This window comes from Procambarus clarkii, chromosome 26 (assembly GCF_040958095.1).
Source record: "Procambarus clarkii isolate CNS0578487 chromosome 26, FALCON_Pclarkii_2.0, whole genome shotgun sequence".
Taxonomy (NCBI): Eukaryota; Metazoa; Arthropoda; class Malacostraca; order Decapoda; family Cambaridae; genus Procambarus; species Procambarus clarkii.
In genome coordinates, this window is record NC_091175.1 from 24,393,414 (window position 1) to 24,465,502 (window position 72,089).

Genomic DNA, 72,089 nt, shown 5'->3' on the forward strand with positions numbered 1-72,089 from the left:
CCACTTTGGGTCATTAGTATTCGATCTATTCAATTTGTATGGTACACTTCGTTCCTGTGCTTTGTTTAGAATATTCTTAAACAAGTTATATATTAAATCCACATCGAAATCCCCTTTTACGTCACCTGTCGCTGGGTTCATGTCTCAATCTAAGACCGGCCCACACCCCATACCCAAGACTTTCCAATCTATTTGACCCAAAAAAATTATAACATAAGAACATAAGAACAAAGGTAACTGCAGAAGGCCTATTGGCCCATACGAGACAGCTCCTATTCTATAACCACCCAATCCCACTCATATACTTGTCCAACCCGTGCTTGAAACAATCGAGGGACCCCACCTCCACAATGTTACGCGGCAATTGGTTCCACAAATCAACAACCCTGTTACTGAACCAGTATTTACCCAAGTCTTTCCTAAATCTAAACTTATCCAATTTATATCCATTGTTTCGTGTTCTGTCCTGTGTTGATACTTTTAATACCCTATTAATATCCCCCCGGTTATGTCCATTCATCCACTTGTAAACCTCTATCATGTCACCCCTAACTCTTCGCCTTTCCAGTGAATGCAACTTAAGCTTTGTTAATCTTACTTCATATGAAAGATTTCTAATTTGGGGAATTAACTTAGTCATCCTACGCTGGACACGTTCAAGTGAATTTATATCCATTCTATAATATGGCGACCAAAACTGAACTGCATAATCTAAATGGGGCCTAACTAGAGCAAGATATAGCTTGAGAACCACACCAGGTGTCTTGTTACTAACGCTGCGATTAATAAATCCAAGTGTCCGATTTGCCTTATTACGAACATTTATGCATTGATCCTTTTGTTTTAAATTCTTACTAATCATAACTCCCAGATCCCTTTCGCAATCCGACTTCGCAATCACAACACCATCTAGCTCGTATCTTGTAACTCTATCATCATTACCTAACCTCAGAACTTTACATTTATCAGCATTAAACTGCATCTGCCAATCCTTTGACCATTTCAAAACCCTATCTAGATCAACTTGAAGTGATAGTGAGTCCTCCTCCGAATTAATTTCCCTACCGATTTTCGTATCATCGGCAAATTTGCAAATGTTGCTACTCAAACCTGAATCTAAATCATTTATATATATTATAAACAACAGAGGTCCCAGGACAGAGCCTTGAGGCACTCCACTTACAACATTTTCCCACTCTGACTTAATTCCATTTATACTAACTCTCTGTTTCCTTTGGTATAGCCATGCCCTAATCCAGCTTAATATAGCACCCCCAATACCATGAGACTCTATTTTTTTAATCAGTCTTTCATGTGGCACTGTATCAAAAGCTTTGCTAAAGTCAAGGTATACAACATCGCAATCCTTACCACTATCAACTGCCTCAACAATGCTAGAATAAAAAGATAACAAATTTGTTAAACATGAACGGCCATTTATAAAACCATGTTGCGACTCAATTATTAATTTATGTTTTTCAAGATGAAGACGAATTTTATTTGCTATTATAGATTCGAGTAACTTTCCCACAATAGACGTTAGGCTAATTGGTCGATAGTTAGACGCAAGTGATCTATCTCCTTTCTTAAAAACTGGTATCACATTAGCAACTTTCCAAAACTCTGGCACTCTGCCTGACTCTATTGATTTATTAAATATGGTTGACAGTGGGTCACAAAGCTCCTCTTTGCATTCTTTAAGCACCCTGGCAAACACTTCATCCGGCCCTGGGGATTTGTTTGGTTTGAGTTTTACTATTTGTTTAAGAACATCCTCCCTGGTAACTGCTAAACTCGTCAACCTGTCCTCGTCCCCACCCACATAGACTTGTTCGGCTGAAGGCATATTGTTAAGTTCCTCTTTAGTAAATACAGATACAAAATATTTATTAAAAATACTACTCATCTCTTCATCACTATCTGTTATTTGACCTGTCTCAGTTTTTAATGGACCTATCCTTTCCCTAGTCTTAGTACGATATAACTGAAAAAACCCTTTAGGATTTGTCTTTGCTTGCCCTGCTATGCGAACTTCATAGTTCCTTTTTGCTTTCCTTATCTCTTTTTTAACATTTCTAACCAGTTGTACGAATTCCTTTTCTAAAGTGACCTCCCCATTTTTAATCCTTTTGTACCAAGCTCTCTTTTTACCTATAAGGTTCTTCAAATTCTTTGTTATCCACTTTGGGTCATTAGTATACGATCTATTCAATTTGTATGGTATACTACGTTCCTGTGCTTTGTTTAGAATATTCTTAAATAAGTTATATATTGAATCCACATCGAAATCCCCATTTAAGTCACCTATCGCTGGGTTCATGTCTCGCTCCAAGACCGGCCCACACCCCATACCCAAGCCTTTCCAATCAATTTGACCCAAAAAATTTCTTAGGCTATTAAAATCAGCTTTTCGAAAATCTGGCACTTTAACAGAATTTTCTCCTACTGGTCTATTCCATTCTATGCTAAATCTGATTTCTTTGTGATCACTGCTCCCTAGCTCACTCCCTATTTCGATGTCATTAATTTGCGTTTCCCTGTTAGTTAACACTAAATCTAAAATATTATTTTCCCGTGTTGGTTCCTTAATGTGTTGCGTAAGAAAGCAATCGTCAATTAATTCTAGAAAATCTTCTGCTTCACTATTCCCTGTTTTGTTCAACCAGTTTATTCCGCTAAAATTAAAGTCACCCATGACATAAATACTGTTAGATCTAGATGCTCTAGATATTTCATCCCATAGATGCTTTGCTTCCATTCTGTCTAAATTTGGTGGCCTATATATTACTCCTATTATAATATTATTAGCTTTTTCGTTTAATTCAATCCAAATAGTTTCTGTGTGTGGCTCTTTTTTGATTCCCTCTTTGAGACTACATTTCAAATTGTCCCTAACATATATGGCTACTCCACCTCCTCGTCTAATATATCTATCTGTGTGAAATAGTTTAAATCCATATATTTGATATTCAGCTAATAGTTCTCTATTTTCTACATTCATCCACGTTTCGGTAAGTGCAATAATATCTATTTTTTCTGTGCAGACAAGAGCATTTAATTCGTTAATTTTATTTCTTAGACTTCTACTGTTAGTGTAATATACCCTAAGTGAATTGTTATTTTGCGGACCTTCTCTTTCCCTGATCGTTTTGCCAATTCCTTTCTCCCACAAACACATACTTTTATTACCTCCTTCCTCCAAATCAATTCCCATACCTCTATCTACTAACAGTTTAAACCCAAACAAACACCTCTAACCACTTCTTCTAGCGAGTTCGCAACAGCAACAACCCCAGCTCTCGATAGATGCACCCCATCACGAGCATACATTTCATTTCTTCCATAGAAGTGTTCCCAGTTGTCTATGAAAGATATTGCATTTGATTTGCAATATCTTTCCAGCCGGCAATTGACACCAAGTGCCCTCGATATCCATTCATTTCCCACTCCCTTTCTTGGAAGAATGCCACATATGATCGGGATTCCTCCCTTGCTCCTAACTAACTCTATGGCTGTTTTATACCTCTGAATCAGTTCCTCACTCCTGACTCGACCAACATCATTTCCTCCCACGCTAATGCAAATAATGGGATTGTTCCCATTACCAGCCATAATATCATTCATGTTGTTTATAATATCACCAATGCCAGCTCCGGGATAGCAAACCCTTAACCTGTTCCCCCTATCTCTAGCACAAAACGTTCTATCCAAATACCTTATCTGGGAATCTCCCACAACTAATGTTTGCTTAGGTACTTCCTTTACTTTCTGAGGGGCCTGCGCTTCCTTTCTCTTCGTTGCTTTCCCTTTTGCGCGATCCACAGTCTCTCCACAGCACTCGTCCTCCAAAACGTCAAATGAATTTGAAGTTGCTATGGCGTTTGAAGGCGGCTTTATCAAAGTCTTCTTAAGGCCCCTGTCTTTCGCAACTCTCCAAGACGAGGTCCCTTTACTGCTGGTCTCCTCCTTCGTTACTTCTCGTTGTTTTTTAAGCTGACGCACCTCCTCCCGCAGAAAGTCCAACTCTGTCCTCAGGGCTCCCACTAGAGTCACCAGGCTATTAAAATCAGCTTTTCTTAAATCTGGCACTTTAACAGAATTTTCTCCTACAGGTCTATTCCATTCTATGCTAAATGTGATTATTTTGTGATCACTGTTCCCTAGCTCACTCCCTATTTCGATGTCATTAATTTGTGTTACCCTGTTAGTTAACACTAAATCTAAAATATTATTTTCCCGCGTTGGTTCCTTAATGTGTTGCGTAAGAAAGCAATCGTCAATTAATTCTAGAAAATCTTCTGCTTCACTATTCCCTGTTTTGTTCAACCAGTTTATTCCGCTAAAATTAAAGTCACCCATGACATAAATACTGTTAGATCTAGATATTTCATCCCATAGATGCTTTGCTTCCAATCTGTCTAAATTTGGTGGCCTATATATAACTCCTATTATAATATTATTTGCTTTTTCGTTTAATTCTATCCAAATAGTTTCTGTGTGAGGCTCAGTTTTGATTACCTCTTTGAGACTACATTTCAAATTGTCCCTAACATATATGGCTACTCCCCCTCCTCGTCTAATATATCTAAGAACATAAGAACATAAGAACAAAGGTAACTGCAGAAGGCCTATTGGCCCATACGAGGCAGCTCCTATTCTATAACCACCCAATCCCACTCATATACTTGTCCAACCCGTGCTTGAAACAATCGAGGGACCCCACCTCCACAATGTTACGCGGCAATTGGTTCCACAAATCAACAACCCTGTTACTGAACCAGTATTTACCCAAGTCTTTCCTAAATCTAAACTTATCCAATTTATATCCATTGTTTCGTGTTCTGTCCTGTGTTGATACTTTTAATACCCTATTAATATCCCCCCGGTTATGTCCATTCATCCACTTGTAAACCTCTATCATGTCACCCCTAACTCTTCGCCTTTCCAGTGAATGCAACTTAAGCTTTGTTAATCTTTCTTCATATGAAAGATTTCTAATTTGGGGAATTAACTTAGTCATCCTACGCTGGACACGTTCAAGTGAATTTATATCCATTCTATAATATGGCGACCAAAACTGAACTGCATAATCTAAATGGGGCCTAACTAGAGCAAGATATAGCTTGAGAACCACACCAGGTGTCTTGTTACTAACGCTGCGATTAATAAATCCAAGTGTCCGATTTGCCTTATTACGAACATTTATGCATTGATCCTTTTGTTTTAAATTCTTACTAATCATAACTCCCAGATCCCTTTCGCAATCCGACTTCGCAATCACAACACCATCTAGCTCGTATCTTGTAACTCTATCATCATTACCTAACCTCAGAACTTTACATTTATCAGCATTAAACTGCATCTGCCAATCCTTTGACCATTTCAAAACCCTATCTAGATCAACTTGAAGTGATAGTGAGTCCTCCTCCGAATTAATTTCCCTACCGATTTTCGTATCATCGGCAAATTTGCAAATGTTGCTACTCAAACCTGAATCTAAATCATTTATATATATTATAAACAACAGAGGTCCCAGGACAGAGCCTTGAGGCACTCCACTTACAACATTTTCCCACTCTGACTTGATTCCATTTATACTAACTCTCTGTTTCCTTTGGTATAGCCATGCCCTAATCCAGCTTAATATAGCACCCCCAATACCATGAGACTCTATTTTTTTAATCAGTCTTTCATGTGGCACTGTATCAAAAGCTTTGCTAAAGTCAAGGTATACAACATCGCAATCCTTACCACTATCAACTGCCTCAACAATGCTAGAATAAAAAGATAACAAATTTGTTAAACATGAACGGCCATTTATAAAACCATGTTGCGACTCAATTATTAATTTATGTTTTTCAATTTTCAATCTATCTGTGTGAAATAGTTTAAATCTATTTATCTGATATTCAGCTAATAGTTCTCTATTTTCTACATTCATCCACGTTTCGGTAAGTGCAATAATATCTATTTTTTCTGTGCAGACAGATTAATTCATTAATTTTATTTCTTAGGCTTCTACTGTTAGTGTAATATATCCTAAGTGAATTGTTATTTTGAGGCCTTTTCTTTCCCTGATCATATTGCCAATTCTTTTCTCCCACGAACACATACTTTTATTACCTCCTTCCTCCAAATCAATTCCCATACCACTATCTACTAACAGTTTAAACCCAAACAAACACCTCTAACCACTGGTTCCAACGAGTTCGCAACAGCAACAACCCCATCCCTCGATAGATGCACCCCATCACGAGCATACATTTCATTTCTTCCATAGAAGTGTTCCCAGTTGTCTATGAAAGATATTGCATTTGATTTGCAATATCTTTCCTGCCGGCAATTGACACCAAGTGCCCTCGACATCCATTCATTTCCCACTCCCTTTCTTGGGAGTGGAATGCCACATATGATCGGGATTCCTCCCTTGCTCCTAACTAATTCAATGGCTGTCCTGAATCTCTGTATTAGTTCCTCACTCCTAACTCGCCCAACATCATTACCCCCTGCACAAATACAAATAATGGGTTTGTTCTCATTTTCCGTCATAATATCATTCATGTTTCCAACAATATCACCAATTCCAGCTTCCAGATAACAAACCTTTAATCTGTTCCCCCTATCTCTGGTACAAAACGTTCTGTCTAAATACCTCACCTGGGAATCTCCCACAACCAAAATTCGCTTCGGCACCTCCTTAACTTTCTGAGCAGCCTGAGGGGCCTGCGCTCCGCCGCTCCTCGCTGCAGGCGCACCACAGCACTCGTCCTCAAACACGGCAATGAATTTGCTGTCCTTAGGGCGTCTGTAGGCGGCCTTGTCAAGGTCTTCTTAAGACCCCCTGTCCTTCGCGACTCTCCACGATGAGGTCTCGTCAACACTGGTCTCCTCCTTCGTTTCCTCCCGAAGTCTCAGCCGTCGTACCTCCTCCCGCAGGGAATCCATCTCTGCTCTCAGAGCTCCAACCAGACTCACCAAATCCTTCCATTATTGCAATAATAATGTTACTCCAGAGCTCCAGCTAACACAACCTCTCACTGTGACAGCACCTGACTGATTAATAAATCCGAGTGTCCGATTTGCCTTATTACGAACATTTATGCATTGATCCTTTTGTTTTAAATTCTTACTAATTATAACTCCCAGATCCCTTTCGCAATCCGAGTTCGCAATCTCAACACCATCTAGCTCGTATCTTGTAACTCTATCATCATTACCTAACCTCAGAACTTTACATTTATCAGCATTAAACTGCATCTGGCAATCCTTTGACCATTTCAAAACCCTATCTAGGTCAACTTGAAGTGATAGTGAGTCCTCCTCCGAATTAATTTCCCTACCGATTTTCGTATCATCGGCAAATTTGCAAATGTTGCTACTCAAACATGAATCTAAATCATTTATATATATTATAAACAACAGAGGTCCCAGGACAGAGCCTTGAGGCACTCTACTTACAACATTTTCCCACTCTGACTTGAATCCATTTATAGTAACTCTCTGTTTCCTTTGGTATAGCCATGCCCTAATCCAGCTTAATATAGCACCCCCAATACGATGAGCCTCTATCTTTTTAATCAGTCTTTTATGTGGCACTGTATCAAAAGCTTTGCTAAAGTCAAGGTACACAACATCACAATCCTTACCACCATCAACTGCCTCAACTATGCTAAAATAAAAAGATAAAAAATTTGATAAACATGAACGGCCATTTATAAAACCATGTTGCAACTCAATTATTAATTTATGTTTTTCAAGATGGAGACGAATTTTATTTGCTATTATAGATTCGAGTAACTTTCCCACAATAGACGTTAGGCTAACTGGTCGATAGTTAGACGCAAGTGATCTATCTCCTTTCTTAAAAACTGGTATCACATTAGCAACTTTCCAAAACTCTGGCACTCTGACTGACTCTATTGATTTATTAAATATGGTTGACAGTGGGTCACAAAGCTCCTCTTTGCATTCTTTAAGCACCCTGGCAAACACTTCATCCGGCCCTGGGGATTTGTTTGGTTTGAGTTTTACTATTTGTTTAAGAACATCCTCCCTGGTAACTGCTAAACTCGTCAACCTGTCCTCGTCCTCACCCACATAGACTTGTTCGGCTGAAGGCATATTGTTAAGTTCGTCTTTAGTAAATACAGATACAAAATATTTATTAAAAATACTACTCATAATCTTCATCACTATCTGTTATTTGACCTGTCTCAGTTTTTAATGGACCTATCCTTTCCCTAGTCTTTGTTCGATGTAACTGAAAAAACCCTTTAGGATTTGTCTTTTTTTCCCTGCTATGCGAACTTCATAGTTTCTTTTTGCTTTCCTTATCTCTTTTTTAACATTTCTAACCAGTTGTACGAATTCCTGTTCTAAAGTGACCTCCCCATTTTTAATCCTTTTGTATCAAGCTCTCTTTTTACCTATAAGGTTCTTCAAATTCTTTGTTATCCACTTTGGATCAATAGTATTCGATCAATTCAATTTATATGGTATACTACGTTCCTGGGCTTCGCTTAGAATATTTTTAAATAGGTTATATTTTGAGTCCACATCGAAAACCCCTTTTACGTCGCCTATCGCTGGGTTCACGTCCAGCTCCAAGACCGGCCCAAACCCCATACCCAAGACTTTCCAATCTATTTGACCCAACAAATTTCTTTGGTTATTGAAATTAGCTTTTCGAAAATCAGGTACTTTAACATAATTTTCTCCTGCAGATCTATTCCATTCTATGCTAAATCTGATTACTTTATGATCACTGTTCCCTAGCTCACTCCCTATTTCAGATTGAATTACTAAGCCGCCCAAAAGGTGGCTGTTCAGTCAATCAGGTGCTGTCACAGTGAGAGGTTGTGTTAGCTGGAGCTCTGGAGTAAGTAGCTGACTAACACCCAGGTACCTATTTTACTGCTAGGTAACAGGGGCATAGGGTGAAGGAAACTCTGCCCATTGTTTCTCGCCGGCGCCTGGGATCGATCCCAGGTCCACAGGATCACAAGTGCAGAGTGCTGTCCGCTCGGCCGACTGGCTCCCTTATGATCACCTCACTCATGATTACCGTCTGTTAAAAGAACATGATACTTAAGGCCATTGGAGAAGTCATGTTGCTTTTTCCACTGTTGGTGTGATAGATTTGTGAGTGCAGGTGCGGCATAATCGATCACTGATCTGACTGCCTGTACATAGTATGTGCGAAGTTGAAAGCTTGAAGTTGCCCAAAACAATGCTATGAGAGCTGCACTGGGAGCCCCCATGTGGACCAGGCTTGAAACTCTTAGACTGGAGACGGGTTTGCCCTCTCTACAAGAAAGAATATCACAAAGGACAGCTACAATTATCAGTAAGATAATTATTTCTTCTGATCCAATCCCAGTACGGCAGGCTTTGGTGGTTGGACTAGGCCAAAACAATGGAAACTCTTGGGTTGCAAGAGTAGGAAAAGTCCTAAACAGACTACATTTAAAAAACATGATTCTTGATAGAGAGGGTGATCATCAAATTACACTCCTTCCGCGCCGTGGGAAGAGCCTACTTTCAAAATAGTAATAGAAAGTCTCCCAATGAAAAAGGCTGCCTATGATCCGACAATCCTAAGGCGCATAATAGAAGAGCAAATGTATAGCATAGCAGTAGCAGGAGCCACCCACATCTTCACAGACGGATCGGTGGACACAGAAAATGAGAGTGCTGGCGCTGCTCTTTGCACGACCAGCGTTCAAGCATATTGGAGACTGGGAGGACTAGTATCATCAACCCAAACTGAGCTGTTCGCCATACAACAGGCATTCGCATATGTGATTGCACAAAACACTCAAAATGCAATCATACACACAGACTCAAAAGCTGCACTTCAAATACTAGGACAGAAACAGTGGAAAGATAATGTGGAAATAATTACCACCATTTTGTATCAAGGAGCAGTCGCTAAAGGCAAAGGCCTCAACATAACTTTAAACTGGATCCCATCCCATATTGGAATCCCATTAAATGAAAAAGCTGATGAAATTGCTAAATTGGCAACTCGTCATCCAGTGATACATAAAACAATTCAACCCAGCCTAGAGAACATAAAAAACATCATCACCAAAAAACTCTCACATAAGAACATAAGAACATAAGAACAAAGGTAACTGCAGAAGGCCTATTGGCCCATATGAGGCAGCTCCTATTCTATAACCACCCAATCCCACTCATATACTTGTCCAACCCGTGCTTGAAACAATCGAGGGACCCCACCTCCACAATGTTACGCGGCAATTGGTTCCACAAATCAACAACCCTGTTACTGAACCAGTATTTACCCAAGTCTTTCCTAAATCTAAACTTATCCAATTTATATCCATTGTTTCGTGTTCTGTCCTGTGTTGATACTTTTAATACCCTATTAATATCCCCCCGGTTATGTCCATTCATCCACTTGTAAACCTCTATCATGTCACCCCTAACTCTTCGCCTTTCCAGTGAATGCAACTTAAGCTTTGTTAATCTTTCTTCATATGAAAGATTTCTAATTTTGGGAATTAACTTAGTCATCCTACGCTGGACACGTTCAAGTGAATTTATATCCATTCTATAATATGGCGACCAAAACTGAACTGCATAATCTAAATGGGGCCTAACTAGAGCAAGATATAGCTTGAGAACCACACCAGGTGTCTTGTTACTAACGCTGCGATTAATAAATCCAAGTGTCCGATTTGCCTTATTACGAACATTTATGCATTGATCCTTTTGTTTTAAATTCTTACTAATCATAACTCCCAGATCCCTTTCGCAATCCGACTTCGCAATCACAACACCATCTAGCTCGTATCTTGTAACTCTATCATCATTACCTAACCTCAGAACTTTACATTTATCAGCATTAAACTGCATCTGCCAATCCTTTGACCATTTCAAAACCCTATCTAGATCAACTTGAAGTGATAGTGAGTCCTCCTCCGAATTAATTTCCCTACCGATTTTCGTATCATCGGCAAATTTGCAAATGTTGCTACTCAAACCTGAATCTAAATCATTTATATATATTATAAACAACAGAGGTCCCAGGACAGAGCCTTAAGGCACTCCACTTACAACATTTTCCCACTCTGACTTGATTCCATTTATACTAACTCTCTGTTTCCTTTGGTATAGCCATGCCCTAATCCAGCTTAATATAGCACCCCCAATACCATGAGACTCTATTTTTTTAATCAGTCTTTCATGTGGCACTGTATCAAAAGCTTTGCTAAAGTCAAGGTATACAACATCGCAATCCTTACCACTATCAACTGCCTCAACAATGCTAGAATAAAAAGATAACAAATTTGTTAAACATGAACGGCCATTTATAAAACCATGTTGCGACTCAATTATTAATTTATGTTTTTCAAGATGAAGACGAATTTTATTTGCTATTATAGATTCGAGTAACTTTCCCACAATAGACGTTAGGCTAATTGGTCGATAGTTAGACGCAAGTGATCTATCTCCTTTCTTAAAAACTGGTATCACATTAGCAACTTTCCAAAACTCTGGCACTCTGCCTGACTCTATTGATTTATTAAATATGGTTGACAGTGGGTCACAAAGCTCCTCTTTGCATTCTTTAAGCACCCTAGCAAACACTTCATCCGGCCCTGGGGATTTGTTTGGTTTGAGTTTTACTATTTGTTTAAGAACATCCTCCCTGGTAACTGCTAAACTCGTCAACCTGTCCTCGTCCCCACCCACATAGACTTGTTCGGCTGAAGGCATATTGTTAAGTTCCTCTTTAGTAAATACAGATACAAAATATTTATTAAAAATACTACTCATCTCTTCATCACTATCTGTTATTTGACCTGTCTCAGTTTTTAATGGACCTATCCTTTCCCTAGTCTTAGTACGATATAACTGAAAAAACCCTTTAGGATTTGTCTTTGCTTGCCCTGCTATGCGAACTTCATAGTTTCTTTTTGCTTTCCTTATCTCTTTTTTAACATTTCTAACCAGTTGTACGAATTCCTGTTCTAAAGTGACCTCCCCATTTTTAATCCTTTTGTACCAAGCTCTCTTTTTTCCTATAAGGTTCTTCAAATTCTTTGTTATCCACTTTGGGTCATTAGTATACGATCTATTCAATTTGTATGGTATTCTACGTTCCTGTGCTTTGTTTAGAATATTCTTAAATAAGTTATATATTGAATCCACATCGAAGTCCCCATTTAAGTCACCTATCGCTGGGTTCATGTCTCGCTCCAAGACCGGCCCACACCCCATACCCAAGCCTTTCCAATCAATTTGACCCAAAAAATTTCTTAGGCTATTAAAATCAGCTTTTCGAAAATCTGGCACTTTAACAGAATTTTCTCCTACTGGTCTATTCCATTCTATGCTAAATCTGATTTCTTTGTGATCACTGCTCCCTAGCTCACTCCCTATTTCGATGTCATTAATTTGCGTTTCCCTGTTAGTTAACACTAAATCTAAAATATTATTTTCCCGTGTTGGTTCCTTAATGTGTTGCGTAAGAAAGCAATCGTCAATTAATTCTAGAAAATCTTCTGCTTCACTATTCCCTGTTTTGTTCAACCAGTTTATTCCGCTAAAATTAAAGTCACCCATGACATAAATACTGTTAGATCTAGATGCTCTAGATATTTCATCCCATAGATGCTTTGCTTCCATTCTGTCTAAATTTGGTGGCCTATATATTACTCCTATTATAATATTATTAGCTTTTTCGTTTAATTCAATCCAAATAGTTTCTGTGTGTGGCTCTGTTTTGATTCCCTCTTTGAGACTACATTTCAAATTGTCCCTAACATATATGGCTACTCCACCTCCTCGTCTAATATATCTATCTGTGTGAAATAGTTTAAATCCATATATTTGATATTCAGCTAATAGTTCTCTATTTTCTACATTCATCCACGTTTCGGTAAGTGCAATAATATCTATTTTTTCTGTGCAGACAAGAGCATTTAATTCGTTAATTTTATTTCTTAGACTTCTACTGTTAGTGTAATATACCCTAAGTGAATTGTTATTTTGCGGACCTTCTCTTTCCCTGATCGTTTTGCCAATTCCTTTCTCCCACAAACACATACTTTTATTACCTCCTTCCTCCAAATCAATTCCCATACCTCTATCTACTAACAGTTTAAACCCAAACAAACACCTCTAACCACTTCTTCTAGCGAGTTCGCAACAGCAACAACCCCAGCTCTCGATAGATGCACCCCATCACGAGCATACATTTCATTTCTTCCATAGAAGTGTTCCCAGTTGTCTATGAAAGATATTGCATTTGATTTGCAATATCTTTCCAGCCGGCAATTGACACCAAGTGCCCTCGATATCCATTCATTTCCCACTCCCTTTCTTGGAAGAATGCCACATATGATCGGGATTCCTCCCTTGCTCCTAACTAACTCTATGGCTGTTTTATACCTCTGAATCAGTTCCTCACTCCTGACTCGACCAACATCATTTCCTCCCACGCTAATGCAAATAATGGGATTGTTCCCATTACCAGCCATAATATCATTCATGTTGTTTATAATATCACCAATGCCAGCTCCGGGATAGCAAACCCTTAACCTGTTCCCCCTATCTCTAGCACAAAACGTTCTATCACATCTCAACAAAGCCTACCTACACCAGAGAATAGCTGAAGGTTCGCCCTCTGCAACATGGTATCTTCAGGCAACCAAATTAGAAAGGTTAAATATCCCAAAAGGAATCCACAGGGAAATAGCAGTTAGGCTATATAGACTACGTCTAGGTTACAGATGCAACTGGGAGATTGGTGAACCCCGACAGAGAGAGTGCATCTTCTGCCAAACTGTCACAGAAAAGCCATTACTTCACTATCTTCTGGAATGTGAAGCAACCAATGACCTTAGAAGAGATTTAAGAGTTCCTGAATCATGCAGTGGCCACCCTGAAGCCATCAACACAGCCACTCTCTTGGTCAACAAAGGTGTCCAGCAGCTGGACACCCTCATAAAGACTGTGAAGCAGTATCCTCCCCCACGATAACAGCTTGATGGTTAAATGCAACCTCAGAACACTGGGGAAAAAAAAAATTGTACCACTTACGGGCTATTCATGCCCGTGCCACCTCTTGGGTGGCTTAATCTTTATCAATCAATCAATCATATTGCTCTTCAAGAGGCAGCTATTTATATCCACCCTAAAAGATTTCATGTCTAACCTACTCTTCAGCAGTTAATCCTACGCCTATTATGTTTCCAAGTAATTTGTTCTATAATTTTTTCCATAATTCATATAGACAAATCCTAAAGTTTTTCTTCAGTTATATCGAACAATGATTAGAGAAAGGATTGGCCAATTAAAAACTGAGACAGGTCAAATAACGGAAAATGAAAAATAGATAAGTAGTATTTTAAATACATATTTTATATCTGTATTTACTAAAGAGGCCTTCAACTGAACAAGTGTATGTGGGTAGGGACGAGGACAGGTTGACTAGTTTAACCGTATCAAGGGAGGATGTAATTAAACAAATAGTAAAATTCAAAGAACATAAAAACATAAGAACTAAGGTAACTGCAGAAGGCCTATTGGCCCATACGAGGCAGCTCCTATCTATAGCCACCCAATCACACTCATATACTTGTCGAACCCGCGCTTGAAACAATCAAGGGACCCTTTTGATTGCGAAAGGGATCTGGGAGTTATGATTAGTAAGAATTTAAAACAAAAGTGCCTTATTCAATTCAAGGCAATTCGGACACTTGGATTTATTAATCGCAGCGTTAATAACAAGACACCTGGTGTGTGGTTCTCAAGCTATATCTTGCTCTAGTTAGGCCCCATTTAGATTATGCAGTTCAGTTTTCGTCGCCATATTATAGAATGGATATAAATTCACTTGAACGTGTCCAGCATAGGATGACTAAGTTAATTCCCCAAATTAAAAATCTTTCATATCAAGAAAAGATTAACAAAGCTAAAGTTGCATTCACTGGAAAGGCGAAGAGTTAGGGGTGACATGATAGAGGTTTACAAGTGGGTGAATGGACATAACAAAGGGGATATTAATAGGGTATTAAAAGTATCAACACAAGACAGAACACGAAACAATGGGTATAAATTGGATAAGTTTAGATTTAGGAAAGACTTGGGTAAATACTGGTTCAGTAACAGGGTTGTTGATTTGTGGAACCAATTACCGCGTAACGTGCTGGAGGTGGGGTACTTCGATTGTTTCAAGTGCGGGTTGGACAAGTATATGAGTGGGATTGGGTGGTTATAAATAGGAGCTGCCTCGTGTGGGCCAATAGGCCTTCTGCAGTTGCCTTTGTTCTTATGACCCCACATCCACCACGTTACGCGGCAATTGGTTCCCCAAATCAACAATCCTATTACTGAACCAGTATTTACCCAAGTCTGTCCTAAATCTAAACTTATCCAATTTATACCCATTGTTTCATGTTCTGTCTTGTGTTGATATTTTTAATACCCTATTAATATCCCCCTGTTATGTCCATTCGTCCACTTGTAAACCTCTATCATGTCACCCCTAACTCTTCGCCTTTCCAGTGAATGCAACTTAGGCTTTGTTAATCTTTCTTCATATGAAAGATTTCTAATTTGGGGAATTAACTTAGTCATCCTATGCTGGACACGTTCAAGTGAATTTATATCCATTCTATAATATGGCGACGAAAACTGAACTGCATAATCTAAATGGGGCCTAACTAGAGCAAGATATTATTATGAACATCTATGAAAGGATTTGTTTGTCTTTAAATTCTCACTAATCATAACTACCAAATACCTTCCGAAATCGTACTTTGCAACCTCAACACTATCTTGCTTATATTCTTTAACTTTATCATCATTACTAAGCAGAAAACGTTGAAAATTGTCAGCATTAAACAGCATCTGCCAATCTTTCGACCATTTCAAAACACTATTTAGATCCTCTTGAAGTGATACAGGAAAAATAATATTTTAAACTTGGTGTTAACTAACGGGAAACACATGCCGACACGGAGGTCTACTGCTCCGTGCCGGCATGATCTACTGCTCCATGCCGGCATAGTCTACTGCTCCGTGCCGGCAGGGTCTACTGTTCCGTGCCAGTAGGGTCAAAAGATTGGCAGATGCAGTTTAATGTTGGCGAATGTAAGGTTTTGAGGCAAGGTAATGATAATATAGTCACAAGACACGAGGTAGATAGTGTTGAGTTTGCGAAAAGCTTTAAATGACCTGCAAAGCTTTTGATGTTTAGCAGCTCTTCGACCCATTTTCTTATATATCTCCTCTCGCTCTAGATCTTCCTTATGCTTTGCATCTATAAAGCTGTGTCACAGTTGCAGAAATGTCGACGAACACTGATGACATTACTGCAGATGGGACATAACCGCTGCAAATGTTTCTTTTGGCCTATAAATAAAGATAATCTGGGCAATCATAAAATGAGTAAAATGTTTAAAATGTAATACAGTGCTACAAGAAACACAGTAGCAGCATAATGAAAGAGCACAAACCAGTACAGTGCTATTGAAGACAGAGCAGAGAATTGGGATTGTATTATTGAAAACCTGTACATCACCTGATTTTATTAATTACACAAGTAAAACACACTTTAATATTTTTAAATAAGAAAGGTAAGAAAATGGGAATTTTCACTTTAAATAAAAATTGCAATTTTGAATTATTTGAGTAGGTTTTTTGATCTTCCAATAATATTAAATTTATATTCAACTCTACTAACATTTTGTGGTAATAATAAAGTTTGAAATAGATATGCAATTTTAACAGACAAAATTGACAAAACAAAATTAAGATTTTATATTTTATATCTAATGATGTGAACTTACATCCAAATAAAACTAATAACCTACAATAAATATAATTGAATGTATGTTTTATATACAAATCACAATTATAATGAAACTTACTTGAATTACTGGAAGCTATTTCTGTAATGTTCTCTCATATATTGTATATTGTACTGGATAACAAAAAATATTGTAATGGTTGCAATTCATGATGTTGGCTGCTTTAAATTTTACCTAAAAAATACAAAAGGATTTTAATAACAGATATGCAACAGAATCTATTTAGATTAATCATATACAAGAAAAGAACACGGTAGAATGCATACATGCACCACTAAGAGGGTGGTGCATGTATTTTTTAACACATTTGAACAATGAAACTTTACAGATGATACGAAAGTCACCATAAAAATTGGCACTGTAGGAGACATTGAAAAAAACGAAATAACATGATGTTTAACAGTGATAAGTTACAGGTACTGAAGTATGGTGGAAACGAGGAAATTAAATGAAACAAGGAATACAGGACACAATCAGACCTACTCTTAGAAGGAAAAAACATGTAAAAGGTCTAAGAATTATGATGTCTGTTATGATGTTCATTTTGTGAACATAACAAGCAAATATAGTGGCGGCCAGGAAAATAATAGGATGGATTATGAGAACGTTAAAATTCAAAGACCCCACCCACAGCAATGCTAATACTATTTAATTAACTGGTGCTATCCCGTCTTGAGTATTGCTCGGTACTCACTTCCCCTTTCTGAATAGGAGAGATCTCTGAATTAGAGGGAATACAGAGACCATGTACGGCAAGCATAGATATGATAAAACATCTAAATTATTGAGACCATCTCAAAGCTCTCAAAATGTAGTCTCTGGACAGGAGACAAGAAAGGTATCAAATAATACATATACTGTATGGAAGATACAGGAGGGCCAGGTCCCAAATTTGCACAGCAAAATATAACAACATACTGGAGCTAAAGATTCAGAAAGAAATTAATAATAGAAACAGTGAGGAGTAGAGGTGTTCTAGGTACAATCAGAGAGCAGTCTTTTAACAGTAGGGGGGTCAAGGGCTGTTCAACACTGCCAGCAAGCATTAAAAATATTGCTTGAATGAAGTACTCAAGTACTCTAGTACAGTGCTATTCAACCTAGGTCGATAGTTCGCCTTATAGTGGACGAGATTAAGTGAGGGTTGGACTACTGGGTGGACGAGATTCTTACCTGCACGTGTCTGTATAATATACAAGAGACTCTCTCTCTCTCTCCTATATTTCTTAAAATACATACTACAAATACATATTTACCTATTGTAACATCGAGGTTGCCATCTCGCTAGACCCCGATAGTACAACCACGCGAGGGACTGTCTCGCCATTGGTTGTCACGAATCACGTGACAGCTGACTAACACCCAGGTACCTATTTTACTGCTAGGTAACAGGGGCATAGGGTGAAAGAAACTCTGCCCATTGTTTCTCGCCGGCGCCTGGGATCGAACCCAGGACCACAGGATCACAAGTCCAGTGTGCTGTCCGCTCGGCCGACCGGCTCCCCGGTCGGTGAGTGGTGAGTTTTTTTTTTTTTTTTACATGCAAGCATGCTTATAAGTACAATAAAAGTAAACAAATACAACATAGAACAGAACAAAATGACAAAGCACAAACGTGCAAAAACATAAAGGAACAAATATCCTAAACACAAAAACGCCGGCCGGAAGAGCCGACCACAAAACAACAATAATTACAAACAAAATACAACAATGTACAACAATTAAGTTAAACACAGCGGAATACAATACAGAAATAACACACTAAAGCATTAAATATATAGAACAAGGCTACCAGCACCGTAAACACACACGGAGAGGCACCAACACAAAACGAAAATAATAATAATAACAAGAGAGGAATACAAGTATACAACAAACAAAAAGAAAAGCACAATGGCAAAACACGACAAAAAGCATAAACCCAGACCGGGTCACGCCAACAGCCTTAAGGGCACTCAACACTACACAAACAAGCGCACAAACAGCATCATAAAAACATAGAACCTCAAAGCATAACATAAGAACATGACGTCCACAACCAGACACACACACCAACCAAACCCTGGACCACACAGGAACCGGATACACACACACAAGCCACACAAATACACCCACAACCACAAACCGGAGCACGCAGGAATCGGGAAACAAACCCGCCCCACCCACTCACACACACCCGACCCGCACCCCACAACCATGCACACAAATGGAAACAACACACAATACACAAAGGAATCATGAGTGAGGAATACACATCTCAGAGACAGGTCCATACGTCTCCGAAGCCCAAGGATACTTTCGCTTGTAGGCCTCCCAAATCAATATTCCCTGTCGGTAGCGGGACGATCCCCCTGCCTCCGTGGGCCCTTCATAAACTCGGGAATCTTCAGATCAGGCGGAAACGGCCACTCCTTAAGCTCACAGACGCAAGTCACATAACGAGGCTGGGGAGCGAAAACCACGTCCTTCGAGGTAGCAGACGACACCGAAGAAGCGTACAAGGGCTGCCGAGACGGCCGCGTCGCCGTACGCACAGGAGCAGGGGACAATCGACGAGATGGTAACACCTCCACTGAGACCGCAGGAGACACTGAGGAGATGGCCGGAGACGGAAAAGGCGTCGAGACCTCAGCCGATGAAACGGGAACCGAGGAAGGGGTTACAGAACCCCCACAGCGAGCTTCCTTTTTCAACACCATCACCAGGCCACCCCGCTCACCACGAACCTCAGCAGGGGAAACCACCCCCCACGAAGAACCGGAGCCATCCGACGCAGGCGACGCACCCGAAGCAAGATCCGCAAACACCATATCTGAAGTGGAGGCCGAAACACCGGCACTGGCATCCTCGGGCAAATGCACCTCCGCCATCACCGTAGTACACAACGCAATCGGAGCCACCCCTCCGTTGCCGGCAGATCCACAAGCATCAAAGTCGCCAACGTCTACCCATGCTAAAGAAGAAACGCCGGGAACGCTTAGGCTCAGGCCGCACATCATCAGTCCCGGAGGCTGACTCAGAGACACGCGCAACACAAGCCAAGCGAACCGAAGCACGTCGTAGAACGGCAGCATCCTCAACCACATGGGGCATCAGGCCAGGCACAGGAGGAAGCGCCGGATCCACCCCATCACCCAGCACAGCTGGAACAGACTGCGAGGGTGCAGGGACAGGGTCAGACGCAGCAGAGGACGAACTGGAAGACGGGGGATTCGAGAAGAAGGCAGCCGGAAGAACCCCAGGGGCACTAGTCGGAGCAGGACGATCACCAGGCGACGACACAACCTCCGGAGGAGAGGCGCATCAGGCGGCGCAACAGGTGACACAGGGTGAAGAGACGTCCACATCCACAGAATCCTCCTCCACAGGAAGCGGCGGAAAATCCTCCTCACTGAAGAGGTTCACGGGTGCAACGGCAGGCGCAGAACAGTCAGCAGCCTGATGGTCCAAGAGGCCACAACGAAAACATGTCCAAGGCTGGCGGACGTAAAACACCCGAACGTTGTAACCCATAAGACGCACAGAGGACAGAATATCTTCCCAGAGCCTCATGCCCAGGGTGTGAATGTTTGTCCTCACACCCTTAAGTGGACTGGAAGACACCACGTTCACCCGCACACTAACCACTGCGCCAAACCGGCCGAAGTACCGCTGTAGCAGACCCTCCGAAAACTTCAATGGAGCGCCATGCACATTGACGTAAGTGAGGGCACCACTCAGATCAGAGAGGGTCACAGTGTCCGCACCATCCGGGAGGGGGAATGTCCGCCCTTCGTATCGACGGAGAAAGTCTCGATATGCCAATTCCTCCGTGAACTTCACTATCGCTCGACGTGCCGTCACCAGCTCTACTCCATAAATGTTTATCACAGGGATATGAAGCAAAGCACACACCAGCGCTATCTCTGGGTACCCAGCCCGGCCGGAAAATTTGAGGCCCACAGACTGAGCCCGCAGTACAGGGGGGAGAGGGACCCCCCATCGTGAACTCCACGTCAGCACAGGTGGGCAGAGACCTAGGGAGTGGTGAGTGGTATGTCAGTTATTACTGCAATGTAACTGCACTTGTTCACTTCCCGTTGGACCGTGAGCCTGCACCTCTTGTGACTCCTGTGTGTAAGTAATACTTATCAATATTATTATTATTATTACAACTTGCCTTTAATACAGTCTTAGGGGAACTAATTGGTTTTCTTATTATATCTCAAAATTATATCTATATCAAGTAATATTTCCACATTAATACTGATTAATTATTTTGTCTTAATACTGTGTCGTTCTCATTTTGAGTAGTTTGGTTTCAGATTTTATATTTGAATTAATATGCGTTAATATAACAAGCTAACTCATCCTTATTTATTTTCCAGATTTCAACATTATTGCTTAACTTTTACAGATCATGTCAATTCACAAGTACTTCAAAAAGATTGATGACAATCTTGAGCCTACAAAACCTGTTGCAGTTGGTGCAGCAGTTGATGCAACAAGAAAAGATGATGTTTCAAATCAAGATGGAGCTGCATCACAGGACCTCACAGAGGAAAAGGAGGCTTCCAAAACGGATGCATCTTCATCACAAAAAAAGCGACCAAAACTGAGGAATGATGAGCACATTGCATTTGGATTCTTCCGGACAGTACATGAAGCTTCAAATCCCTTCCCACGAGGCAAGTGCTTCTTTTGTAATGCCACGTACAGTAATGAAAATGTTGTTCCTTCAAAACTTGCACGGCATTTAAAGACGAAGCACCCAGAACACCAAAACAAATCAAAACAATTTTTTTAGACAAATTTGGAAACATACTTGAAGCAACAGTCGACCTTTAAAAGTCAAGTTATGCTCTCTGACATGAAAACATTTACTCTTGCTTCTCTTAAGATGACACAAATGGTTCTTCAGAAATAAAAGCAATTTACTGAACTTGAAAATGTTGTAATGCCGTGTCTTGAAGTAGCAGCTAACCTTATACATGGAGGGAAAGATGCAGTGAAGAAATTGAAGAAGATTCCGTTGTCTGATACTACAATAAGTCGTCGGTCTGTGATGTTAGCAGATGACCTGAAGGAACAGCTTGTTAAAAAAACTGCGTCTAGCCGCAATTGTAAATATATAGATGAATATATAAAAGTTAAATAAAAAAAAAACTGTTTTTTTCTGTTTACATAGTCATAGAAATGAGATATGAAACAGATTTTAAATATTAAAAACGTGAGATTTTTAATGAAACTTTTTCGGGGTGGGGTGGACAGCTTCTACTTAATCACCACAAGGGGTGGACGACATTAAAAAAGGTTGAAGATCAATGCTCTAGTATAAACAAGTACTCTACAATCCCTCCCACACAAGCACCCTCCACCCATCCGAAACTAGCACTTCACACCCTAGAATATGGTAAGCTAGGCAAGGGTAGACTAGTGTTGGCTAGGTTATGATAGGAAGGAGTAAGCTAGGCAGATTTACTCAACCAGTAATTTGGGGGAGAGGAGAAACTCGATATAAGCCTAACTTGTTGCTTCCTGTTCTCTGACACAATGATTTATTTTACGTCAGGTTTTCAGCACAACCGCATCAAAAACCTTGGTTATTTATTTATTTATATAAAAGAAGGTACATTGGGAGTTAAGAGAGAACATAGGAATGATGTTGATTTTACAATCTTGTAAAGCCACTAGCACGCATAGCGTTTTGAACAAAACGCTACTGATCTGGTAGCTACTCAAAAGCTGGACTGGTCAAAGTCGTATCCATTTTGTTGCCCTCTGACTGTCAGTGACTACTCTTCTGACATTCCCTAACTTTCTGCAATATTGTCAAACTAATAACAATTAGTAGTAGTTAAATATTACCTGAATAATTGCAGCACATGATGTGGCTGGTACATCGTTGTTGTTTTGCCCGGTCTTTCGTATACAAGGTATACGAAGTTAAATCTGGCTACTTTACTCAACATAACATAATCTAACCTAACCTAACACATCCGACTCTAAGAATGACTAACCTGAGCTAAGATATCCTAAGCTATGTATATTTACAACAGTACACTGGTTGTTGTTGTTGATTTAGGGGCGGAGGGCGGTCCAAAGAATTACCCAAATCTGCAGGCGATGAGTCACAATAACGTGGCTAAAGTATGTTGACCAGACCACACACTAGAAAGTGAAGGGACGACGACGTTTAAGTCCGTCCTGGACCATTCTCAAGTCGATTGTTACACATTCACTATCGACTTGAGAATGATCCGAAACCGAAACGTCGTCGTCCCTTCACCTTCTAGCGTGTGGTCTGGTCAACAGCTATTAGTTCATATAAGTTGACAACTTACCCAGATAAACAAACTTCCTAATGATATATATGTAATTAATACAACTGAAATGTTTAAATCGTGATTATATATGTATCATGTGGATATTTTCTAATGTAATTGTTTCTCCTGATATTCGGGTTCTTTATTATGCTTCGTCTTGAGGCAAAGCCCAATACCTTATGCCATATTGATGCTCTGTCCACAGATCATTCTTTCTCTCTCAAATTGTATACACTGATCGTTTCCTACACCGCCCCACGGGTGCAGTTGCCTCTACTTATCAGACAGAACTATTTACCTTGCTTCTTACACTAAAATGTGTACGTCTCCAAACTTGATTCATTAATTCTAAGAGATTTTCTATCATCCTTAATTGCGCTTAACTTTCTAAGACACAATTGTAACATGAGCATGTCTGAAGCTAGACAGGCAAAACACAATATTAGTGATTGTAACAGAATCCACCTCATGTGAATTCCATCTTCGTTGGCCTCCAAAACTTAAGGAATGGTCCAGAAAATAGCTACTAAAGTTTAATTTAAGTGTGAAGATACTTCAGTTGATACTTAGATACTTCCTTACTTAGGAAGTAACTTACTTACTTAGATATGGATATAAATTCATTTGAACGTGTCCAGCGTAGGATGACTAAGTTAATTCCCCAAATTAGAAATCTTTCATATGAAGAAAGATTAACAAAGCTTAATTGCATTCACTGGAAAGGCGAAGAGTTAGGGGTGACATGATAGAGGTTTACAAGTGGATGAATGGACATATCAAAGGGGATATTAATGGAGTATTAAACGTATCAACACAAGACAGAACGCGAAACAATGAGTATAAACAAATCCACAAGGGTCGTGACGAGGATTCGAACCTGCGTCCGGGAGCATCCCAGACACTGCCTTAATTGACTGAGCTACGACAGGGTAAAAAGGGATGCTCCCGGACGCAGGTTCAAATCCTCGTCACGGCCCTTGTGGATTTGTTCATTTGATGCATCAAGTTAGTGTGATCTCTGTGTGTAATGATGTAAGGGCGAAGAGGGAGAACGGCCTATTGACATAGCTCGGGTGGTTATCTTGAGATGATTTCGGGGCTTTAGTGTCCCCGCGGCCCGGTCATAGACCAGGCCTCCACCCCAGGAAGCAGCCCGTGACAGCTGACTAACACCCAGGTACCTATTTTACTGCTAGGTAACAGGGGCATAGGGTGAAAGAAACTCTGCCCATTGTTTCTCGCCGGCGCCCGGGATCGAACCCAAAACCACAGGATCACAAGTCCAGCGTGCTGTCCGCTCGGCCGACCGGCTCCCCAGGGGGGAGTTGTGTAAAATCCTGGTTTATGCCTCGGAGAGGCTACAGGATCCAGTAAGTTCAGTAGAACTTCGGTTTCAACCCTTTTTACCCTGTCATAGGTCAGTCGATTAAGACAGTGTCTGGGATGCTCCCGGACGCAGGTTCGAATCCTCATCACGGCCTTTGTGGATTTGTTCATTTGATGCATCACGTTAGTGTGATCTCTGTGGGTAATGATGTAAGGGCGAAGAGGGAGAACGGCCTCCGTTCTCCGAAGGCATGTTGCCTCGTGTAGAGCAACATGCCTTCTCCAGTGGCCTTAAGTTTTTTGGTAAATAATGGTTCTTTGGACTTTGGTAAATACTAGTTCAGTAACAGGGTTATTGATTTGTGGAACCAATTACCGCGTAACGTGGTGGAGGAAGGGTCCCTCAATTGTTTAAAACGTAGGTTCGGCATGTATATGAATGCGATCGGGCAAACAAATAGTGTAGTGCTGTGTAGTGTAGTGTAGTGTAGTGTAGTGTAGTGTAGTGTAGTGTAGTGTAATGTAGACGTGCACAGAGGGAGATGGCGAAGCATCTCATAATGAATGTCATCCGAGCCCGCTACCGTAGATCTGCAGAGGGCCAGGGCAGACTGAAGTTCAGAGAGAAAGGATCGTTATAGGGAAGGCGGAGATGAGTGTGGAAATCTATAGGATAAGATTCAAGACCAAGCTTACAAAGAAGGAAGGATTGAGGAAGATGAGAACCAGAGCTAACAGAAGAAAAGTGGGAACCCAGTTCGGTCGTGACCGTCACTGGGTCCGCCACAAGAGTACCACGGAGGTGGAGATCCAGCGAGACATCTGGAATGATCTTGCCCGTAATCTAGCGGATCTTCTTCCAGATCTGAGGCAGAGGAGTATCAGACGGATGGTGGAAACATAAGATTTCTAACTCTCACGTTTAGCTGTATGGATGGTCCTACGGGCCACCGCACTTGCCTTCCGAAACAAAATAAAAGAATCAGCCGTCTGCCGGTGGCGGTGTTTCTTCCAGGCTGCACGCTTACAGCAGACAGCCCGAGCACAGTCCGCATTCCACCAGGGAACGCACTTCCATGTGCCCCGGGAGGAAGAGCAAGTAATAGAGCGGATGGCAGCATCGAAGACAGTGAATAGAGCGGAGGGCAGCATCGAAGGGATGACGAGCAGAGAGAAAGATCAAGACAGGAAAGGGTGCGAGTTCGAGAGTCCACATGAGTGGGCTTACCAGAATTCAGAAGAGATAGAGAAGAAACGAGGACAAATGGTTCGAGGAGACGGCCTCGGGTGTCTGTCAGAATATCACCCCAGAGGGAATGTCGACAGTTGAAATCACTCAAAAGGAGCACTAGCTCTGGCAAGGCGTCCAGGAGGTGCTTAAGATCAGGAAGGGAAAGCGGGACATTTTGGGGGGAGATAAATGGAACAGATTGTATACCATTTACTTACGAAAACACGGACAGTAGAATAATGGATAGGTGACGGAAGAAGTAGGGGAACGAAGGGAATATTAGAACGAATTAAGAGAGCAGTAGAGTTACGGGCCCCAGCAAGAGCAGGGGGGTGGGGGGAAAGAAGGAATAACCACGAAAGTGACCAGGACGAGCACCAAGCATGGGTTCCTGGAGACAAACACAAAGTGGTGAAAACTGTGTAATTAGAAGTTGGAGTTGATGGAAGTTGGCATAAAATCCACGAATATTCCACTGAAGAATAGACATTATCAAAGAGAAAGGACAGTAACAGAACAAGACAGAAACAAAGGTAAAGAAGAATACAGTTTATTAAAGAATCTCAGGATCAGGAACAGGGTCAGCAAAATCAGGCTTAAGGGGCATGGGTAAACTGAGTAAGGATGGAGGGAAGGAAGCGAGAGGACAGACCAGAGGTGGACTAATGGGGTCCGGAGGAGGAGACAACTGAGAGGGGCAAGCAAGGACAGCTGGAGGAGGGGGGGGGGAGCTGAAATCAGGGAGTTCACCTCAACAAGGGCAGCAACCGAGAGGGAATCGGGGACGAAAGAAACCTCCATATCTGGGACAGGGGGGTCCGACCACTGAAATGGGAGGGGACGTAGTGACAGAGTCAGAGGGAGGGGGCGAGGAAGAAAGCGAAGCCTTCTTACCTGCTGGAGAGGAAGGAGAGGAGCCAGGCTTACGTTTCTAACTCGAAGAGTCAGGCGTGCCAGTAACAACGTACCGGGCGAAAGACTCAAAGGTATCAGCAGGAGAAGAGGAACGGGAGCGAACAACACGAAGATTGCTGGGAGGATAATGGATATCAGCCTGGACAGACAGGTGGTGTAGAGGGTCAAGAGACTGGGGGTGAGGGTCGGGAAGAAAGAGTGCGGGGAGATGGGGTAGAAGACATAGGAGATATGGTGGACTGGGTAGGAAGGGGGGAAACCCCAGACAAAGAACCAGGAGGGAGACCCGTCGGGGCAGGAGGCAAAGGAATAAGGGAGGTGGTGGGTGTGGTTGGGTTTAAGGCATGGAAACGGTTGTGAGACTGAAGGAGGTGGGAAGGACAAGGAGAGGTCGAACGTAACACGCGAGCGTAGGATATGCCCACGAAAGGGGTGAGACGACGAACTTGACGTCTCGCTACAGGAAAAGACAGACAATCACGGTGCTTTAAGTTAAGAACAACTTCCTCGAGTTTGTAGTGTATACATGAGCGTGAGAAAATAAGGTGGGCCTCATCGCAATTGAGGCAGCGAGCCTTGGGAAACGTGCACTTGGACTTAGAATGACTATCGTTCCCACACATGGGGAAGGGCCTTGAATCGGGCCTTGCATAGCAGGCCAAGTACGACGTTCTGGCTACTAGATACAGCATATATATATATATATATATATATATATATATATATATATATATATATATATATATATATATATATATATATATGTCGTACCTAGTAGCCAGAACGCACTTCTCAGCCTACTATGCAAGGCCCGATTTGCCTAATAAGCCAAGTTTTCCAGAATTAATATATTTTCTCAATTTTTTTTTCTTATGAAATGATAAAGCTACCCATTTCATTATGTATGAGGTCAATTTTTTTTTATTGGAGTTAAAATTAACGTAGATATATGACCGAACCTAACCAACCCTACCTAACCTAACCTAACCTATCTTTATAGGTTAGGTTAGGTTAGGTAGCAGAAAAAGTTAGGTTAGGTTAGGTTAGGTAGTCGAAAAACAATTAATTCATGAAAACTTGGCTTATTAGGCAAATCGGGCCTTGAATAGTAGGCTGAGAAGTGAGTTCTGGCTACTAGGTACGACATATATATATATATATATATATATATATATATATATGTCGTACCTAGTAGCCAGAACGCAGTTTTTGGCCTACTATGCAAGGCCCGATTTGCCTAATAAGCCAAGTTTTCCTGAATTAATATATTTTCTCTAATTTTTTTCTTATGAAATGATAAAGCTACCCATTTCATTATGTATGAGGTCAATTTTTATTAATTGGAGTTAAAATTAACGTAGATATATGACCGAACCTAACCAACCCTACCTAACCTAACCTAACCTATCTTTATAGGTTAGGTTAGATTAGGTAGCCGAAAAAGTTAGGTTAGGTTAGGTTAGGTAGGTTAGGTAGTTGAAAAACAATTAATTCATGAAAACTTGGCTTATTAGGCAAATCGGGCCTTGAATAGTAGGCTGAGAAGTGAGTTCTGGCTACTAGGTACGACATATATATATATATATATATATATATATATATATATATATATATATGTCGTACCTAGTAGCCAGAACTCACTTTTTGGCCTACTATTCAAGGTCTGATTTGCCTAATAAGCCAAGTTTTCCTGAATTAATATATTTTTTCTAATTTTTTTCTTATGAAATGATAAAGCTACCCATTTCATTATGTATGAGGTCAATTTTTTTTTATTGGAGTTAAAATTAACGTAGATATATGACCGAACCTAACCAACCCTACCTAACCTAACCTAACCTATCTTTATAGGTTAGGTTAGGTTAGGTAGCCGGAAAAGTTAGGTTAGGTTAGGTTAGGTAGGTTAGGTAGTCGAAAAAGCATTAATTCATGAAAACTTGGCTTATTAGGCAAATCGGGCCTTGCATAGTAGGCTGAGAAGTGCGTTCTGGCAACTAGGTACGACATATATATATATATATATATATATATATATATATATATATATATATATATATATATATATATATATATATATATATATATATATATGTCGTACCTAGTAGCCAGAACTCACTTCTCAGCCTACTATGCATGGCCCGATTTGCCTAATAAGCCTAGTTTTCATAAATTAATGTTTTTTCGACAACCTAACCTACCTAACCAAACCTAACCTAACGTTTTCGGCTACCTAACATAACCTAACCTATAAAGATAGGTTAGGTTAGGTTAGGTAGGGTTGGTTAGGTTCGGTCATATATCTACGTTAATTTTAACTCCAATAAAAACAGATTTACCTCATACATATTGAAATGGGTAGCTTTATCATTTCATAAGAAAAAAATTAGAGAAAATATATTAATTCAGTAAAACTTGGCTTATTAGGCAAATCGGGCCTCGCATAGTAGGCTGAGAAGTGAGTTCTGGCTACTAGGTACGACATATATATATATATATATATATATATATATATATATATATATATATATATATGTCGTACCTAGTAGCCAGAACGCACTTCTCAGCCTACTATACATGGCCCGATTTGCCTAATAAGCCAAGTTTTCATGAATTAATGTTTTTTCGACTACCTAACCTACCTAACCTGACCTAACCTAACTTTTTCGGCTACCTAACCTAACCTAACCTATGAAGATAGGTTAGGTTAGGTTAGGTAGGGTTGGTTAGGTTTGGTCATATATCTACGTTAATTTTAACTCCAATAAAAAGCAATTGACCTCATACATAATGAAATGGGTAGCTTTATCATTTCATAAGAAAAAAAATTGAGAAAATATATTTATTCAGGAAAATTTGGCTTATTAGGCAAATCGGGCCTTGCATAATAGGCTGAAAAGTGCATTCTGGCTACTAGGTACGACATATATATATATATATATATATATATATATATATATATATATATATATATATATATATGTCGTACCTAGTAGCCAGAACTCACTTCTTAGCCTACTATTCAAGGCCCGATTTGCCTAATAAGCCAAGTTTTCCTGAATTAATATATTTACTATAGTTTTTTTCTTATGAAATGATAAAGCTACCCATTTCATTATGTATGAGGTCAATTTTTTTTTATTGGAGTTAAAATTAACGTAGATATATGACCGAACCTAACCAACCCTACCTAACCTAACCTAACCTATATTTATAGGTAAGGCTAGGTTAGGTACCCAAAAAAAGCTAGGTTAGGTTAGGTTAGGTAGGTTAGGTAGACGAAAAAACATTAATTCATGAAAACTTGGCTTATTAGGCAAATCGGGCCTTGAATAGTAGGCTGAGAAGTGCGTTCTGGCTATTAGGTACGACATATATATATATATATATATATGTCGTACCTAGTAGCCAGAACGCACTTGTCAGCCTACTATGCAAGGCCCGATTTGCCTAATAAGCCAAGTTTTCATGAATTTATTGTTTTTCGACTACCTAACCTACCTAACCTAACCTAACCTAACTTTTTCAGCTACCTAACCTAACCTAACCAATAAAGATAGATTAGGTTAGGTTAGGTAGGGTTGGTTAGGTTCGGTCATATATCTAAGTTAATTTTAACTCCAATAAAAAAAATTGACCTCATACATAATGAAATGGGTAGCTTTATCATTTCATAAGAAAAAAATTAGAGAAAATATATTAATTCAGAAAAACTTGGCTTCTTAGGCAAATCGGGCCTTGCATAGTAGGCCGAGAAGTGCGTTCTGGCTACTAGGTACGACATATATATATATATATATATATATATATATATATATATATATATATATATATATATATGTATATAGTAGTACCTAGTAGCCAGAACTCACTTCTCAGCCTACTATGCAAGGCCCGATTTGCCTAATAAGCCAAGTTTTCATGAATTAATTGTTTTTCGACTACCTAACCTACCTAACCTAACCTAACTTAACTTTTTCGGCTACCTAACCCAACCTAACCTATAAAGATAGGTTAGGTTAGGTTAGGTAGGGTTGGTTAGGTTCGGTCATATATCTACATTAATTTTAACTCCAATAAAAAAAAATTGACCTCATACATAATGAAATGGGTAGCTTTATCATTTCATAAGAAAAAAATTAGAGAAAATATATTAATTCATGAAAACTTGGCTTATTAGGCAAATCTGGCCTTGCATAGTAGGCTGAGAAGTGCGTTCTGGCTACTAGGTACGACATATATATATATATATATATATATATATATATATATATATATATATATATATATATATATATATATATATATATATATATATATAAATATATATATATATATATATATATATATATATATGTCGTACCTATATATATATATATATATATATATATATATATATATATATATATATATATATATATATATATATATATATATATATATATATATATATATATATATATATATATATATATATAAATATATATATATATATATAAATATATAACTGAAAACTCACACCCCAGAAGTGACTCGAACCCATACTCCCAGGAGCAACGCAACTGGTATGTACAAGACGCCTTAATCCACTTGACCATCACGACCGGACATAATGAGGTGATAGCCGAGGCTATTTGAACCACCCCACCGCCGGCACTCGGATAGTAATCTTGGGCATAGCATTTTACCAAATCACCTCATTCTTTGGGGCACACGTGAGGAACACAAATGCGAACAAGATGGTTCAAATGTTCAAGATGGTTCAAATGGGGTGGTTCAAATAGCCTCGGCTATCACCTCATTATGTCCGGTCGTGATGGTCAAGTGGATTAAGGCGTCTTGTACATACCAGTTGCGTTGCTCCTGGGAGTATGGGTTCGAGTCACTTCTGGGGTGTGAGTTTTCAGTTGCGCCTTGTTCGCATTTGTGTTCCTCACGTGTGCCCCAAAGAATGAGGTGATTTGGTAAAATGGTATGCCCAAGATTACTATCCGAGTGCCGGCGGTGGGGTGGTTCAAATAGCCTCGGCTATCACCTCATTATGTCCGGTCGTGATGGTCAAGTGGATTAAGGCGTCTTGTACATACCAGTTGCGTTGCTCCTGGGAGTATGGGTTCGAGTCACTTCTGGGGTGTGAGTTTTCAGTTGCATATTTTCCTGGGGGACCATTCAGGCTTGTTCGCATATAAATATATATATATATATATATATATATATATATATATATATATATATATATATATATATATATAAATATATATATATAAATATATATATATATATATATATATATATATATATATATATATAAATATATATATATATATATATATATATATATATATATATATATATATATATATATATATATATATATATATATATATATGTCGTACCTAGTAGCCAGAACGCAATTCTCAGCCTACTATGCAAGGCCTGATTTGCCTAATAAGCCAAGTTTTCATGAATTAATATATTTTCTCTAATTTTTTTCTTATGAAATGATAAAGCTACCCATTTCATTATGTATGAGGTCATTTTTTTTTATTGGAGTTAAAAATAATGTAGATATATGACCGAACCTAACCATCCCTACCTAACCTAACCTAACCTAACTTTATAGGTTAGGTTAGCTTAGGTAGCCGAAAAAGTTAGGTTAGGTTAGGTTAGGTAGGTTAGGTAGTCGAAAAACAATTAATTCATGAAAACTTGGCTTATTAGGCAAATCGGGCCTTGCATAGTAGGCATAGAAGTGCGTTCTGGCTATTAGGTACGACATATATAAATATATATATGTCGTACCTAGTAGCCAGAACGCACTTTTTGGCCTACTATGCAAAGCCCGATTTGCCTAATAAGCCAAGTTTTCCTGAATTAATATATTTTCTCTAATTTTTTTCTTATGAAATGATAAAGCTACTAATTTCATTATGTATGAGGTCAATTTTTTTATTGGAGTTAAAATTAACGTAGATATATGACCGAACCTAAGGAACCCTACCTAACCTAACCTAACCTATCTTTATAGGTTAGGTTAGGTTAGGTAGCCAAAAAAGTTAGGTTAGGTTAGGTTAGGTAGGTTAGGTAGTCGAAAAACAATTAATTCATGAAAACTTGGCTTATTAGGCAAATCGGGCCTTGCATAGTTGGCTGAGAAGTGCGTTCTGGCTACTAGGTACGATATATATATATATATATATATATATATATATATATATATATATATATATATATATATATATATATATATATATATATATGTCGTACCTAGTAGCCAGAACGCACTTTTTGGCCTAATATGCAAGGCCCGATTTGCCTAATAAGCCAAGTTTTCCTGTATTAATATATTTTCTCTAATTGTGTTCTTAGGAAATGATAAAGCTACCCATTTCATTATGTATGAGGTCAATTTTTTTTTATTGGAGTTAAAATTAATGTAGATATATGACCGAACCTAACCAACCCTACCTAACCTAACCTAACCTAACCTATCTTTATAGGTTAGGTTAGGTTAGGTAGCCGAAAAAGTTAGGTTAGGTTAGGTTAGGAAGGTTAGGTAGTCGAAAAACAATTAGTTCATGAAAACTTGGCTTATTAGGCAAATTGGGCCTTGCATAGTAGGCTGAGAAGTACGTTCTGGCTACAAGGTACGACATATATATATATATATATATATATATATATATATATATATATATATATATATCTATATATATATATATATATATATATATATAAATATATATATATATATATATATATATATATATATATATATATATATATATATATATATATATGTCGTACCTAGTAGCCAGAACGCATTTCTCAGCCTACTATGCAAGGCCAAATTTGCCTAGTAAGCCAAGTTTTCCTGAATTAATATATTTTCTCTAATTTTTTTCTTATGAAATGATAAAGCTACCCATTTCATTATGTATGAGGTCAATTTTTTTTATTGGAGTTAAAATTAACGTAGATATATGACCGAACCTAACCAACCCTATCTAACCTAACCTAACCTATCTTTATAGGTTAGGTTAGGTTAGGTAGCCGAAAAAGTTAGGTTAGGTTAGGTTAGGTAGGTTAGGTAGTCGAAAAACAATTATTTAATGAAAACATGGCTTATTAGGCAAATCTGGCCTTGCATAGTAGGCTGAGAAGTGCGTTCTGGCTACTAGGTACGACATATATATATATATATATATATATATATATATATATATATATATATATATATATATATATATATATATATATATATATATATATATATATATATATATATGTATATATATGTCGTACCTAATAGCCAGAACTCACTTCTATGCCTACTATTCAAGGCCCGATTTGCCTAATAAGCCAAGTTTTCATGAATTAATTGTTTTTCGACTACCTAACCTACCTAACCTAACCTAACCTAACTTTTTCGGCTACCTAACCTAACCTAACCTATAAAGATAGGTTAGGTTAGGTTAGGTAGGGTTGGTTAGGTTCGGTCATATATCTACGTTATTTTTAACTCCAATAAAAAAAATTGACCTTATACATAATGAAATGGGTAGCTTTATCATTTCATAAGAAAAAAATTAGAGAAAATGTATTTATTCACGAAAACTTGGCTTATTCGGCAAATCATGCCTTGCATAGTAGGCTGAGAAGTGCGTTCTGGCTACTAGGTACGACATATATATATATATATATATATATATATATATATATATATATATATATATATATATATATATATATATATGTCGTACCTAGTAGCCAGAATGCACTTCTCGGCCTACTATGCAAGGCCCGATTTGCCTAATAAGCCAAGTTTTCCTGAATTAATATATTTTCTCTATTTTTTTCTTATGAAATGATAAAGCTACCCATTTCATTATGTATGAGGTCAATTTTTTTTTATTGGAGTTAAAATTAACGTAGATATATGACCAAACCTAACCAACCCTACCTAACGTAACCTAACCTATCTTTATAGGTTAGGTTAAGTTAGGTTGCCGAAAAAGTTAGGTTAGGTTAGGTTAGGTAGGTTAGGTAGTCGAAAAACAATTAGTTCATGAAAACTTGGCTTATTAGGCAAATCGGGCCTTGCATAGTAGGCTGAGAAGTACGTTCTGGCTACAAGGTACGACATATATATATATATATATATATATATATATGTCGTACCTAGTAGCCAGAACGCACTTTTCAGCCTACTATGCAAGGCCCGATTTGTCTAATAAGCCAAGTTTTCCTGAATTAATATATTTTCTCTAATTTTTTTCTTATGAAATGGTAAAGCTACCCATTTCATTATGTATGAGGTAAATTTTTTGTTATTGGAATTAAAATTAACGTAGATATATGACTGAACCTAACCAACCCTACCTAACCTAACCTAACCTATCTCTATAGGTTAGGTTCGGTTAGGTAGCCGAAAAAGTTAGGTTAGGTTAGGTTAGGTAGGTTATGTAGTCGAAAAACAATTATTTCATGAAAACTTGGCTTATTAGACAAATCGGGCCTTGCATAGTAGGCTGAGAAGTGCGTTCTGGCTACTAGGTACGACATATATATATATATATATATATATATATATATATATATATATATATATATATATATATATATATATATATATATATATATATATATATATATATATATATATATATATATATATATATATATATATGTCGTACCTAGTAGCCAGAACTCACTTTTTGGCCTACTATGCAAGGCCCGATTTGCCTAATAAGCCAAGTTTTCATGAATTAATTGTTTTTCGACTACCTAACCTACCTAACCTAACCTAACCTAACTTTTTCGGCTACCTAACCAAACCTAACCTATAAAGATAGGTTAGGTTAGGTTAGGTAGGGTTGGTTAGGTTCGGTCATATATCTACGTTAATTTTAACTCCAATAAAAAAAAATTGACCTCATACATAATGAAATGGGTAGCTTTATCATTTCATAAGAAAAAAATTTGAAAAAATGTATTAATTCAGAAAAACTTGGCTTATTAGGCAAATCGGGCCTTGCATAGTAGGCCAAAAAGTGAGTTCTGGCTACTAGGTACGACATATATATATATATATATATATATATATATGTCGTACCTAGTAGCCAGAACTCACTTCTCAGCCTACTATTCAAGGCCCGATTTGCCTAATAAGCCAAGTTTTCCCGAATTAACATATTTACTATAATTTTTTTCTTATGAAATGATAAAGCAACCCTTTTCTCTATGTATGAGGTCAATTTTTTTTTATGTGGAGTTAAAATTAACGTAGATATATGACCGAACCTAACCAACCCTACCTAACCTAACCTAACCTATATTTATAGGTAAGGTTAGGTTAGGTAGCCAAAAAAAGCTAGGTTAGGTTAGGTTAGGTAGGTTAGGTAGACGAAAAAACATTAATTCATGAAAACTTGGCTTATTAGGCAAATCGGGCCTTGAATAGTAGACTGAGAAGTGCGTTCTGGCTATTAGGTACGACATATATATATATATATATATATATATATATATATATATATATATATATATATATATATATATATATATATATATGTCGTACCTAATAGCCAGAACGCACTTCTCAGCCTACTATTCAAGGCCCGATTTGCCTAATTAGCCAAGTTTTCATGAATTAATGTTTTTTCGTCTACCTAACCTACCTAACCTAACCTAACCTAGCTTTTTTTGGCTACCTAACCTAACCTTACCTATAAATATAGGTTAGGTTAGGTTAGGTAGGGTTGGTTAGGTTCGGTCATATATCTACGTTAATTTTAACTCCAATAAAAAAAATTGACCTCATATATAGAGAAAAGGGTTGCTTTATCATTTCATAAGAAAAAAATTATAGTAAATATATTAATTCATGAAAACTTGGCTTATTAGGCAAATCGGGCCTTGAATAGTAGGCTGAGAAGTGAGTTCTGGCTACTAGGTACGACATATATATATATATATATATATATATATATATATATATATATATATATATATATATATATGTCGTACCTAGTAGCCAGAATGCACTTCTCGGCCTACTATGCAAGGCCCGATTTGCCTAATAAGCCAAGTTTTCCTGAATTAATATATTTTCTCTATTTTTTTTTCTTATGAAATGATAAAGCTACCCATTTCATTATGTATGAGGTCAATTTATTTTTATTGGAGTTAAAATTAACGTAGATATATGACCGAACCTAACCAACCCTACCTAACCTAACCTAACCTAATTAACAGTGGCTTGATGATAAACGTATAGTAACCTCTCACTTGTCTAGTGCCCTCGGGAAGTGGAGATATTTGAGGTGTATATATATCTCGAAGTCTCTACTTCTTTTGTAGGGTCTGATGGTGTAGTGGGTTAAGGCGTACTAGTTATGGCAGCTACTGGAAGGTAGTTGTGCTTTCTGGGTTCGAGGCCCACTGGTGGGTGTTGTCCAAAGATTATATATATATATATATATATATATATATATATATATATATATATATATATATATATATATATATATATATATATATATATATACATATATATGCGAACAAGCCTGAATGGTCCCCAGGACTATATGAGTTTTGTATATGAGTTTAAATGTGTGTTTATATATTAAATGAGTTTATATATATATATATATATATATATATATATATATATATATATATATATATATATATATATATATATGAATGAAAACTCACACCCCAGAAGTGACTCGAACCCATACTCCCAGGAGCAACGCAACTGGTAACTACAGGGCGCCTTAATCCACTTGACCATCGCGGCCGTCAAAAGGAAGTGATAGCCAAGGCTATTTGAGCCACTTCCCCGACGGCAACTCGGATGGTAATCTTGGGCATAGCATTTCACCAAATCACCTCATTCTTTGGGGCACACGTGAGGAACACAAATGCGAACAAGCCTGAATGGTCCCCAGGACTATATGCGAATGAAAACTCACACCCCAGAAGTGACTGTAACCCCTACTCCCAGGAGCAACGCAACTGGTTACTACAGGGCGCCTTAATCCACTTGACCATCACGGCCGTCAAAAGGAAGTGATAGCCAAGGCTATTTGAGCCACTTCCCCGACGGCAACTCGGATGGTAATCTTGGGCATAGCATTTCACCAAATCACCTCATTCTTTGGGGCACACGTGAGGAACACAAATGCGAACAAGCCTGAATGGTCCCCAGGACTATATGCGAATGAAAACTCACACCCCAGAAGTGACTGTAACCCATACTCCCAGGAGCAACGCAACTGGTAACTACAGGGCGCCTTAATCCACTTGACCATCACGGCCGTCAAAAGGAAGTGATAGCCAAGGAAGTGATTTGTGTTCCTCACGTGTGCCCCAAAGAATGAGGTGATTTGGTGAAATGCTATGCCCAAGATTACCATCCGAGTTGCCGTTGGGGAAGTGGCTCAAATAGCCTTGGCTATCACTTCCTTTTGACGGCCGTGATGGTCAAGTGGATTAAGGCGCCCTGTAGTTACCAGTTGCGTTGCTCCTGGGAGCAACGCAACCACTGCCGCCTTCACCAAGACTGCCAGCTGCACAGTCAGAATCCAGCTGGAGTCATCGTCGAGGGGTAGAAAGTTAGAGAAAGAGTGAAAAAAGTTCTGGGATAGTGGACTAATTTGTATACGAGCAGTAACAGATTCATACCAGTGATCATAGACGTTATAATTCCTGCTAGTGCTCTGTAGCAGTCGATGGAAACGGGGAAATTTGTGCCAAGTGTTAAGGGGCAGTTTTCTCATAGAAATTCGTGGAAAATCTCGAGTCAGTGTTTTTGGCGCCAAAATGTTGGGGGCGCTACGCTTGCTCAAGAAGGGTGGGGAGGTCTCCGCTTGAGCCACCTACCGCAACCTATGCTGCCTACCACTGCTGTGAGGCAGCCACCCGTAACGGGGTGCCTGATGTATAGGAATTGTGTGTGTAAGCCGGCAGTATGAATGAGTAAGTACCTATGTGTACTTACTTACTCTGTATTTCTGGTGATTATAGTCTCTAAAGCTTGAATTCGAAGTCAGGTGTTCCGTCACATTGTCACTAAGCACCTGTAGAGGTGAAGTGAAGTGTGGAGGAGATAATCACCCCTTGTCATCTTGTCAGTCCAGAGGGACTTACGTCTTGTGTATGCAGACGTACAGTGTGTGTGTGTGTGTGTGGGTACACACGGGAACAGAGTATATATAATATTATTATTCCATTGTGGTAATTCAATCATTTTGATCGTTCGTTGGACGGAGTGATATTATTCCATGTGTAGTCTTGCAGGTGTGGAATTCCAATACTGAGCGCTCAGGTTAGTGTGTGTAACGTCAGTGATTCCTGGCAATGATTATTATGGAGTGTACCAGAGTGGTGGGATTCGCTTGTTGGCTGCCAGGGGGTCAAGACGCGCTCGTTTGACCTGCCAGTTGCTACCTAGAGTTGCGAGGGGGCGGGTGTGGTTTGGCGTGTCGGCGCCATGGGCCCCCCCCCTCCCCCCTGTGGTGCGTACCCAGTCGATCGGCCTTGAGTTTTCTGCTCGGGCGGGATATCCCGAGGTGGGCTTGGTGCTGTGTGACATGCTGCGGGGTCCCTGTGGGGGATGTCTATGGTGTTGAGCTGGTGTCTGCCCGTCGAGTGGTTGTTAAACTAACAACAGAGGAGGTGTATAGGGCGTTTATACGTCGGTGCGAGGGGCGGACCTTGCCCCTGCCCGAAGGCGCAGGCACTGTGACTGTCTTCGATCGCAGTGGTGCCATCACGTATGTCAGCGTGCATGGGGCGCCCCTGGAATTTCTGGAGGGACTGCTGAGGCGTTAATCGGCCAGTTTGGGGGGGTCGTCAGTGTGCGGTTGCACCTGCTCTCCTCGGGGTCCGCTCAAGGGTATGCGGTCCAATATTTTCACCCTAGGAATGAGGCTGCGGGCGAACATTCCTTCTCGAGTGAGGCTTCTGGGGTGTTCTGTTCGAGTGTTTTATGCTCGCCAGCCCCGCACGTGTTACCATTGTGGCCTCTTGGGTCATCAGGCTGCTGGGTGCTCTGAACCTGCCGTCGCGCCCGTCAACCTCTTCCGTGAGGAGGATTTCCCGCCTCTCCTTGTGGAGGAAGATTCGGTGGGTGTGGACGCCGCTTTGGCTGCTGCTGTACCGCGTGTGTCGCCTGAAGCGTCTCCTGCAGATGTCTCCCCTCCTCCAGAGGCTGTATCGCCTGTTGCGGTTGCCTCTCAGGCGGTTGCATCGCCGTCGGGTGTTCGTCCTGCCCCGGTTGCTGTCCTGGATGCTTCCGTGGTTCTTCCGGCTCCTGTATGCGCGGCTCCCCCGTCTTCCTGTTCTCCATATGTGGTGCCTGTCACTGCACCCTCGCCGTGTGCCTAGGATGTTTTGGGTGCCGGGGTCGCTGTGGGACCTCCTACAGTGCTCGACCTGGTTCCCCGTGTGGCTGAGGATGCTGCCATCCTGCGGCGGGCGTCGGTTCGCCCGGCTTGTGTTGTCCGGGTTTCTGGGTCGACATCCGGCTCTGATGATGCGCGGCCGGTGCCCAAGCGTTCCCTAAGATCTTCTGATTGGGCTGATCCGGGAGAATTCGACGATGGTGGATCTTCCAGTGACAGTGGTGAGGTTCCGTCCCATTCCTCGGTGGTGGCGGAGGTCCATGTGCTTGCAGCTGCCTGTATCGATGTTTCTTCTCGTGAGGTGCCTGTGGAGCTTGCTTCCGGTGCGTCGCCCCCCTCCCCACTCAGCTCGTTGTTACCGTGAGGGGGGCTTAGTGGGCGGCTGCCGGAGTGTGATGCTCCTTGGGACAGTCCTCTGTCCTTTTCTAGCCTTGTGCTCCTGCTGCCGTCCTCTCCAATTATGCTGAGCACCTTTTCCTTTTCTTTCTTTTTCGCTTTTCTCCCCCCTCTTCTCCTATCTGCTTGCCGTTTCCTGCCGACCTTTTGATTGTTCTGGTTCTTCCCTTGGACTTCTTCTATTTTGACGCTCAGGTGCTTGAGGAGGCATACTCTTGCACCCGTAGAACTGTAGTACCCGACGTCGAGAGCGAGGGGAACTTTTATTGTCAATCCCCTTTTCGTCACTGAACCCGATCTCGACGGACTGTAGGTTCTTAAGGTGGAGTTTGTGGGGTGTATACTCACGACGCACCCCTAGGAGGCCCCGGCATGATCGGCGATAGCTTCTTGTTGGGTGTCCTGCCTCTAATTGTGGCTCCATGGTGGGTGTGGGGGCACATTCGTGAAAGAATATTCCTTTTCGTAGTGATGATAACCCCTGTTTCGACTGTTTCTGCTTTACCTTCTCAGGCTCGTGGGGTGGGCGACCAAGCCCCCGAGTCGGTCCGTGTTGGAAGACCGGGCTCTGTAACCTCCGCTGCATTGGGCCCCGACCTTGCTCCTCCTTTGGCCTCTCTGACTCCAATCCCTCCTCTGTGGTTGGGTCGAGCCCCAAGCCCCTAGTGGTGACTACCTCGTCCCCTGGCGCGGCTCCATCTCTAGTTGTAACTACTGCGCCTTTTAACCCCTCTCTCTCTGGGGGTTCTCACCGCCGTCCTCGTCACGGCCGCCCTCGCTCTATTCCTTCCAGTTCTGCTACCTATCAAGCCTTGTTTGGTCCCTCTTCGTGGGATAAATATTTTTATCTCCTCCCTCTTGATTCTGCGCCTCCTGACGATTTCTCCCTCCATCGACATCTCGTTGATTCCGTGGATGCCTCCGTGACTTTCAACCCCACTCGTCTCGGTACACGTGTCGTTGCTGCTTCTTCTCAGGATGCTGCTTCCCGCTTGGCTGCCTTGTCCTGCCTTGGTGAGACCCCTGTTCGGGTCTCGAAGAACGCTCAGTTGAATGCCAGTGTTGGCACTATTCTGCTCCCCCCCCATGTTGCGACCGGTGTTCGGGACCTGCGCGACTGCCACGACGATATTCGACATATCCTTGCTGCCCAGGGCCATTCTATACTCCAGGTGGACACGTTTACTCGTCCCCGTCGTGGTAGTCGCCGTCAACCCCTCCGGGTTGTGAAGATTACCTTTGATGGTAGGACCCTTCCACCCTCTGTCATTCTTGCTGGTGCCAGGTGCTCTGTCCAGGAGTACATTCCTTCTCCTCGGCTCTGTAACAAGTGCTGGAGGTTTGGGCATGGTGCCCTCCGCTGCTCCGGGACTGTCTCTCTCTGTCCTTTGTGTGGTGGCGAAGGTCACTCTAAGCCAGAGTGCACTTCTCTCCAGGCTCGTTGCCTCAACTGCGGTGAGGCCCATCCTACATTTTCCCGTGCGTGTGTCCATTACAATCTTGAGACAGCCGTCCTCAACTTGAAGCACCGGGAGCGTTTGTCTTTTCCTGAGGCGAGACGCCAGGTTCGGCGGCTCCCGCCTTATGCTAATATCTCTTATGCTCGCGTGTTGCGCTCTTCCTCTCCTCGTCCTTCCCACCTTCCTCAGACTCACAGCCGTTTCCGGGCCTTGGACCCTGATACGCCCACTGCCCCTCCTCTGTTCCTTTGGGTTCTCTCCCGAAGGATCCACCTCCTGGTCCTCTGTCTGGGGTTCCCCTTCTTTCTACCCAGTCTGTCTTGTCTCCTGTCTCTTCTTCCTCGTCTCCCTCCGTTCCTCCTTCCTATCCTTCCCCTCCGTTTCTAGACTCTCCCCGCCGCCTGTCGGTGCGGGCTGATGTCCATCACTCTCCAAACGGCCGTCATGTGTGCTCTCGTTCAGCTTCTCCTGTTGAGACGCTAGAATCCGTTGCCCAGTACGTGGTTGCTGGGACACCTGTCTCTTTAAGTCAGAAGCGTAAGCCTGGCTCCTCTCCTTCCTCCTCCCCGGCGGGTAAGAAGGTTTCGCTTTTTTCCTCAGCCCTACTTCTGCCTCTCACGCTCCTTCCCCTCCCATTTCGGTGGTTGCGCCCCCTGTTCCTGCTATGGAGGTTTCTTTAGCCCCCGCTTCCCTCTCGGTTGCTGCCCTTGCTGAGGTGCGCTCCCCTCTTTCTACCCCCCCCCCCCTCTTCCAGCTGCTGTCCTTGACTGCTCCCCTCCGTTGTCTCCTCCTCCGGACCCCGCCCTCCCACCTCTGGTCTGTTCTCCCGCCTCCTTCCCTCCGTCTTTGCTCAGTTTACCCATGCCCCCTAACCCTGACTTTGCTGACCCTGATCCCGACCCTGATATTCTTTAACGTGCTCTGTTGCTCTTTCGCCTTTGTTTCTTCCTTGTTCTCTGTTTTTGTCCTTTCTCTTCTCGTCGATGTCTTTTCTTCAATGGAACGTTCGAGGTTATTATGCCAATTTCCTCGAACTCCAACTTCTGATTTCGCGGTTTTCGCCCCTTTGTGTCTGTCTCCAGGAGCCGATGCTTGGTGCTCGTCCTGGTCGTTTTCGTGGCTATTCCTTTCTCTCCCCCCCCCCCCCAGCCGTTGCTGGGGCTTCTAATTCTTCTGCTCTCTTGATTCGTGCTGATGTTCCCTTTGTTCCTTTACTTTTTCCTTCGCCTCTACATTGTTCTGCTGCTCGTATCTTTGTGGGGAAATGATACACAGTTTGTTCCATTTATCTCCCCCCGAGTGTCCCACTTTCTCTTCCTGATTTGAAACACCTCCTAGACCCCTTGCCGGAGCCTGTGCTCCTGCTGGGTGACTTCAATTGTCGTCATTCTCTTTGGGGTGACATTCTGATGAATACCCGGGGTCGCCTTCTTGAGCTGTTTCTCCTCTCTTCTTCCCTGTCTCTTCTGAATTCTGGTGAGCCCACTCATTTGGACTCTCGGACTCGCACCCTTTCTTGTCTTGATCTTTCTCTCTGCTGTTCTTCTCTTTACTTAGATTTCACGTGGCAGGATCTTGATGACCTCCATGGAAGTGATCATTTCCCGATCCTTGTTTCCTTTTTCTCTTTTCGCCCTTCCTTCTCTTTCCCTAGGTGGCAGTTTGCTAAGGCGGACTGGACCTTATTTACCCTCAGTGCTGCTCTCTCTGACCTCTCCCTTCTGCCTCTCCCTCGCGCTCTTCTCCTTTTTCATAACACTGTCTTCAACGCTCTATTCCTCGCTCTTCCTCTCGGGGTCCACGGAAGTGCGTTCCCTGGTGGAATGCGGACTGTGCTCGGGCTGTCCGCTGTAAGCGTGCAGCCTGGAAGAAGCACCGCCGTAGGCAGACGACCGATTCTTTTCTTTTCTTTCGGAAAGCGAGTGTGGTGGCCCGTAGGGCCATCCGTATTGCTGAACGTGAATGTTGGGCATCTTATGTCTCAACAATTACGTCCGAAACTCCTCCGCCCCAGATCTGGAAGCGTATCCGCAAGATAGCGGGTAAGTTCGTTCCCGACGTTTCACCGGTCCTTCACCTCCATGATACTCTTGTGGCGGACCTGTTGCAGGTCGCTTCCGTACTGGGTTCCCACTTTTCTTCTGTTAGCTCTGGTCTTCATCTTCCCCAACCTTTCCTTCTTCGTAAACCTGTCCTTGAGTCTCGTCCTTTAGATTTCTGCACTCGTCTTCAGCTTCCCTATAATGATCCCTTCTCTCTCTCTGAACTTCGTTCTGCCCTGGCCCTCTGCGGTTCTACGGCGGCGGGCTCCGATGGTATTCATTATGAGATGCTTCGCCATCTCCCTCCGTGCACGTCTCAGTATTTACTGAGTCTGTATAATCGGATCTGGGAGTCGTCGTCAGTCCCTGGGGACTGGCTCGATGCCGTTGTCCTCCCTGTTCGCAAACCGGGGTCTCTGGGTACTTCCCCTAAGGACTTTCGCCCTATTGCCCTCACAAGTTGTGTCTGCAAACTCTTTGAACGTATGGTTAACGTTCGTCTGATGTGGTTCCTGGAACACCATCACCTCCTCTTCCCTTCTCAATTTGGTTTCCGCAAGTGCCGCAGCACGACAGATGTCCTGGTGAACTTGGAGGTCTATATCCGTACTGCTTTTGCTGCGAAGACCTCCGTTGTTGCCGTCCTTTTTGACCTGGAAAAGGCTTACGACACCACTTGGCAGTATCATATTCTATCTCAACTTCATTCGTTTGGCCTTCGTGGTCATCTCCCTCTCTTTCTCCGCAGCTTCCTCTCTCGTCATTCCTTTCGGGTGCGCCTTGGTACCGCTCTCTCTGCCTCTTTTCAGCAATACGAAGGTGTGCCCCAGGGTAGTGTTCTGAGCACTACTCTTTTTCTGGTTGCCCTCAATGGTCTTCTTTCCTCTCTTCCTCCAGGTGTCTTCTCCGCTCTCTATGTCGATGATCTTACCCTTTGCTGTCAGGGTGATGATTCGCCTCTCCTTCAGCGCCGGCTTCAACTTGCAATTGATGCCGTGTCGTCTTGGGCCACCGATCATGGCTTCAAGTTCTCTACTTCTAAGACTTGTGCCATGACCTTTACATGGAAACGGGTCGTTCTTCGTCACTCTTTGTCACTTTATGGTCATCCCCTTGAGTACAAAGATTCCACGAAGCTTTTGGGGTTATTCCTTGACACTCGTTTGTCTTGGTCTCCCCATATCTCTTACCTCCATGTTGAGTGCTCTAAGGCCCTTACCCTCCTTTGGGTCTTGTCCCATACTTCTTGGGGGGCAGATAGGCGCACTCTCCTTGCTTTACATTCCTCTCTTATCCTGTCTAAGCTCGATTATGGTTGCCCTGCTTACTCGTCTGCTTCTCCTTCTACTCTTCGCCGTCTTGATGCTTTGCACAAGACGGCGCGCCTCAGTTCTGGTGCCTTTCGTTCGACTCCCGTTCTTAGCTTGTATGTTGACACTGTCTTCCTGTCTCTCCAAGACCGCCGTGATCGCTACTGTCTTCGCTATCTTGCGCGGTCCTTACAACATCCTTCCTCTCGCCTCTGTCGTGCTTTAACTTTTACCCCTCCTGCGGTTCCTGTTCCTCTTCACCACTTCCCTCTTTCTGTCCGGTTATCTCGCCTACAGGACTCTCTTTCCGTTCGTATTTCTAATGTTTTTCCTCGTGTTGTTGCTTCTTTGCCCCCGTGGAGAGTCCCTCTTCCGCGGTTTTGTACATCCTTTACCCGTATCACTAAAGCTTTTACCCCTCCTACGGTTCTAAAACGCCTTTTCCTTGAGCACTTTTCTTCTCACTCCCGCTCCGTTTCTGTCTTCACCGATGGGTCTAAGTCTGCGGACGGTGTTGGCTACTCTGTTGTTTTTCCTGATCCCACTTATATGTGTCGCTTACCTCCGGAGACTAGCATCTCTACAGCGGAGCTTTATGCTATTCTCTATGCTCTTCGTCTCCTGCTTTCTCGTTGTCAGTCTTCCTTTGTAGTTGTTGTTGACTCTCGTAGTGCCCTCATGGCTCTTGGGTACTTTAATCCAGTTCATCCAGTAGTTGTCGAGATCCAGTATTGGCTGTTTCTTGTTCACAGTAAATTTAAGTCGGTTGAGTTTTGTTGGGTTCCCAGCCATATTGGTGTGTCTTTAAATGAGCGTGCGGATGCTGCCGCCAAGGAAGCTGTCCGCTCTTGTCCCATCTCTCTTAAAGGTATTCCGTATTCCGACTTTTACCCGGTTATCCATTCCTCCGTCCTTACCCGTTGGCAGGCTTCTTGGTTGTCTGTTACTGGTAACAAACTACGTACTCTTAAATGTTGTGTTTCCTCGTGGCCGTCCTCCTTCCACCGTAGCCGGCGGTGGGAAATAGCTCTGGCGAGGTTGCGTATTGGCCATACTCGCTTAACCCATGGTCACTTGATGGAGCGCCGCCCTGCTCCTTATTGTCCTAGTTGCATTGTCCCTCTTATGGTCGTGCATGTCCTTCTTGAATGTCCTGACTTCCAGGACGAGCGCGTGTCTTGCTCTCTGACCGCCCCTCCCAGTCACCTGTCCCTCAATAGAATTCTTGGTGACTCTGATACTTTTGTTATTGTTCGCCTTATGGGTTTTTCTTCTCGTATTGGCATCCTTGGTGATATTTAGCGCCCTCTGATTATTTTGCGCATTTCATGGTGCTACATAGCCTTCCCGGTTTGGTGCCTTCTTTTGATAATTACTTACTTACTTACTTCCGGTGCGTCGCCTGCGTCGGATGGTTCCGGTTCTGCGTGGGGGGTGGTTCCTCCTGCTGGTGAGCGTAGTGTCCTGGTGATGATGTTCAAGAAGACTGCTCGCTCTGGGGGTTCCGTGCCCCCAGTTTTGTCTCCTGGTTCATCGGCAGCGGTTTTGCCTCCTCTCCCGTCTCCGACCGTCTCTACTGTGTCTCCTGAGGTATCAGGTGTGGGGTTGCCATCTCGGCGGCCTTCATCGTCTTCTCCTGTGCGTCCGGCGGCGGGGCCGTCTCGGGGCCTGCGTCCGCTTCTTCCGTGTCTTCTGCTTCCCTTCGGTCTGCCTTACCCCGTTATGCGACAACTGTCGCCCAGCTCCGGATGCTGCCGTTTCCGCCTGATCTGGTGGTTCCCGAGTTTATTCTCTTCCCCTGAAGCAGGGGGACCGTTGTCCTACCGATTGGGAGTACTTAGTGTGGGAGGCTTATAAGCAGAAATATAATAGTCATGAATTTCCTGAGAAGTATATGCCTACCACTGTCGTATCTCCTCCTGTTAAGTGATTTTTGTGTGTTTGTGCTCTGTGTTGTGGTGTTGTGTTCGTTTGTGTGTGTGGTGTGCGGTTGCGTGCGTGTGTGCGTGAGTGTATTGTATTTACTTTATTGGTGTTATGTGTTGTACCTCTCTGTGTGGTTTTCAGGGCCAGTTGGCTTGTTTTGTTGTTGTTTCACAGGTTGGGTTGTTGGGTGAGGGTTTGGGTATTTTGTCAATGTACTACTGTGTTTCTTGTTTTGTTTGTCGGCCCTTCAGGTCGATGTTTTATGTATTTGGTGCTTAATGACTTTGTGCCTTTGTAATTTCTACCTGTGCCTTTGTCCTTTATACCTTTGTGCCTTTGTCCTTTATACCTTTGTGCCTTTGTCCTTTGTAACTGTGCTTTTGTGATTATTGTAATTTGTTGCCTACCTCATGCTTGCCTGTACGTTTAACATTACACGACACGTCTTGCACTGTTCCTTTTCTACTTGTGATTGTGTGCTATGTGTAGTTTTTGTTAATTCCATTACCCTCCTGTATTTTCTTATTGTCTATATTTACTGTGTTCCTTTGTGTTTATGTACATTGTTGTGTTTTTGTTGTCGGCCCTTCAGGCCGGTGTTTAGTGTATTTGTCTTTCTTTGTTTATGCCTTTGTGTTTGTGTTCTGTTTTGTTTCTTGTTTTATTGTATTTATTCGCATGTACGCATGTAAAAATAAAAAAGTGTGGTGTTAATTTCTTGTATTGTTACCAGGGCCGTGACAAGTGTGATTTATATATATATGTATTGTGGGTGCAGCATTAACGTAATTTTGGTAGAATTTGGTGAGTGACAGCCGTCGCTCTGTTGAGTTACGTAATTCTCGAAAGTGTTTATCGGCCTGCGGGATTGATAAATCACTCACCCATGTGATTTAAGGAGTGCGAGATCTCCTTAGTGTTCCCAGTAACGTTTGATAGCTGTAGGATACATGTGTCTGTAGTAAATATATGTATGATCGTAGTGTCACGGTGCCTAGTGTTATTGTGTTATTTACTGTGGTGATTGCAATGTGTGGACCTATGTTCTAAGTGGTAAGAGTCGACTGCTGGCTGTCGTGGAGGGTGGACGTGTTCACTGCTCGCTCCGGCAGTTTTTTTATTTTTTTTTTTATTTTTATTTTTACATGCAAGCATGCGTATAATGTACAAGAAAAACAGAACAAATATAACATAGAACAAAAGTACAAAGCACACATATGTACAAGGACAAAGGAACAAATCAATAGAAGACCAGCCAGAAGGGCTGACCACAAAACAAAAATGCATATACAAACAATACACAATTAGTAACACAGTGTAATACAAACATAAGGGAAAACCCCAGGACAAAATGCACACAAAACAAGCCTGCTAACACCTCAAATACATACAGAGAGGCGAGAAACATACAAGAATAAGGACAATAACAATAAAGAAAACAGATCCGCCATAACAAACGGAAGGCAAAACATAACAAAGAGCACACCCCAACAGCCTGAAGAGCACACAATATGACAAACAAGCGCACACGACATCCACAACCGAACACACAAACGCATAGGAACCGCACACCCCCCCCACTAGCCATACAAAAAACCCCACAAAACAAACCGGAGCACGCAGGAACCGGGAAACAATACCCACCCCACCCACTCACATACACACCCCACAACCAGGCAACACAAAATACATAGAAATCACTTGCGAGGAACATCGGGAGAAACGTACTTCTCCGGGAACAGCTCACAAGGATATTTCGACTTGTAAGCTTCCCAGACGAGATCTTCAAGGTCGGTAGGGTTTTTGATCCCCCGCGCTCGAGCGGGTATCATAAACTCAGGAACATCTATATCTGGCGGCATCGGCCAATGCCTAAGGTCACTGACGCAAGTCGCATAACGAGGCTGGGGAGCGCCAACCATGCCCTTCGAGGAAGCAGACGACACCGGAGAAGCGGACGAGGGACGCCGAGCCTGCCACGCCTTCGCCATCGGAGCAGGTGTCGGACGCTGAGACGATAGCACTTCCACGGATACCGCAGGAGACACGGAAGGGACTGCAGGAAACGGAAGAGGCGGCAAGACCGCTGCCAAGGAAACGGGTAACGAGGAAGGGGCCACAGAACATCCAGAGCGAGCATCCTTTCTCAACATCACCACCAGGCCACCCCGCTCACCACCAACTACAGCAGGGGGAACCACCGCCCACGAAGAACCGGAGCCATCCGACGCAGGCAACGCAGGACCCTCGGACACCGGACCAGAAGTGGAGGCCGAAACGCCGGCACCGGCATCCTCAGGCAAGTGTACCTCCGCCACCACCGTAGTGTGCACCACATCCGGAGCCACCCCACCGTCAACGGAAGGACGACACTCGTCGAATTCGCCAACATCAGCCCACACAGAAGAACGCCGGGAACGCTTAGGCTCGGGCCGCACATCATCAGACCCGGAGGCAGACTCAGCGACCCGCGCAGCACCAACCGAGCGAACCGACGCACGCCGCAGCACGGCAGCCTCCTCAACCACACGGGGCACCAGGCCAGGCACAGGAGGGAATTCCGGATCCACCTCATCTCCCAGCACAGCCGGGACAGACGGCGAGGGTGCAGGGACCGGGACAGACACAGCAGAGGAAGAACTGGAAGACGAGGGGTCTGAGCAAACGGCAGGCGGAAGAGGCGCAGGGACATCAGCCGGAGCACTAGGCGAGGACCCAACCTCTGGAAGAGATGCGGCAACAACAGGGGGCGCAACAGGCGGAGCAACAGCTGCTACAGAGGGCACCTCCTCAGCCGAAGAGACGTCCATACCCACCGAATCATCCCCCACAGGAAGGGGCGGAAAATCCTCCTCACTGAAGAGGTTCACTGGTGCAACAGGAGGCGCAGAACAGTCAGCAGCCTGATGGCCCAAAAGACCACAACGATAACACGTTCGCGGCTGACGGGCGTAAAACACCCGAACGTTGTACCCCATAAGGCGCACAGAGGACGGAATATCCGCCCGGAGTCTCATGCCCAGGGTGCGAATGTCAGACCTCACACCCTTAAGAGGACTAGAAGACACCACGTTCACTCGCACACTAACAACTGCGCCAAACCGCCCGAAATACCGCCGTAGCAGAGCCTCTGGAAACTCCAAGGGAGCCCCATGCACACTTATGTAAGTAAGTGCACCACTTCTATCCGAGAGGGTGACAGTGCCCGCACCATTCGGCAGGGGCAGTGTCCGCCCCTCGTATCGCAGGAGAAAATCGCGATACGCCGCCTCCTCTGCAAACTTCACAATGGCCCTACGGGCCGTTACCAACTCGACCCCATAAACCGCAAACACAGGGACAGAGAGCAGTTCACAAGCCAGGGCAATCTTCGGGTAACCAGCCCGCACAGAGAACTCTAGTCCCACAGACTGAACCCGGACAACTGGGGGTAGAGGGACCCCCATCGTAACGCCACGTCAGCACAGGCGAGCAAACACACACCCGCCCCCAACCAGCCGAAACGAGCAAACAGCACCAACTGCTGGAGCGCCGATTCAACACGTCTGCCCCGCACCGAAGCTAGGGCCAGACTCCTCAGTGGTAAGAGTCGACTGCTGGCTGTCGTGGAGGGTGGACGTGTTCACTGCTCGCTCCGGCAGTTGGTGGTTGTTTGCCAGTTTTGGCCATTTAGGGGCGTGTGTGTCTCTGCCCGCCTGTGCTGACGTGGAGTTCACGATAGGAGTCCCCCTCCCCCCTGTACTGCAGGCTCAGTCTGTGGGCCTCGTATTTTCCGGCCGGGCTGGGTACCCAGAGATATTGCTGGTGTGTGAGTTGCTTCATGTCCCTGTGATCAACAATTATGGGGTCGAGCTGGTGATGGCACGGCGAGCGATAGTGAAGCTCACGGAGGAATTGGCGTATCGAGACTTTCTCCGTCGATACGAGGGGCGGACATTACCCCTGCCGGATGGTGCGGGCACTGTATCACTCTCTGATCGGAGTGGTGCCCTCACTTATGTTAGTGTGCATGGGGCTCCATTGGAGTTTCCGGAGGGTCTGCTATGGCAGTACTTCGGCCGGTATGGCGCAGTGGTTAGTGTGCGGGTGAACGTGGTGTCTTCCAGTCCCCTTAAGGGTGTGAGGACAAACATTCGCACCCTGGGCATTCGGCTCCGGGAAGATATTCCGTCCTCTGTGCGTCTTATGGGTTACAACGTTCGGGTGTTTTATTCCCGCCAGCCTCGGACGTGTTATCGTTGTGGCCTCTTGGGCCATCAGGCTGCTGACTGTTCTGCGCCTGCCGTTGCACCCGTGAACCTCTTCAGTGAGGAGGATTTTCCGCCGCTTCCTGTGAAGGAGGATTCGGTGGATGTGGAAGTCTCTTCAGCCGCGGATGTGCCCCCTGTGTCGCCTGTTGCGCCGCCTGAGGCACCCCCTGTTGTTGTCGCCTCTCCTCCGGAGGTTGTGTCGTCGCCTGGTGATCGTCCTGCTCCGACTAGTGTCCCTGGGGTATTTCAGACTGCCTTCTGCTCGCATCCCCCGTCTTCCAGTTCGTCCTCTGCTGCGTCTGGCCCTGTCCCTGCACCCTCGCCGTCTGTTCCGGCTGTGCTGGGTGATGGGGTGGCTCCGGCGCTTCCTCCTGTGCTTGGCCTGATGCCCCATGTGGTTGAGGATACTGCCATTCTGCGACGTGCATCGGTTCGCCCGGCTTGTGTTGCGCATGTCTCTGAGTCAGCCTCCGGGTCTGATGATGTGCGGCCAGTGCCTAAGCGTTCCCGGCGTTCGTCTTCAGCATGGGCTGATGTTGGCGACTTCGATGCTTGTGGATCTGACGGCGACGGAGGGGTGGCACCGGTTGCATTGCATACTACGGTGACAGCGGAGGTGCATTTGCCTGAGGATGCCGGTGCCGGTGTTTCGGCCTCCGCTTTAGATATGGTGTCTGCGGTTCCTGCTTCGGGTGCGTCGCCTGCCTCGGATGGCTCCGGTTCTTCGTGGGGGGTGGTTCCCCCTGCTGAGGTTCACGGTGAGCAGGGTGGCCTGGTGATGGTGTTGAAAATGGCTGCTCGCTCTGGGGGTTCTGTAGCCCCTTCCTCGGTCCCCGTTTCATCGGCTGCGGTCTCGATGCCTCTTCCGTCTCCGGCCATCTCTTCCGCGTCTCCTACGGTCTCGGTGGAGGCGTTACCATCTCGTTGATTGTCCCCTGCTCCAGTGCGTACGGCGACGCGGCCGTCTCGGCAGCCCTCGTACGCTTCAGCGGTGTCGTCTGCTACCTCGAAGGACGTGGTTTGCGCTCCCCAGCCTCGTTATGCGACTTGCGTCGGTGAGCTTAAGGAGTGGCCGTTTCCGCCTGATCTGGTAGTTCCCGAGTTTATGAGTGGCCCACGTTTGCAGGGGGATCGTCCCCCTACTGACAGAGAATATTTGATTTGGGAGGCCTACAAGCGAAGGTATCCTTGGGCTTCGGAGACGTTTGGTCCTGTCTCTGAGAAATGTATTCCTCACTCATGATTCCTTTGTGTATTGTGGGTTGTTTCCATTTGTGTGCATGGTTGTGGGGTGCGGGCCGGGTGTGTGTGAGTGGTTGGGGCGGGTTTGTTTCCCGGTTCCTGCGTGCTGCGGTTTGTGGTTGTGGGTTTATTTGTGTGGTTTGTGTGTGTGTGTGTGTGTCCGGTTCCTGTGTGGTCCAGGGTTTGGTTTGTGTGGATGTAATGTTCTTGTGTTAGGATTTGTGGTTCTATGTTATTATTCTTATTATTGTTGTTATTATTGTTATTATTATTTTCATTTCGTGTTGGTGCCTCTCCGTGTGTGGTTGCGGTGTTGGTAGCCTTGTTCTGTATATTTAATGTTTTGGTGTGTTATTTCTGTATTGTATTCCACTGTGTTTAACTTATTTGTTGTAATTTGTTTGTAATTATTGTTGTTTTGTGGTCGGCCCTTCCGGCCGGCGGTTTTGTGTTTAGTACACTTGTTCCCTTATGTTTTTGCACGTTTGTGTTGTCATTTTGTTCTGTTCTATGTTGTATTTGTTTACTTTTATTGTACTTATAAGCATGCTTTCATGTAAAATTAAAAAAAAAAAAAAGTGGTAATGAGAGCACTGGGGTCATTTGCAACAGTAAATAAGTGCTGTGCAGTATTCTAATACTTGGAAATTAGAGTACTTGCCGTGTGTGTGTTATTGCAAAGGGGTTGTTATTTGATGGTGATTGTTGCTAGTGTTGAGCAATCACCGTATGTGATTGCAGTTCAGTAAAGTCATTGTGGGTAGTGTTCTAGAGGGTTCATGTCCTGTATGTTATTTTACTAGGTTCTGCAGTATTGTCATTGCAACCGGATTGTAACGTAAATAACTGTGATTTGTTAGTGTGATTTGTCATTGTCGTGGGTGAACTCGGCTGTAGACGAGTACTTGGGTTTTATATTCTCCTGTTTATCTGGTAGGACATCGAAGTCCAGTATTCAGTGAGGTGATTGTGAGGCAATTAATATAACGTAACCAAGGGAACGCCCATTGCTTTAAGAGAATTTGTTCTCTGATAATTTGAGTAACGTAGAATACGTTTGGGTTAATTTACTTTCCTGCAAGCAGCTACGGTAGTGTCAGGGAGCCTAGCCATCAGCCAGATAAGAATTAAAGTATTGTCTGTCGTAATTAACGGTCAGTGGGCCGGGTAGTTGACGTGTTTCAGGAAGTCAAAGTAATTAATCTCGATCCTTGTTTGATCGACTCACATGAAGGCTCCATTGTTCCATTAACGTAACGTCGTTATTTATCTGTCCGGAAGTACCGGCACTTGATTGACTCGTGGGAGGAGTAACGTCATTTTAGAATAACGTAAACGTGGTGCTAATTACTGTTATTAGCCACCTGAATTGGTCTGAGTTTGGAAGGCTTAGACGGAATTCATACCTCAATGTAAATTGCTGAGCCAGTGTGAAAGGTTGTGTATTTAATTGTTTAATTTAATTGATCTTTTTTTTTTTTTTTTTTTTTGAGATATATACAAGAGTTGTTACATTCTTGTACAGCCACTAGTACGCGTAGCGTTTCGGGCAGGTCCCTGGAATACGATCCCCTGCCGCGAAGAATCGTTTTTTCATCCAAGTACACATTTTACTGTTGCGTTAAACAGAGGCTACAGTTAAGGAATTGCGCCCAGTAAATCCTCCCCGGCCAGGATACGAACCCATGACATAGCGCTCGCGGAACGCCAGGCGAGTGTCTTACCACTACACCACGGAGACTGCACTGGTCTTGAGGATAATAATTAATTACTCTTAAGGTAATCACGAGTGAATGCCGTTCTCTTAGCACGTTGGAGATTGTAAATCAGAGTTTACCATCGCTGAGTGATTAGTAACCGAATAACGTAAATTAACGTAACTAGTAAAGAGATTAATCAGCTCTCTGGTAGAACAGGGATTAATGGTATTTACTCACTGAATGCTCGACGGGTAGCGTGTTGTGTAATTTCCGCGTTACTTGTGACAGTTGTAAGAGTTATTAAATTAACGTAAATGTTATTTTGTTATTAGCGTAAATCAAATTGTTATTGATTGTTGATCGTCCGTGGGACGGAGTGTTAACGTAAGGATTAATTTGAGGAAGGGTTGCTGGAGTTGCCAGTCAACCCATTAGTCATTGTTTTCATTGAAAGGCTACTGATTTGATTGCATTGCAACCACTATTACAGGAGCAGTCTGCACTGAGGCGTAGAACTGGAGGTTACTGGAGACGTGTTTTAGAACCCACTGTGTCATTTGTTGTAATTGTGATTATAGATCTGTTAGTTCTTGCTTGCTTGTGGATTCCTCTGTGTTCACGCTTATGTTCGAGTTAGTTCATTATGCAGTCCGAGGGGCTGGTGTCTAGCTGTCATTGATAGTGTCACAGGAAGGATTTCGAGTTACGTCTTTGATATTTCTTTTTATTTTGTTGTAGTAGTTAGCACTTTATTGAATAAACTAAGTTGTTATGTTTAACACTGTCTTTTCGTTACACCCCACACATTATTATTGTTATGCAAGTGTTTCTTCACACTCGACTATAAAAATTGAGACTGATTCAGAGTTGTGGACCAAATATACGGCACCACCTAACAATACATTATTGTTGTGAGAGCCCGTGACCTACTCGTTAGATTCCCTTCGGCGAATGACGAAGGTCCAAGTAGGGGGGGGGGGATTTCCATTTTTATTGGGGTCTCGGCGTTTGCTCGCGCCTAGTCAATTGTTCATATATGGTCCCAAAGTTAGGAATGAGCTGCTTACTACACTGGTGTGTTAGCTAAGCAAGTCCTTCCTCAGGCGACCTAATTGAATATCACGACAGGAATAAAGGCTAAAGAATAAAGAAAATTCTTTGAAATTTTCCGAGCTCAATTCCTTATACCAATTTTATTTATTCCACTTCATAAACTCTCACAGTTTTATTGTCATAATATGGTTTAAATTGTCTTTCTACTTGCGTTCTCTCCATTGTGACTGGTTCTTTTACCCTGGACACAGTTTTAATGACACCGGATCTAGACAGCACTGAGAGAGCTTAGACAGCACTGAGAGAGCTTAGACAGCACTGAGAGAGCTGTCTTCTCCAATCTGACAGACTCAGACGTTACAATCAGCATCATCCGGAGCTCATTGTCCATGGGGATATTTGTTTAGCTTTCCACTTTCATGAAAATTAGGCTGCTCAGCACTTGGGACACAGTGTGGCCAGTGTTCAGATACACAGAGAGAGCAGTAACTTGGGCAGAATGATTGGTAACAAATTTATATTTATATTTATTATGACTTTAATATGATGGTAATTTGTTTACATAAGACGATGAATGCCAGTAAACAGATAAAGGATTAGTCACACATCTCAACTATGTAGACAGAAGCCGGTGATCCAAGAGTGTAGGTGTGATGGCAATGCCAGCGGTCTCCAAAAGGCATCACGGCAGTGAATTTATCTGGCAGGAAGACCCAGAAAACTGAAATACGTTGAGGTAACCGCAACGGCCCAGATGGTTACTGGATGTGTATGGCTTGGCACCACCGGCATCACCAGAGCACGACGACACCTGTGGCAAGGTCAGCAAGGTTTAGTGGGATGAAGGAAGTCCGTACATAGTCAAGAGAAGCTTTAAGGTGGCACAGAGGTCAGCAAGGCTCACTGTGATCAGAAAACTCTGTACATAGTCAACACAAGCTGGAAGGTGTCACTGAGGTTAAGGCAGCATGAAGGTCAAACAGCACAGAGGTCATGATAGGTAACATTGTCATTGTAAACATTAAATAATTGCATATAGTATGGAATAAGAGAAGGCTCTTATATTAAAGTGTTTAATTACACTTGCGTTGAGTAAAGTGTGACTGAACAATATATTGTTTTATTAGTTAATTTATTGCGCTCCTGCAATATTTTATGATGGTATTATGGTCTACAAAGTTACACGTGACTCGAAGAAATCGAGTCATCTGTTTATCTGAAGATACTTTGGGTAAGGTCGAAACTGATAACAAAATGTGAAGAATTAAATGGATTATTGCAACCCAACCTATTTAGGTACTATTTATAGTAACGACGACCACCATCGTACATACATTGACGTAAAGGAGAAATAGAAATTAGAAATCGCTACTACTGAATTTGGAGAAACCGGAAAAGGTTTTGTATTGATGTTACAAAGAAAATTTATCCTAACCTAACCATCCTTTGCCTAATACGCGCTATCTGAGGCCTAATATAGTACATATGTGTGCTATACTAGGCCGAGGAATATTTAGGCTTGGTTTTTACCTTTATTTTTTATTTTTTGATGGAGTGGGCCGGGGGTGGGGCGGAGGGGGCACTATAAAGTGAATAGTACCCTATAATTGTCCAATAAGTCTAGGTATGTTCGATGGTCCACATAGTTACACAAAGTACTATATAAATAGGAGGATGGGTTGAGTATTGACATCATACACAGAAAAAAAATCCATTAAATATTATTGTATAGCCGTTTCCCAATGACGACTACGATGGAAGAAGGAAAGTGATGGGGACACGCTACCTTTAAGAGCACGAAGCTTGTTACTAGTAACAGAAGACTCGTGATCCTGCCAATGGGCACGGATTAAGGATCAAATAACTGGGTAGAAGTCGAAAAAAGGAACACCTTTGCCAGAAATGGAACTAGTGTGGATACAAGGAACAAATGGAACAAGAGCCTCCTTTGCGGCAGCAACCGTACGTTCATTTAAGGATACACCAATAAGGCTGGGAACCCAGCAAAACTCGACTGTCTTAAAACTGCTGGAGATAAGAAACAGCCAATGTTGAATTTCTACGACAACAGGATTAAAGGTCTCCAGAGCCATGAGGGCACTGCGAGAGTCAACTACAACAACAAAGGAAGATTGACACCGAGAAAGCAATTGACGAAGGCCATACAAAATTGCATAAAGTTCGGCCGAGTAGATGCTATCTCAAGGGGTAGGCGAAACATATAGGTGTAGTCAGAATATACAACGGAGTAGCCTACACCGTCGGCCAGACAGACCCATCGATGAAGACGGAAATGGAGCGGGAATATGAAGAAAAGAGTGCAAGGAAAAGGCGTTTCAGAACTGTAGGAAAGGTAAAAGCTTTCTGTCATGTGGGTCAAGGTTCCACAAAACTTAGGAAGAGGGATCCTCTATAGGGGAACGACACGAGGAGAAATATTAGTAACACAAACCGAGAAAGAACCTTACAAGCGAGACAATCATACAGAAAGAGGTGAAAGGGAACAGAGGCCCACAGGACGGTTAATGGTCAAAGTACGACATAAGCATGAGTGAGGGTGTTTTAGGGACAGCGCAGAGTAGCAAAGACAGTAGCGATCACGACGATCTTGTAGAGACAAGATGTTGGTTTCAACACGCAGGTTCTGGGTAGGAGTCGAACGAAAGGCACCAGAGCTGAGGCGTAGCCCAGTATGGTGAAGAATATCAAGACGACGAAGAGTTGAGAAAAAGGCAGACGAGTAAGCATCACAGCAATAATCGAATTTCGATAGCACGAGAGAAGAATGTAAAGACAGGCGAGTCCGCCTATCAGCTCCCCAGGCAATATAGGACAAGACCTTAAGCAAGTTAAGGGCCTTAGAGCATACAACACGGAGGTAAGTGATATGGTCAGGGTTACCAAAACAAACGAGTGTCAAAGATTATCCCCAGTAGTTTAGCAAAATCCTTTTACAAAAGAGGATTAACATAAAGCGACAGAGGGAGTCGAAGAACGAAGCCATGATTAGTGGTCAAGGACGATACATCATCAATCGCAAGTTGAAGCTGCCGTTGGAGCAAAGGCGAGTCATCACCGTGACAGCAGAGGGTAAGATCTTCAACATAAAGAGCAGAGATAATGTCGAAGGGAAGGGAGGAAAGAAGACCATTGAGAGCAACCAGAAAAAAGAGTAGTGCTCAGAACACTACCTTGGGGCACACCTTCGTATTGCCGAAAAGAGGCAGAGAAAGCGATACCAAGCCTAACTCGAAAGGAACGACGAGTGAGGGAGATTACCACAAAGGCCAAAACAACGTAGTTGGGAATGAATATTGTATCTCCACATGGTGTCATAAGCCTTTTCCGGGTTCAAAAAGGACTGCAACCCTGGAGGTCTTCGCAGCAAAGACAGTACGAATAGAGATCTACAAGTTCAAAAGGATATCAGTCGTGCTGCGACACTTGTGAAAGCCAAATTGAGAAGAGGAGAGGAGGTGATAGAGTTCCAAGAACCACATCAGACGGATATTGACCATACGTTCAAAGAGTTTGCAGATGGCACTATTTAGAGCAATGGGGCGGAGGTCTTAAGGGAATTACCCTAGAGAACCAAGTTTACGAATACGAAGAACAACCGTCTCAAGCCAGTCCTCAAGGACTGACGACGACTCCCAGACACAGTTATAAACAGTCAGTAAATACTGAAATGTGCATGGAGGGAGGTGGCGAAGCATGTCATAATGAATATCATCTGATCACGCCGCTATAGAACCGAAGAGGGCAAGGGCAGAATGGAGTTCTGAGAAAGAAAAAGAGAAAGGATCGCTATAGGGAAGCTGAAGACGAGTGTTGAAAATCTAACGGACAAGATTCGAGAAGGGACTTACGAGTAAAGAAAGAAGGAAGATGAGAACCGAAGGAAATAAGGGAATTATCAGGGGAAAGCGCCAAGCCATTACGACTATATAGCACTTGGAAGGGATCAGGATAATAATTTGGGATGGGACAAAGGCAAGGAATGGTGCCCAACCGCTTAGACGGTCGGGGATTGAACGTCGACTTGCACGAAGCGAGACTGTCGTTCTACCTTCCACACCAAATGGTTGGACATTGAGAACTGGAGTTAATAGTCGAAAAGTGTGAACCCAGTTCGATCCCGACCGACACTGGATCTGCCACAACAGAACCACAAAGGTGAAGGACTGGCGGGACATCTGGAACAAACTTAACTGCGCGCTATCATGTGGATTTTCTTCCAGATTAAGGACAGTGGAGTGTCAGATGTAATGGTGGAAACGAAAGGTCTCGAACCCATACTCTAAGCTGTATGGATGGCCGTATAGGCCACTGTACTCGCTTTCTGAAACAAAGTAAAAGAATTGGGCGTCCGTCGGCGACGGTGCTTCTTCCAGACTGCAGGCTTACAGGGGACAGTCCGAGCACAGTCATCATTCCACCAGGAAACACACTTCTGCCGTCCCAGGAGATAGAGCAATGAACAGACCAGAGGGCACCATCAAAATCTGTGTCATGAAAGAGGAGGAAGGCTTGGGGAGAGGCAGATCAGAGAAGTCGGAAAGAGTAGCGCATAAGCTGAAGAGGTTCCAGTCAGACTTGGCAAACTGCCACCATGGGAAGGAGAAGAGTGAATGAAAAGGGAAGGCGACAAGGATGGGAAAATGGTCATTGTTATGTAGGTCATCAAGAACCCGCCAGGTGAAGTCCAAATGAAGAGAAGACGAGCAGAGAGAAAGATCAAGACAGGAAAGGGTGCAAGAACGGGAATCAACATCAGTAGGCTCACCAGAATTCAGAAGAGACAAAGAAGAGAGGACAAATGATTAAAAAAGGCGGCCCCGGGTGTTCGTCAGAGCATCACCCCAGAGGGTATGCCGACAATTAAAAATCACCTAAAAGGAGATCAGGCTCTTGTAAGGAGTCCAACATGTCTTTAAGATCAGGAAGAGAAAGCTGGACATTTGGGTGGAGGATAAATGGAACAGACTATAACGAAGGAATATCCTAATGGATCCAGGGCGCAGTAGAGTTATGGGACCCAGCAAAAGCTGGAGGGGGAAAGAAAGCGAGGAATAACAACTGAAGTAAGCTGGACGAACCCCAAGTATCGGCTCCTGGAGATAAACACAAAGCTGTGAAAAATGCGTGATCAAAAGTTGGAGGTGTCGTGGAAGTTGGCATAAGAACCACGAATATTCCATTGAAAAACAGGTATTGACAAAGAAGAGAGAACATAAACAGAGATAACAACGGTGAAACAAGGGCAAAGAAAAACACAGTAGACTATGGAAGATCAGGACTAGGATCAGTGAAATTGGGATGATGGGGCATAGGCAAGGCTAGCAAAGATAATGTAGGCAAAGGAGTGGGAGGACGGACCAGAGATGGACTGACAGAATCCGGAGTGGGAGGAGGCATCGGAGAAGGACGGTCAAGGCAATCGGGGACAGGAAGGACAGAAACAGGAAAGGGAACCGGATCAAGGGCAGCAACCAAGAGAAGATCAAGGACCAAGGAAACCTCCGTAGCAGGAACACATGACTCTGCCATTGACATGGGGAGGGGTAGCAGGAATAGTGTCAGAGTCGAAAGGTGAGGAATATATTTAAGCCTTCTTACCCGCCAGGAAGGAAGAAGGAGAAGAACTAGGCTTACGTTTCTGGCGTAGAGACAGGCGTACCATCAGCAATGTACTGGACAACCGTCTCAACAGTTTTAACACGAGAACGTGAGCGGTCAACGTGAAGAGCGCTGGGAGGAGGATGGGCAATAGCCCGAACAGATAGTCGGTGAGGAGGGCCAAGAGACCGAGGGGAGGACTGGGGAAGGAGTGGGGCGAGAAGAAAAAGAGGACACAGGAGACAAGGAAGGAAGGAAACGCCAGATGGAGAACCAGGATTAAGATCCTCTGGCCCAGAACGCATAGGAGCAGATGAGGTGGTGGTGGAGGTGTCGTGGTCCAAGGCCTGGAAACGGCTGCGAAGCTGAAAAAGAGGGACAGGACGAGAAGGGGAACGCAACACATGAGCAAAAAACATCCCAGAAAAAGAGGGAAGATGGCGAACCTGTTGTCTTGAATCAGGAAAAGACAAATGATAACGATGTTTTAAATTGAGGATGGCTTCCTCAAATTTGTAGTGCACACATGCGCAGGAGAAGGCAACGTGGGCGTCACTGCAATTGATGCAGAAAGTTTGGGAAGATGGGCACTCTGTCTTAGAATAATCCGAGATTCCACATAAGGGGCAGAGAGAGACCTCACTTGTGCATCTGAAGGTACCATGCCAAAATCTCCACACCTGCTGCAGAGGCGAGGAGAGGGGATGTATTCCTGAGTGGATCATCTGGCACGAGCAAGAATTACGGAAGATGGAAGGAACCTACTATCAAAACTGACCTTCACAACGCGAAGAGGCTGACGACGACGACGACCATGAGGGAGGGTTGAGTGAAGGTATCGACTAGGAGGACAGAATCGGCCTTGGGCCTCAAAGATATACTAAATGTCCTCCTGGCAGTCTTTCAGTTCCGTCACCAGTCACAACATGATGCGGGAGAAGAACTGTGTCAATGCTGGCATTCAACTGGGAAATTTTGAAGACCGGAACAGGGGTCTTCCCATTGCAGGACAAAGAAGCCAAGCGGTCAGACTATTCCTGAGAAGGAGCTGCAACATCACGGGTACCAATACGGGTGGGGTTCAAATTGACACACGTATCCACCGAATCAACAAGGTGCTTATAGAGGAATAAATCATCAGGATGAGTAGGGTCGACATGACTAGGATAAAAATGCTTAGTCCACGAAGCAGGACCAAACAAAGCCTGGGAAGAATTACAGTGGGAAGGAATCATGCGAGTGCGAGTGCGGAGGTGACGACGCCGAGCACCCTTGGTACGAGTGGTAAGAATTTACCATTGTTAATTACAATTATTTATATAAAGCTTTCCTATTTGCATGTACCTAGCAATCGTACATTCTTGCCGTAACTCATTTGTTCAGTGTGAATTTATGCTTAGTAAACATTAATCGTCTTCTTTAATAATTATGTGCTAGATGAGTTACCACAGTTAACCATTTTATGTAAACCAAGGCTACTACCAGAAGTGAGGGGGTAAAAGCTACAGTTGTGACAACTAGAGATGGAGCCACGCCAGGTGATGAGGTGGTCACCACTGGGTGCTTGGGGCTTTATCCCGCCACAGAGGTGGGAGGAGAGTAGAGAGTCAGTCGGAAGAGTAATAGAAGTAGCAGCGTCAGGGCCCAATGGTTCGGTGGTTAGAGAGCCCGGCCTTCCAGCACAGTCCGACTCGTCAGAGTCGAACTGTGAGTCGGTAGGCCTGGTTGCCTCCCCACGAGTCTGAGAAGTTAAAGGAGGGGGTCCGAAAAGGCATAAAAACGAAAAGAAAAAATCATCCAAGAATAACCCCCTATACCCACCATGCAGCCACAATTTGAGGCTATACACGATACCCTACAAGACGAGGCCTCACAGGGGTGCATCAGGAATATCCACCCTGCAATGGTCACCTTAAGAGCCGTCAGTCCGTCGAGATCGGGCTCAGCAACTAAGGCAAAGTTTGACAATAAAAGCATCCCACTTGCAAGCGATGAATCACAATAACGTGGCTAAAGTATGTTGACCAGACCACACACTAGAAGATGAAGGGACGACGACGTTTCGGTCCGTCCTGGATCATTCTCAAGTCGGATCATTCTCACAATTGACTTGAGAATGGTCCAGGACGGACCGAAACGTCGTCGTCCCTTCACCTTCTAGTGTATGGTCTGGTCAACATCCCACTCGCTCGACAAAAAGACCACAGTTCAACGGATGAGAGAGTGTGCCTCTCCAAACACCCGGCGTCAAAACAGAAGATGACGTCAGAAAGGACATTCAAGATTGGCAAAAAGTCGGCAAGAAGGGAACAATCTGAAAGGAGACGAAATGGGGGAGGAAAAACGAAACATGAGGAAGAGGAAAAAATTACCCGAAAATTGGAGAGGATAGATGAAGGAGCATAAGACTTCAAAAAGACAGAGGACAAGCCGTCCCAAAGAGCATCACACTCCGGCAGCCGTCCATTAAGCCCCCTCGTGACGGCAACGGGCTGGAAAGGGATGAGGGGTATGAAGACTAAATCACACACCAAAAGATGAGGAGACGACGACGTTTCGGTCCGTCCTGAACCATTATCAAGTCGATTAATATACTTGGCACTCACATTATTATCCTGGGAAAAATTGTTGATGTCTCTCACAGTGTCTGTGACAGATCATCTGTCATTCAGCAAGTAACTCTTCTTCGTGGTCTCATCCAGTAATATTTTTTTCCGTTAACCTTTGGAGGAAAGTTTAGTAAAACTTTGGTTGGAGGAGAATGTCTCTTCAAAGCTGAAGTGTGTTAAACTAGGAGTTCAACGCGCGAGCTCTCGACAGCTTACTCATCCCGCTAAGAAGCTGACCAGTGCGGTGTGATAGGTAGGTATTGGCAAGCTTGGGAAGGATATCTTCTGTCTCGATGAGGTGAAGTGAGGCTGATCTTTGAGGTAAATCTTCTGGCGAAGTCACCTGATGATGTCCGACCTTCTCTTCCTCCATCTAATCCTACATATAAAGCATTGGTCTGCTCACCACCCATGATGAAGTATGAGCTCTCACCCATAAACAAGCTATTATCGCCTAATTTAGCTAACGAACTCATTACATAGAGTACTACACTCCTCACAATACAGACGATTTTCTTGAAAACCTGATAGACTGCATAAAAAAACAAAGAGATATAGCTTAAAAAGACGTAGAAAAACACAAGTTGATGGCCAATCACACCCGTCACCTCAAGTCTTACATGAATATGTATACCTGATCACCTTGTTCACCAACATGTAAATAGGTACTGGAAGTTAGGCAAGTATTGTGGAATGCAACCTGGGGAAAGTTATATGCCAGGTTGCATCTGCTAGGATTATCATGAAGGATAAATCTTATTAAGTTTATCATTCGCTAGATAAGGCTAATAAGGGACAATTAGAACCATTTAATTAGTTTACTGATGCAACTTCCCGCTCCTTTTCCACTGTGATGACGCGTCTGTATGTTCAACTCTGTATATCTATTGTCACGGCCGTAGATGTTATCCCTTCTGTGGTTTACTGTTGACTTCTCGCCTGACTAATGTCAAGCACATATTCTGAGCCAGCTTGTTACCTCTCTCCTGGGTTGACGTATGGCCTCCAGCCTAACCCAGCAGTGAGGGAATGGGTTTGCACTAGCTCACTTCCACTTGTTTTACATGCCTGTGGCAGCCGATGCACTTGTCAAGTGCACGGGCCTAAGTCTGTTAACCCGTACCCGAATCATCTTGTGTTTGGGCTCATGTGAGAGCCCCAGTCATCAGGATTCCAGATATGCTACCATGGCCGTGGTAGCACGTTTGTAGACAGAGTCAGAGCCAAGAGCATCTTTTTATTGTATAGCTTGGAGGGAGACGAGATTTGCACGGGAACCGCGAGGCTTGGGAGCGTGGAGCCTGGGGTGGCCACCAACCTCGCTGCCACCCTTGTTCCCATGGCAACAGCAGCAGCCATCTTGGGTCGGCCATCTTGGAGTCGCCTTATGGCCATAGTACCTCGTCTCTGATTGGTTGAGTGGGAAAGGCACCTGTGTGCCTATTCCTGAGTGTTTTTTTTTTTTAGGAGGACGGGAATCGCCGGCGTTCCTCTCTCAAGGCATCATTCTGAATCCAGCCGCTAACTTTGCCTGACGCTCCCTTTGCTCATTCGGCCAAATTGAGTATAGGGCATCGTGGTGGCTTGGCTACTCTACTGCTCCACCTCCACTTCATCTACGACATAGTCTGCAGCGGAATTCAGTCCGGCGTCGTCTTTCGAAGGGAAGAAAGACTTTGAGTGGGAGTGTGAGTTGATATGTGGGCGTGGGTAAGTTGCATACGAGGAGCAACAGAATCATGGGTCCCCACACAAGTGATAATTATAGACGTTCTAATTCCTGCTAGTGCTCCGTAGCAGTCGAGGGAACGGGAAAATTCTTGTCAGTGTTCAGGGCAGTTTTCCCATAGAAATTAGTGAAAGACGCTAGAAGTGAACGAGACGTCTATTTACGAACGCACGGCTTCACTCGGTGGGTGTACAAACCATGCCGTGTGTAGTTTGGGAGGTTACGAAAATGCGCCGAGCCATCCGTGTGCGACCACCACCGAGCAAGGCTATACCAGCTTAGCCTAGCCACTGACCATCCACCTACAAGCAAGGGGCCTGTTTAGGGGTGGGGCATTGGGGTGTATGGACGTGAGCCAGCTGTGTGAATGAGAGTTAGTACCCTGTGCGTGTTTTTGGTGATTTAATATGTTTAAGCCTGAATTCGAGATCAGGTGTTCCGTCGCATTGTTTCCAAGCACCCAAAGGGGTGAGGAAAAGTGCGGGCACATGAGATTTTCACCCTTATTGACATCTTGTCAGTCCAGAGGGACTTACGTCTGGGGTAGGAAGACGTACATGTATGTGTGTGGGTGTGTACACACGGGAACAGATTTTACATAGATTAGCCAAGGACTGTGAGAGATGTCCAAGTAATATTTATATTCCACTCTGGTAGAATTGTTGTTAATTCATTCATGTTGTTGATCTCGTTCCATGTGATCCATCTTGCAGGTGTAGAAATCCAGTACTAGTCGTTATAAGTGCACAGGTAACAGAGTCAGTGTGTAACGCCAGGGATTCCTGGCAATTGATTATTGTGGAATGATAACAGTGTGGTTATTTCTTATGTTGTGTTCCCAGGGCCGTGACAAGTATGATTTTATATATATGTTATATGGCTGAAGTGTTAACGTAATTTAAGTAGAATTTTTGTGGTGAGTGACGCAGCTGTCGGGAGTGACAGCCGACTGCTCTGTCGAGTAACGTAAATGCTCGGGAGTCATTATAGATCCGGGGGATCACTAATCACTCACCCAAGTGATTTAAGGAGTGTGTGTGTTCTCCTTAGTGTTCTCATTAACGTTTGAAAGCTTTAGGCTACAGGTGTCAGCAGGTACATAAATATATATATAATCGTAGTGTCACGAAGCCCAGTGTTATTAGTGTGTTGTTTACTGTGGTTATTGAAACGTGTGGGCCCGTGTTCTAAGAGGTAATTAGAGAACTGTTGGTCATTTGCATCCGGACAGTAAAGTGTTGGGCAGTGTACTAATATATTTGATATTAGAGCACTTGCCGTGTGTGTTATTGAAAGGGGTTGTAATTGTTGGTGATTGTTGCTAGTGATGATCAATCACTGTGTGTGTTTTGCAGTTCAGTAAATCATTGTGGGCCGTGTTCTAGAGGGTTCATGCCTTGAGTGTTATTTACTGGTGTTCTGCAGTTTTGCATTTGCAACGGGATTGTAGAGCAAATCACTGTGATTTGCTAGGTAATTTATCATTGTCGTGGGTGAACTCGGCTGACTCGAGTACTTGGGTTATATTTTCCTGTTTATCTAGTGGACATTGAAGTCCAGTATTCAGTGAGGTGATTGCGAGGCAATTAATATAACGTAACCAAGGGAACACCCATTGCTTTAAGATAATTTGTTCTTTGACAAGTAGAGTAACGTAAGATACGTTGGGGTTAATTATCTCCTAGAACAGATGCGGTAGTCTCAGGGAGCCAAAGCCAGAAGCCGAACAAGAATTAGAGTATTGTTTCATGTAATTATCGGTCAGTGGTCAGGTAATTGACGGGTTCCAGGAAGTCAAAGTAATTAACTTCGATCCGTGTTGATCGACTCACACGAAGGCTCTATTCCATTAACGTAACGTCGTTATTAATCTGTCTGGAAGTACAGGTACTTGACTGACTCGTGGGAAGAGTAACGTCATTGAAAAATAACGTAAACGTGGTGATTAATTATCGTTATTAGTCACCTGAATTGGTCTGGTATGGAAGGCAAGACGGAATTCATACCTTTGTGTAAATTGCTGATCCAGTGTGAAAGGTAACGTAACTGTATTGATTAATTATTGATCTTCGGGATAGTAATTAATTACTCAAGGGTAATCACGAGTGATTACCGTTCTCTTAGCACTTTGGAGATTGAAAATTGCAGTTAACTATCGTTGTGTGATAGTAACCGATAACGTAAATTAATGTAACTAGTGCAGAGATTAATCAGCTGTACAGGGATTAATGGGGATTACTCACTGAATGCTCGATGGGTAGAGTGTTGTGTAATTTCCGAGTTACTAGTGACAGTTGTAAGTTTCTTTGTCTGTGAGAAGACAAAATTTAGTTAATGTAAATGTTACTTTGATATTAACGTAATCAATTTGTTATTGATCGTCCGAGGGACGGAGTGTTGACGTAAAGATTTAATTGAGGAGGATTGCTGGAGTTGCCAGTCACCTCATTACTCATTGTCGTGTCATTGACAGGCTACTAATATGATTGCATTGCAACCGCTATTGCAAGTGTAGGCTGCAAGTAGCATAGAGGACTGATAGGAGGTTGTTGGAGACGTGTCTCATAGCCTACCGTGTCATTGTTGCAATTGTGATTATAGATTAGAGTGTCTTGCTTGCTTGATTGATTCCTCTGTGTTCACACCGCATGTTCGAGTTAGTTCATTATGCAGTCCGAGGGGCTGGTGTCTAGCTGTCAGTGAAAGTGTCACAGGAAGAATTTCGAGTAACGTCATTGATATTTCTTTCGTTTTTGTTGTAGTAGTTAGTACTTTTTTGAATAAGCTAAGTTGTTATGTTGAACACTGTCTTTTTGTTACACCCCACACATTTTTAGTGCACTGCAAGTGTTCTGTCACACTCGACTATTAAATTGAGACTGATTCATGAGTTTAGAGCTGAATATATAGCACCGCACAAAAATAAACATAGTTGTTAGAGCCCAGGACCTACTCGTTAGATTCGCTCTTGCGAATGGCGAAGGTCAACAGCCTAAGTGGAGGGGATTTAATCTTTTTGAGGTCTCTGCGTTTGCTCGCGCCTAGTCAATTGTTCTTATATGGTCCCAGAGTGAGGAATGAGCTGCTTACTACACTTGGTGTGTTAGTTAAGCAAGTCCTTCCTCAGGCGACCCATTTGAATATCACGACAGGAATAAGGTTAAAAGGGTTAAGGAATTTTTTTTTAGGAATTATCCAAAATCCAAAAACCAATTCACTATTCCAATTTATATTTTTAAATTCTCACACCAGCTATTATCTCTTCCCTGGTTGCCATATGGACTCCAGCCTAACTCAACTAATATCTCGCACCTCGTTGACGTCTAGCTTACAACCTAACCTAACTATATAACGCTTAAATGACTATCTGCCTTACAGCCTAGCCTATTACTACTTAAATCACTGTCGTTTTGCCTCCAGCCTAACCCAGCTATTGACTCTCAGCTGGTTGAGGTCTGGCTTACAGCCTAATCCAGATTATACTATTGATTGCTTACCTGATTAACGTCGGTCTCCCAGCCTGCGCCGTCGTTGGATAGGAACGCCTTTAGCTCAAACCAACCATTCTCAGTCTGATCACAATCCATCTCCATGTCGATCATCCAGTAGTGTTCACCGAACCTACCACCACAAAATGCTACTAATATTAAACATGAAACAGTAGATACAAATATCACGGTGTCATCTGAATGAAATTAGTATAGATTATTAACAAAAGCATATATATTTTTATAGAATTCTGTTTTTTTTCAATGTGTTTTTTCTGCATACTTTCATAAGTGTTTTCATAATGTTGTTGTCGGTAAAAAAAGTCTACCCTATTTTCTTATTCTTAGTTACAATATGCAACTACTTGCGTTGCTGTTCTTGTACTAATCCATTAACGAATACTAACGCAAATTAATTTAGTATGTCGGAATCCGACACACACACACACACACACACACATAACATAGTATTCCCTTTTCGTATTCCCTTCAGGAAAGGAAATGGGAGATCCCGTGACGTCAGAGACAACACGTATATTTACAATATTCTAATATTGTTTATACAACAGTCTTGTATTTAAATTTAACAAAAAAGTAATCAACAAAACTGAATATAATTACTAACACCAAAATGTAGCTTGATTCCCTTGTTAATGTAAAATTACTTGAGAAGTGGAACCAGGCCCTCAGGGCGTCGGCCCGACACAAAGACTTACTCTCACCTCACAACAACAACAAAACAACAATGGGGGCTCCAGAAGTGTTGAGTACTAGTCGTCTTGGATAGACTTACTCTGGCCCAAGCAACTACCACGACAACACCACTACTATTCTGGAGCAATCCTGTATCCGGCTTACCAAGTATATTATATTTGAATTATAGTGTGCACATTTTTTCATTTATAAGGTAGCTGGTTAGGATGTTTGGAGAACCCCAACACGAAGTACGTGTACCCGAGATTACACCCACCTATTTCATGCCATACCTGTAATTGATATGTTTAGGGAACCTTTATTAATTCCTTGCATTCCATACAGGTAAATGAGCAGCTTGGAAGCTCTGACAGCATTAACAGGAAGCAGCTCTGACTTGGAGCAGCAAGAAGCTGAGGATAGTTGAACTTCACACATAATATACCTAGCTGTTTGCCAAGGCTTGTAAGCTTCCCGGCCGCCATTACGTGGCACAAAGAGGCACAGGGCCACACCCAGATTGATACTACATTACACAGCCTTAGCAGGCCCCTTCTACAGGATCAGCTACGCCCTCTTTTGTTATAGAAGTATTAGTATTCATAATTAGTAATTATTACTAGTAGATTAGACCACCATATGTGGTATGATATAATAATAAGGTGGACCACCATATGTGGTATAATAATTATAATAAAGGGTAAACAATTGGTAGTTTAAGAAGGAGCCATCTCAAAGTGGTATAAACTACAAATTGTCCCCCCAACAGTGTGTGAGATAATTTCAGGCAGTTTAATCAAGTACATACAGTTCACTCAATTAATTCTTACTTACTAAGAAAATAAATAAGACAGAACTTTATCTTATTAAAGTCAATTTAAAAAAGAGAATAGCTGCCTGGAGTTTTTCCCCACAGTAACGCGTTCAAAGAAAACGCAATTAAAAAAGAAAACTGTTACAGCGCAATTTTCTTCTAAAATAAACATGGGATATTATTGCCACGCCATTAAAATATCTACATCAAATATATAATAATCACTTAAAACATCTAGTCCAGTATTAGAATAAATAAAAAAACTGTTCTCCGTGACTGGATCAAATAATTTAATAATTAAAATCTACGACTCCCTCACTTCGTCCATAAATAGGCAGAAAATATAACCGGCGACTAGTGACGTCACTAGGTCCGGGAGGAGGAGGAGGTTGATGCCATTGTATAGACAGTAAATCTCTCGTGAGAAAGCACACTAGGCAGCTACGTTCAGATGCGTGATCCGAGCCATCATTACGTTTTTCTGCTGCCGCTACCTCAAAATAATGGGAGTTCTTCGTTTCCGGTTGTGTAGAAATTTTGTCCTTTATAACTGAGCTCTTTAATATTAGTATAGCAACCTGTGATGAGGTGAGACAACACCCAAAATCGGATGAGCCTCTCACAATCACTTATCAAACAATATTAATTCATCAATAATTTGTGTGCCATATCTGTGATTAGGAAGTTATTTCCAGTAGCTATATTGTATATCTGGCAGATCTTCTGTGGAGACCACAAGAAATTGGCGACATCTACCTGTTGCAACACGTGAGGACGTATTGACGCCATAGCAATCAGGCTAAAATCTGGCTCATTGCCCATGCGTCCCACTAGAAATCAAATTGAAGCCATCTAATCAGATAAGGCTATAAATCATTTATATTAACTAAAGTATGTTAACCAACTAACCAATTAGTATAAGTTTTCATACCAATCGATAATTTTCAAATGATAGGCTACAATTATGTAGCCTATCATTCCATTCCCCACCCCCCAAACTTTTGTCGGGCTATGACTTGAGGGAGAATTTCAATTAATACAGTCCACTCAATTATATATACAGTACGCTAAGCTATCGTAGTAAATAAATAAATTAATTAATTATAAATTATATATTAGAAATCAATTAATTAAAATAAATTAAATAAATCCTAAAACAGACAGAGAGAGAGAGAAATTCTCGATTATAGAATAGCTATACATACACACACACACATACACACACACACACAAAGGTTTTCAGGTTGGGCTGGTACAACAAGGACAGAAACCGACTTGTAAAGGTGGTGTTTACAAACAAAACCACGAAGGAGGATATTCTCGAAAGGAAGAGTCGACTGCAGCATGTGATGAGATACAAGAAAGTATTCCTGCAGAGGGACAGGACGAAGGAGGAGAGAGCCAGGGCAGCAGAGGCAAGGAGGAAGCGCCGGGAGGGAGAAGCAAACCAGGAAATCACAGCCCCCAACACAACAGTCCTAGAGACAAGAGGCGAACCCAAAACCAGCATCCCAGCAACACCAGAGGGAGGGCAACCCCACCACCCCCCTCTGCATAGAAACCCTCCCTTCCCCTCACCCTACCTCCCCCCACCCAACCCTCCCTCCCCCCACCCAACCCTCCCTCCCCCCCACCCCATTCTTACCCTGTCATCCCTTCCCCTTTCCCATCATGTCCCCCCTCCCACCTTTCCCCCCTCCCCCTTCATCCCATACCCTCCCTATC

General features: G+C 43.0%; 2 protein-coding genes across 2 annotated transcripts in view; one reads left to right on the plus strand and one right to left on the minus strand.

Annotated features, from left to right (window-relative positions):
* The first annotated feature begins 21,246 nt into the window (after positions 1 to 21,246).
* Positions 21,247 to 21,633, plus strand: LOC138368845 (zinc finger BED domain-containing protein 5-like). The gene has a single exon (XM_069331553.1). It carries the CDS (start codon positions 21,247 to 21,249, stop codon positions 21,631 to 21,633), a length of 387 nt encoding a protein of 128 aa, XP_069187654.1.
* A 34,293-nt stretch (positions 21,634 to 55,926) lies between these two features.
* Positions 55,927 to 72,089, minus strand: part of LOC123756878 (alpha-amylase) — a gene marked incomplete at its 5' end in the record, with an annotated part of 75,560 nt that continues 59,397 nt past the window's right edge. Inside the window, 2 exon segments of the mRNA XM_069331989.1 lie at positions 55,927 to 56,223; positions 68,867 to 68,990. Coding sequence (XP_069188090.1) covers positions 56,095 to 56,223; positions 68,867 to 68,990 — 253 coding nt within the window.

Coding starts and splice junctions, on each gene's coding strand:
- LOC138368845 (XM_069331553.1), top strand. CDS start 21,247: ATGTCAATTCACAAGTACTTCAAAAAGATTGATGACAATCTTGAGCCT.